Below are 72089 nucleotides of genomic sequence, written 5' to 3'. Positions count from 1 at the left end.
TGATTAGAAATGCCATGCATTTGAACTGAAAATTGAAACCTATAAACATTTTGGCTCAGCTCTAAGATTACCTCATTTAATTAAAACTTTATGATTCACTTCCAACGCTGTGGGAAGATAAAATTTCTTATAGCATACTAAAAGAGGTTAAGATGTGGACCTTGGGAAATAGCATTTGACATGAAAACGTTTCTACACTGAGCATTTGAATAGTTAATGCCTTTCAACCATTTCACAACATCTACCCGTGATTTGCTTTCTACAAAATCTGGACTGTTTATTATTAGGCAGAAGATTTTTATGGTTATTCATGACGCTTGTCAGTATGTACCAACCCAAAACCACTGAACATGCATGCATACAGTACGTTCAATGATTCCTAGAATTTGTTTTCAGTCCTGGGGCTTAACTCTGAAGCCAGAGAATAAGAATAATAAAGCAATAATGTCTTTGAGCATGTGCAGATTGCCTTTTCCTTACCACTGAGGGAAAAACTTGGGCTGGTATGCAGGGCTTCCTAACTGGCCTGTAATGGATGTCGTAGTTAGATATTGTGTGGGCAATGTTTTTGAAACAAATAGCAGGTGCACTGGTGAGGAGTAGAAAGGCTTTAAATTTTTCTCCCCCTCCCACCCTGTAATCCCATAATTGATCACCCACGCCTGCTATTTGCCTTGGGAGGAAAGCTTCCATTAGCTCCCAATGCTACTAGCAGCTGCAGGAGAGAATCAGAAGCTTCACTGAGCTGGGAAAGGCTTAATCCCCCTCGTTGCACTACTCTACTCAGCACCCTGATCTAGATCAAGGGCTTGGCATCTATGGTTTACTCTTAATATGCAATAGCTAGTTGCATGAAATGGCATTATCTGTAGTTTGGCCCTGAGAAGGCACAAATAGCCGACAAGACATCTGACTCTCAACTGAGTTGGTTTAGATCAGCCTTCCCCAACCTGATGCTTTGGTCTCCAACTCCCATCAGCCTCAGCCAGCATGGCATTTTGTCAGGGATGATGGGAGTCCAAACATCTGGAAGACACCAGGTTGATAAGGTTGGTTTAGGTTCTAGTAAGACTCAGCTCGGAAACTCTTGTTTTTTAAATGAAAAACTCCAGCGCTTGCATTTCCTCCCCCTCCATATTGAAAATAAAATTCGATAGCTGGAATTTATTACAATTAAGCAATTAAAATAACTGAGTGTAAAAGAATAGGATAAAGATCAACCATCTGCAGTACAGATTACTAATGTGAATCTGTTTCCATGAAATAATAGCTGACCATACTGGAATGAGCCAGATGTTGGTATCACATATTTCTTTTGTCATTATTTATGAGCTCTGTCCTCATTCTCTCACAAGTACTTACCCAAAGCCTTCTGTTTACCAGTAAGCAGGATTCCCCAGATAAGACTGTAAATAAATTAGTAATAGGCTTTAAAGTCCTACAAAGGCTCAGCTGTACTACAATTGGATTCTCAATATGGCTTTATTATTTTCTTCCACTGAAAGTGCTAGGCATATAAAGTACCTAGTATCTTTTCAAACATGTACGCTTTGATGGAAGTCTTGGGTTTAAGTCTGCCTGGGGAGAAAGCAATTTACATGCCCATCAGAGTGCTGGGCCCTCCCCTCCCCAGTGCTATATAGTCAAGCCCCCATTTCCCTTTTTTGGCAGTTGTTGCTGTCACAACTAATGGATCACAGGGGGTGGCAGATCAGGTGCCCAGAATGTTGAGTAGCCGCCCATAGTTTAAGATTTTGGTCTCAACCAGTAAACAGTGGTTTTACAACATGTTTCATACTCCCAGTAACATGTGGCAGAGATGGAAATAATTACTGGTCTCTCTTGATTTAGCCCCTGCCAAGTGGAGTGAGTTGAGCCACCATAAGAATATAAGAAGCCTGCTGGGTCAGACCAAAGGCCCATCTGGTCCAGCTTCCTGTTGTCACATTGACCAAACAGATGCTTGTGGGAAACCACTAAGCAGGATTTGAGCAGAAGACCACTCTCCCCTCCTGTGGTTTTCAGCAACTGTGGAGACAGAACATAGCCAACGAGAGCACTCTCTTCCATGAATTTGTCTAATATCCTCATTTAAAGACTTCCAGGTTGGTGGCCATCACTGCCTGTAAGTCATACAAATGGTAGCTGCAGAGGCTTTCCTATACTTTTTCTATTTAAAACGCATTTTGCTGCTGCTGCTACTACTCTAAACAGCCAGCCAGGCAGACCTGCTTCTCCCAAATCTCCATGTCCCAGCCCCTGATGGAGCATAGGAGATTGAAATTGCCTCTGAATATTGGGCTTGGGGATCAGGTTCTAGCTGTGGTTCACAGCCTATTGTTGTTGTTGTTTAGTCATTTAGTCGTGTCCGACTCTTTGTGACCCCATGGACCAGAGCATGCCAGGCACTCCTGTCTTCCACTGCCTCCCACAGTTTGGTCAGGCTCATGTTTGTAGCTTCGAGAACACTGTCCAACCACCTCGTCACAGCCTATTAGTTCTCTACATTTGTTGAAGTTGGTTAGTTAGCCTTCACATGTCTGCGACTGTGTAGATTCCTGACTCTTGTTGGCGTTTGGACTTAATATGATTGTGGCTGAGGACATGATTTCATTATGCTTAAAGGCTGCTGGAATCCTGATGCATACTGGAAACCTGCATACTGATACTTATGCCTTGAAAAATGACAAAGGCTTTACTGTCCAGCCACAATAGTCTTTCTGCTAGCTCTGTAGCTCCAACACTTGGAGCTGTGTACCCTGGAGAACCTCAGGTTGAAGGGGCAGTTGGGGTGTGGTGCAATCCAGACCAAGTCAATAGTGTGCTGTGGAGTTCCAATGGGACACTCAATGAGTCTCCTCATCAGACCCAGCAGCATGGTTTGATTGCATTAATCAGTCTCTCAACCATCTCATTGGACTGAGAATATCCTGGGCTGGGGCGACTGAGCTTTGTTCCCCAAGACCTTTCAAAACATTCCACTTTTCTGCCAGCCAATGGGGTATGGTCACTCATCACTTCTTATGGGGCGCTGTGGCTGGCAGTGACAGCTTTCGTTTTAAAGATGTCAGACTTGCTGACTTCTCTGGCAAGTCTTCAGAGACATTTGAAATATACTCAAGTAAGAGCTGCTGTGGGGATGTCTGCCAAAGCTGAAAATGTCAACGACTATTTTGTGTCATAGTAAGTTTGGGATTTTGTGGGGTACTAGTGACTCTTTTTGATGGCTTGGATTTCTGCTTGCTTGGACTCACACTCAATCAGAGTTCCTTGTGATGAGGGAATTGGTTGTTAAATCACTCTGGGAATTGTAGTTGAGGGTGGAGAACAGAGGTCTCCTAATAACTCTCTGCACCCTCCACAAACTAGTGTTCCCAGAATTCTTTGGCAGGGGGAGCCCTGACAATGTTTTAAAGGTATGGTGTGAATGTGGGCCTAGTTTCCTTCTCTTCAAAGTTCTCCGAGAGCTGGTGTTAAAGCAACAGTAACCTACAGTACATTAATGGGACAGATGGATAACAATTGAGGAAAAATTAGCATCAAGTCTCTGTTTGTCACAATGAAATTTTCTTTACAGAGCCAGCATGATGTAATTTGGTATTTTGTTAACGTTACCAGAACAAAAACTTTTGCAACATATTTTTTGATTATAAGAACCGGCTGTGTTAAACCTGCCTTGCCCATGCATTATGGTGTAATTTGAAACAGTCAAAAATAACAAGGTCAACATTTAGTCCAAGTGGTTGTTTTTGAAGTATAAGCCAGGATTTTTTATGCAGTTTATTGAAACAAGCCGTTATCTGCACATGTTATTTATTTATTTAGAACATCCCTTATCCTGCTTGTTAGCCTAAAGTTTCTCATGCTGCAACAAAAAAGGAGACCACCAGGAGTGATATGTTGCATGAACCAGAAACATTGAGGCATCCATAATCAATAACCCTCCTTGGATTAGAGTGCCAGTCTGAAGATCTGTGGGCTGTCTCTGTGCACTCTGTCTGTGCTATATTCATAAGATGTGTGTAAAGGTTCTCTTATCTTCCCCTCAGCTCAAGTGAGAAGGGTTCCCTCCTCCTGTAAACAGGATGTGCTTCAGCCAGCATGGTGTGGCAGTGCCAGGGAGCCAACCACTTGACAGCAGTGTTGCTATCACTTACCTGGATGGTGTGGGGCATGGCAGTAGAAAGGTCAGGGTTTTGTGGGCACACAGCTGCAAATGCCAGATTAGCTCTCCTGTTTTGCTTGTACTTGCCCTACCTTGCCCCTACAACATCTAGGTAGGTGTCAGCAACACCTCTGCAGCTCCACAATGCCGCCTTTCCTTAGAAATCTGGATGTTTGAAGTATTATGGGTTGGAGAATTCTGTTAAGAGCCTTGTACAGCTATACAAGTATTTTTAGCATCCAGAACAGGCCTTATGTGGGCACAGGGGACAGTGTTAGACAAACACTGTCCCAATCAACTTCTAGAGAGATATTTGCAGCAAGATGAAATCTGATGAAATGGACTCCAGCCCATTAAAGCTATAAATCTGCCATAAGAAAGACTCTTTGTTGTTTTATCTGAGACAGCAAGACTTCTTTACTATTCTTAGATAAAACATTTCTTGTGGTCATGTTCAGGCTTTTGACCCTCACTGAAAATATTGTGTCTCCAGATTAATAGAAGAAGATATTCCCAGACTATACAAAGAAGACAGGACATGGATTAGAAAAGATTATTATAAAGAGCCAAAGAGTTATTCTTTGTCAACATCTGTTTTTACAAAGTATCTATAGATAGTTTATGAGAACGCCTGACTTTAATTCATGCAACTATAGCTATGAGGGAACATTTTATAAGAGAAGCACTTAGCATTTACTGTGTATAACTTTTCACGATAGAATGGAAGCCATTAGTCATAAAAAATATATATCTTTTTGTTGTCTCTGGTCTGTAACTAATACCCTTTTTTTCCTAAGAGAGCATTTCTTCTATTTCACATAAGGCAATAAAAATGCTTTCTGTATGATGAAAGAAATGCAATAGTATGTACCCAGTTACTCATGGGAATCTTGGGGGAAAGCAAGCTGCACTTTTATTCAGAATGTTGCTTTTTAATTGAACCTTCAACAGATCTCTTTATGGTGGCTGAATTCTGTTCATTATCTTAACAAGAGGGGAAGCACTATTTCTAGCTTGAACACATTGAAACACCTGGGGCCCCTCTAGATGTCCTTTTTATTGTCCGTTCATGATAGTTTATGCTCATGATGATATGGGGGCAATTACATACGATCCTGCTTCTATTACTGCTTGCATCTGCAAAAGTACTGGGGCGGTCAGACTACTTCATCTCCAATCAGTGCCTGTCCCATACCTTCCTGCTGAAATTCTGTAATATTTAATGCTTTTGGGGGGGTCGTACTTTGGTTATGTTGCAGTGCAAGAGTGTCCCTCCAAATGGCAAGAATGCATTAAGATTGTGGAAGCATTGCAGAACAATTAATAAGGTCAAATGATGTGTGGATAGTCCAGTACAAAGCCACAACTAATGCACTATTATTGTGTCAATGGTATGTTGTACAATACACCCACACCCCACCATCAGTCAGAAAAGCACCTGGTTGTAAGACAGACCCTTGTTTTATTAAGAAAATAGGCATTCATTACCTTTAAGACCCTAATATAAGCACCAATATTCCCTTAAGTATAGAGGATCCCTTAAGTAAACCAACCATCTTAGTTTACAGTTCATCTTGTCTCTAGCACTGGTGTCCAAGAGGACTATATAGTCTATTAGGAGATTTTGAAAGCAGTTAGAGTGAACTAGAGGCAGTGGAAAATTAAAGAAGTACTTGGATCTATACAGGTGAGTCTGAGGGAACCCCGTATCTTCAACACTTTGGAAATTCATGGAGGGAGTGCTCAAATCTGGATTCATTGAAATCATGAATTAAATGTAAAACCTAAAGGTAGGCATGATGGCCCATTCATAATAAAATAATAGTCTAAAATTCATATTAGGGCAATATCTTCATTGGGCCTGTCCGCAAAATAGTGTGCAAGTTTTTGAGTTCTCTGGAACTATTCAAACTATTCTAGATTAGGGGTTGGAGACCTTCAGCCCTCAGGCCTACACAGCCCCATGAGGCCATTTCCCCCACTCCTGATGTCATAGGCGATGTCAGGTGTGAGGCAGATAAAGGCACAGATTTCATCACTTGGATCTCAGTTTCCAAGTGGTTTGAACTGAAACCTTTTCCAAAGCTACTCGAAAGTGATGTCTCTCGGTGCCCATGGGTGCCCTCAGCTTCAGTGTAAACTGTCTGGAAACAGACTTCAAAGGCAAATCTAAATGGTAAACTGAGCAATAGGAAAGGAGCGGAGCAGGGAGGGGGGAATTGGCTGAAAGTGAAGCCCGGGACTCTGTTACCTCCTCCCACATTCCATCTGAAGACCAGACCTTGGCAATGGCATATATAATGTGATCGCTGCTTGGGCCAGGCCAAGACAGTACTGGGAAAGGTAAATGTCAGAATATTAATCAAGAAGCAGAAATGACTGAATTCCTGAACTTTGTTAGGAAAGATTTTAACAATGATAAGGAATGCAGGCAGCAGAATAGAGGCAAATGTTTTTTTCCCCTCCCCAAAGAAAACAAACTTCTAAACTTTTAACCAAATGTATTCAGCCTCTGGGCTATTTCAGAACAATGTGTTAGAACTACAGATGGCTAGGAGGGTGGGGGAGATCTGTATTAAAAGATGACACGTAAAATCTGAGTGGTTAAATGCAGATGTACATGAGTCTTCTATTGCTGAGAAATAATAGAAGTCACACTTGAATAATGGCAAGATGGCAGAACAAGCCAATTACACCTGGAGAGGTGAGTCTAGCAAAAGAGCAAAGGTGTGTACAAAAATAAACCAGCAGAAAAGAAATGCATGTAATTACAAACCAGAAGGCTGAAGGATTGAATGCCTCTGCAGGTTTTAGAGCTGCCTCCCTCTAAAACTGATTTAATAAAAACTTCTGTCAGATGTCACCCAGCCATAAGAGATACTTACTGGTATATTCAAAAAGTCAACAGGACTCAAGATGGTAGCTCTATGCTATTGCTCCTATAAAATAATTTCATTTTAAAAACATTTTATTTTTTATATTTGCTGCAGATAAGGAATTAATATAGCGCTGCACAATCCTATGCATGTTTACTCAGAAGTATATCCCACTGAAATTATTTGGCCTTGCTCCCAGGTAAGCATCATTACAATTGCAACCTTTACTAACTATTTTTGAGATAGGAAGAACAAGCTAAACAGCAAGCAAAAGTCTTCCCGTGGTGTTTAGCTTAATGGACAAGTCAAAAATTATAGACTAGATATTACTTGGCTTAGAAAGCAGGCATTTTGCAGCTCAATGAATTTATTTTCTTTGTATTTTCCATTAGCTTTAATAGAGGAATTTACTTATGAAACAAAGAAATATGTCAAAAATTTATTACCATATAAAACCTGAAGTGAAATGAATATTTAACATGAAATTAGCACCACTGTGAAACCATCAAATTAATTTCATTTTTACTTTAGGAAATTCTGAATAATAAATGGCATGGCCAACAAAAATGCATGTTTTGGGGCCATGAAAAAGTGGGTTTTGGGGAGCTAGATCACAGCACTCAAAATTGGTGGCTAGCTCTCACACAAAAAAGTGGCGTGTCTTGGTTTTACCAAGACAGTTGAGGGGTATGTCCTTTCCATATTAATGGCAGTTTGTGTCCAAAATGAAAAAGTTATGTGGTGGTAGTCCTGATCCTTACAGTATGTGTCCCTGTGTTCCTCCAGCCAATAAATATTAGAATTGTGAGCGTGTGCATGGGTATAGCCCTTTTGAGACTTTGTTTGTTTTGTATTTAATATTTAGTATTTTGGAATTCTCATCTTTTGGGTGTATAAGCGATTAGGATCTATTTATCTGCCTGAGCTATGGTGAACCTGGTTATTCTCATGAAATTTTGTGTGCAGCTAATGACTACTATCATGGGCAGTATTTTAACTCAGTACCACCATCTCTCTCTGCCTTATCTCTCCTCTCAACTAAGCTTGTATATTGTCTTCTCATACTGGTCAGAGGAAAGTGGTACAAAAAGTTGCCTTTCAAACCATAGCCCCTAGCCCCCTCTGCATAGGAACCAGGAAAATGCTTGTACACATGCCACACAAATAATAATACTGAGGATCCATTCTGGATCTTTTTTTTAAAAAAGTCTGTTTTTTGTGGTAGAAGAAAAAGCATTGTGTTGAGTACATTATTTTTGAATACTAGCTGCATCCCTTTAATTCAGATAACTTGCAGATCTTGATATTCAATTGCAGCTCATGTAAATCATCAATGACCTCAGAATTTACAGGGATCATTTTCTCACAAATGTCAAGCTAAAACTGGTCGAAACTGTAAAATGTTATAAAGTTTCCCCTTCCCCTTTCCATTTCCAGGTAAACCTCTCTTCATATTTACTTACCAGGAATGAGATAGCTCACGTGTTTAGGGATTATTGCATAAAGGGTAAAATGTGACTAGTGATGTATTCAGGGTGTGTGTGCAAAACCTATTGGGAACTCCAGGAGTGGAAATGTATGTATGCATGTGTGTGTGCATTGAACCCTTCTGGCTTTTAAACATGTTTCTCCAGTCTCTTAAACTGCGTTATGCATTACACACAGAATAACCTACAAAATCTCCCATTCCCTTTTTTATTAATTAATTTATTCAAAGATATTTTAATTACAAAAGAGGAATACATTAACCAACATTTTATGAACCATTACATTACATGAAAAGCATAACAACTGATTTTTCATTTACATATTCTCTTCTCAGTCACCTGAGATCAAATTCATTGGAAGTATAACACACAATATATTAAAAATCGATGGGCAGTACCAAACTATTCCACCAACACAATCAGTTTTAGCTGCAGTTCTCCACTCTCTACTCTCCCCTGTACACTCCATAAATCTGCTCTGGGTGGTTGAGGAACCCCTGGAACAGATTTTAGAACACATGAGGGCACACAGGGAAAAGAGAGGGTGGGAATGTTCCATTGTGCAGCTAAAACTCCTTGCACAAGCCAAACAGTTTAGTTAGATACTGCCCTATGTTTCTATTCATGTATGTATCTAGTATTGAGTATGGCAAGCCTTTTAGACATGCCTTTTTCAAGAATCATCATAAACCAGAAATGGGAACCATTTCTCCAAGAAATTGTCCTTAAGATCAGTGTCCAAATCAGCTCCAATTTACATAGATATTTAATCCAGTATAAGCCATTCCTGTTTATGGCGTAGCTTACTTGATACATATGCTACAAATGGGGCTACGGGCTTGTGTCCATATTGCACATTTAGATAAAAGTAGACTCTGCTCTGCAATTGAGACTGAAAAACAGGGAAAGAAACTTTGTTTCCATGCTTGACTTGCACAGGAGCTTTAGTCAAGTAAGCATGAACAGCTGGTGAGGCCGTCTAGACAGATGAAGATGCACATTAGGGTGCTCATTTGGCCCTGACTAAACTTCATGAATAAAGCTGGTACAGATTTTCTATATGTGTTCCCGTACAGCAAAGGCCAACTAAAGTGGGACTGGGTCAGGATATTTAGACTCTTGTATTGGGGCATCAGCTATAACTTAAAAGTACAGTACTGTGTCTTGCTCCTGGAGAGCTTCATGTTTTGGTCTCATAAAATAGAGCATTCTTTTTATCTATAGTTATTTGAATGTGGTGACTTTCTTGCATTTTTTTTCCAGTGGATGTATTCAGATTCTTTCTTTGTACAATCTTCATAATATGAGCAGTGCAAACTTATTACATTTTCCTCCAGAAAGCAATTTCATCTGCTAGAATGTCCCTCTTCCACTTCAAATCTTCTTTAATGAACTTCCTATGCCTGAATAGTTCAGAACCAGTTGGAAATCATATTGGGCAGTGGGCGTGGGAAATGTTCACACGCTTAAACTTTTATCCCTCTTCTATGAAAGCATACTACTTCTATCTTTGATTAATTGGAAACTTATAAACAATGGGGAAATGATTTTTGCATCTCAAAGTAAGTATCCAGGCCATTTAAAAACAAAACAAAAAACAAACAGACATTGGAATGCTATATTTTTGGGTACTGATCACTTTTGGGAAATAACTTCATAGAGGAACAATTAGCTGTTGAATAATTGTGTATCTTATAAATATATATAACAATGATACATATGAAACGTTATATGTGAAATTAACCATTTTACTTATTTAATCTATATTGCTTTTGATACATATCAAGCTTATCTTAGTCATGGCTAAAGCTGCAACCCCATGCACTTAGGGCTAAGTTCTACTGTGCCCTACTGAGCTGAGGTGATTCACTTCTGAGCAAACATGCAACGGATCAGGCTTCAATGAAGATGAATAATGAGAGATTCAGGATAGGCCAAAGATAGTACTTCACACAGGGCAAAGTTAAACTTGGGTGGTTTTAAAAGAGAATTAATCAAATTCATAGATGATAAGGCTATTGGTGGCTACCATAGATGCCATCTCCTAGAGGCTGAGGTCCCTTTGGCCCCACCAATAAAATATTTGAGTCCCCCATTCCAGTTAATGGGCATTGCCATTCAGATGGTGTGCCTGTGCTGTACCTTGTGATCAATTTTGTGGGGCGGGGCTTACCCACCTCCTGCCCCAATATTTTATTCAAGTTGGCACCCCACTATTGCAGGCAGTATGCTTCTGAATACCAATTGGTGGAAGCAGCAGGAGAGGAGAGTACTGTTGCATTCAGGCCCTGAAGGTGTGATTTGCACAGGCCACTCTGAGACAGGACGTTGTACTAGATGGGCCATTGGCCTGATGCAGCAGACTCTTTTTATTTCCTGATGCAACAAGTTAGTTGCTATCAAGTCCCATCACCTTAAGCCTTAATCCATGGATCAACTTTAGCTGGATCAGAATCTTCAGCTTTTAGATGCACCCTTACCCACCCGATGTATTAATTATAGTGGCTGTCTTTGAAAGCAAAGTCCTCCACAAAATAGTGAATGCTATATAGACTGTTCTCTAGCAGAAAACCACCAAAGATTAAAAGAACCTTTAGAAACATATCCAATATTAAACTTCCAGTGAAAATTATAGGGAAATGCAGATTTTGGTATTTTCTTCCTTATGCTGGAAAAAATAACCACATATTCACACATGAAGCCAGCTTTCATAGCCTAGTATCATTCAACATGATTTTCAGGATAAGTGCACTACACTGGCTGGACAAGGGATATTTCAATAAAATGTATTTCATTGTAATTTAATGTCCTCTGAATGTCATGTTTTCTATTGCATTCATTTCAATACAAACCTCAATGGCTATGCACTTTTCCAATTGGACAAATTTATTTAAAAAAATATTTATGCAATACTTTTCATCCTATTAAATTTTAGGGTAGTTTCAAGAACATAAATATTTAACTAAAACACAACATTTGTCTGGAGTTTGGGAATGCGCATTGCAGATATCATAATGGCCCTCTTCTATTTTTTTAATAAAAGCATGCAGATACCTTGCATCAGATGACAAGTGGAGCTCTGGAAGGGCACATCATTTTTCCGTCTCAGAAGGAAAATGATACCTACTGCTATCAGTGCTAAATTTATGTCTTTAAATTAAATCCAAATCAGTGCAAGTGCAGAGAATGAGCCCTGAATATGTGTCCTACCACAGCTGTCTGAGACTAATTGTAATACCAGGCTCATAGCCACCAGGGGAGAAGAGAAATATTTCTGCATGTTGTTTGCAGAACCACTGGGGGAAACTCTTGCTTTCCCTGCATCTCAAAATATGTGAAACAGCTCACAACTCCAGACTGGGTGAAATAGCTCACAGTTTCCCCAGCTAACAAATTCCACCATGTCATTCTTTGCCTCTTACAGAAATTAAGAGAATAGATGTATATTTATATCATTACTCTCTCCAAAAAGTATCAAGCGTTGAATCCAAAGACAGGTGTGGAATGAGTGTGGAATGAGTGGTAAACCAAAAACAAGAGCTGCGTCGAAAGCAGGGAAAGGCAAATTGGTACAAACAACTTTGGTTTCCCAGGCCCGCAGATCTTCAGTCCCTGCGGTTCTACAGGCTGTACCATTACCAACAACCCCAGCTGAAGAATCAGAACAATCAACAAGTGAAGATATGGCAGCTGGGGGATCCAACATTCTCCTAGAGGAAATGCTACAACAATTTGCAATTTTGAACAAAAAAGTGGATGACCAAACTGCAAAAATTGACTTAGCCACATCCTCAATTACCAAACTTTCTGAACAGGTGGCTAAGCATTCACAAGATATTGGAAACCTAAAGGACGTTGTATCCGAAAATCGAAAATTGGCCGAGGCTGCGAATGAAAAAGTAGAAGCAGTAACTAAAGAAGTGGAGGAATTGAAAGGAGAGGTAAGGCCGCTCCATAAACATATTACTGACCAGCAGGCCTATCTGTCTTTGGTGGAACTGCGAAACAGGGAAAATAATTTGAGATTACGCTCTATCCCAGAGATTGAGAAAGAGGACTTGATTGGCTTTTTAACAGCAGAATTTGCTAAATTCTGGGGTATAAACGAAGATATAGACTTCAAAATAACAACTGCATTCAGATTGGGAAGGGCTGCCGGGAAGGACAGACCTAGAGACTGTTTGATTATTTTAAGGACTAAGCAGGAGAGAGACAAGATACTTGACCTACATTTTAACAAAGCACTTGTGATCTAGGACAGAAGAGCACAAATTTACAAGGATATTCCTAAACAATTACTGGATCTAAGATCTAACTACACTGACCTAGCTGGACTTTTGAGAGGTAACGGAATACCTTACAGGTGGGAGTTCCCACAAGGCCTCTCATTCAAATACAAAGGAAAGAAGATAAAAATCAAAACGAAAGAGGATAGCCATAAGTTCCTACACGACCACGGAGAAGACTTGCAGAAAGGAGCGGCAGCTATTTGGCCACCACCAGAGTCAGGAAAAGAGTTACCACCCTCGGATTTGGACAAAAAAGAAGACACCCAACAAGAGTAACAACAGATTGACACAGGATGTCTCTGCAGCTGTATAGTTGGAACATTAACGGCGCGAATTCCCCAGAAAAACGCAAAAGGATCTTCCATATCCTAAAGAAAGAGAATTTGGATATAATTTGCTTGCAAGAAACCCATGTGACCAGGTTACACAGGAAGGTGCTAACAAATAAAAGATTAGGCCAAGAATTTATTTCATCAGACAGAGTCAAGAAGAGAGGCGTGGTGATTTACGCCAAAGAGAATCTATCACCAAAATTTTTGTTTAAAGATGAACAAGGAAGAATCCTGGCTATTGAAATTTCGACCCAAGGAGAAAAAGTTTTGATATTAGGAATCTATGCACCAAATGAGGGGAAATCAGAATTTTATAAGAAGCTGCATGAGACACTACTGGACTATCTGGACTATTCCAACATCATTATGATGGGAGATATGAATGGGGTCGTCTCTACTTTGATGGATAAGTCACAGAATCAGAATCTGACTAAAGATGGAAGACTACCAAAAACTTTCTTTGAACTAACTGACAATATGGACCTAATTGATTTATGGAGGACGAGAAACCCCCTAGGTAAAGAAGGAACTTTCTTTTCTGAGGCCCACCTGTCATGGACAAGAATCGACCAAATCTGGGTAACTAGAGGGCTGGCACCTAAGACTACAAAAATAGAAATCTGCCCAAAGACTTGCTCCGACCATAACGCTTTGAAAATGGAAATGAGATTTACTACTGCCGACTCCTTCAGATGGAAAATGAATGACAACCTGTTAAGAGATCAAGAGATCGTAAAGAAGGCCCAAAAAACTTTAAAGGATTATTTTGAAATTAACTTGAATACCTCGGTGGAAAAAAGAATTATCTGGGACGCAAGCAAAGCTGTTATGAGAGGGTTTCTGATACAACAGAATACAATCAAGAAAAAACTTTGGAATAGTAAAAAAGACAAGATATTGGAGAAGATAAGTGATGGAGAGAAAAAATTAAGAGTGAATCCAAAATCAAAAGAGATTTTAAGAGAAATCAAATTTCACCAGTCACAATATGCGAAATTGATTAACCAAGAAGTGGAATGGAAAATCAAACAAATGAAACAAAGATCCTTTGAATCTGCGAACAAATGTGGGAAACTGCTCGCTTGGCAGTTGAAAAAGAGACAAAAATTAAATTATGTCACCAACTTAGAAGTTGAAGGGAAAAACATTCAGAAACCGGGAGAAATTAGAAGGTGTTTCCTGAAATACTTTAAAAAACTGTATACACAAGAATCCGAGGAAGCAACTGAGATAGAACAATTCTTGAAAGATAACGGCCTACCAAAATTATCTCAAGAGAAGAGATCAATCTTGAATTGTAAAATAACACAACAGGAAATCGAGGATGCCATTCAGAATATGCAACTAGGCAAATCTCCGGGCCCTGATGGACTCACCTCCAAGTACTACAGGATTCTAAAAGACTATTTGATACAACCATTAATGGAGGTTTGCAACCAGATTATGGGGGGAGGGAGGGCACCGGATACGTGGAAAGAAGCATTCATCACACTGATACCTAAAGTGGAAACTGAAAAGACTCAACTCAAGAACTACCGCCCCATCTCACTCCTAAACGTGGATTACAAAATATTTGCGGATGTTTTGGCTAACAGATTTAAAAAAGTACTAAATGAAGTAATCCATAAGGACCAAGCAGGCTTTCTCCCAGGTAGACATTTGTATGATAATACCAGGAACATTATCGATATTCTGGAACTTTTACAAACAAATATTAACACCAAAGCAGTGTTAATTTTTATTGATGCGGAGAAGGCCTTTGACAACATTTCTTGGAAATTTATGAAGAAAAACTTGGAAGGGATGGGAGTGGGAAGGGGGTTTGAGAATGGAATAGAGGCAATCTATTCAGAACAAAAAGCTAAGTTGATAGTGAACAATGTGGTGACAGAAGAACTTCATATTGAAAAAGGAACACGCCAGGGGTGCCCCCTATCCCCTCTGTTGTTTATTTCAGTCCTGGAGGTTTTGCTGAATATGATAAGGGAGGATCGGCAGGTACAAGGAATACGGGTCGGAGCGAAACAATATAAACTGAAAGCATTTGCAGATGACTTGGTTTTAACATTACAGGAGCCAGAACCTAGTACAAAAAGAGTTTTGGAATTGATTCAGAAATTTGGTCGGGTGGCGGGTTTTAAGCTGAACAAACAAAAAACTAAGGTGTTAGGGAAAAACTTGACGGTTACTGAAACAGAGGGGTTTCAGAAGGAAACAGAACTAAACATTGTAAAAAAAGTGAAATACCTGGGGGTCAATCTGTCCTCCAAGAATTTGAATTTATTTAAAGATAATTATGAAAAATGTTGGTCAGAAGTTAAAAAAGATCTAGAAATTTGGTCAAGATTGAAACTATCCTTGTTAGGCCGAATTGCAGCTATAAAAATGAACGTTTTGCCAAAAATGTTGTTTTTGTTCCAGGCCTTGCAGATTGTGGACAGAGTGGATTGTTTCGGAAAGTGGCAGAAGGACATCTCTAAATTTGTCTGGCAGGGCAAAAAGCCCCGAATAAAGTTTAAAATACTAACTGATGCAAAGGAGAGAGGGGGGTTTGCCCTGCCGGACTTAAGGTTATACTATGAAGCTGCGGCCTTCTGCTGGATGAAAGATTGGATTTTATTGGAAAACACTGATGTCCTAGATCTGGAAGGCTTTAATAATTCGTTAGGTTGGCATGCGTATTTGTGGTATGACAAGGGGAAAACACATGGAATGTTTAAAAACCATATTGTCAGAAAAGCAATATTTATGGTCTGGAAAAAATACAAAGACTTATTGGAAAGTAAAACCCCGAGGTGGATTTCACCAATAGAGGCCAAAGCTCGGAAAACATCCAATATGGAGGCATACTGGCCGAAATATTGGGAAATAATAGAAAACATTGGAGGTAATTGGAGGTTGCAGAGCTTTGAAAAATTAAAGGATAAGGACTTCCGGGTTGGCGCCATCGCCGAATGGCGGACTCCCTCCGAGCTCCGGAGGGAGTCTGCTCGGCAGGGGCTGGGTCCTACCGCGCCGGCGACGCGGGGACCCTTAGAAACCACGGGAACGGATCCCGTGGACATGGTGACTCGGCTGGCACCGTTATCGCTCTCCCGGCTTGTGAAAGAGCCTTTTTAAAGGCTACGGATCGGGCGCCGGGGAGTAGCGTGGTGCTTTGAGTCCTCCGCTTCCCCTGCCGGGCGCAGCCGCATGCCATTCGGCGGAGAGCGCTGGCTTCTTCCAAAGGAAATTCGGACAATTGATCAACAACCCGTGAGTAATTGGGCAACCGGGTTTAAAAGGAGGAAAAAAGAAAAATTTTTCCGGATTTGGCACGAGCGGGAGGGGATCCAAAAAAGGAAGTCAGTCCCCTCCCTGATTGTAAACATGCTAAAACAAGGACTGAGAAACCAAGATCTATTCAGAAGCTTATTGATGATAAAAATTACCAACTCCACGATGTGAATTATAAGAACTGTGCTGGAGGAGAGGAGTCGAGGGTGAGGAAAAAGCAACCCCCCCCCTGGGAACCGGGGCGATTCGGACAGCCTGGCGAAGAGAGATGGAGATTTTGACAGCTGTCAAAGGAGCTGTCAAAACTGGAAATTATAAAGAGGACTTTGCTACAAGTTCTTTGCTGGTTAATTTTGTTACAATTTGATATAAATTGGATATAAACTGTCGGGAAAAAGAAACAACAAATTGACTTTTGGATTAGAGGATACAAAGTTATTGTAATCCCTCTAGAGGGGATTCGGGACATTACAAGTGTCGTATGTGGAAAACTACTCTGGGATGTGTAAAGGTCTTATCTCCTGGGAAAGCTGCAGAACTGAAATATTATTTTGTCTACAGAGGTGACTATAATACAATAGAATCTTCCATTGAAGCAAGAAAGGAACTGGACGTAAGTCTGTGTCCCTGAATAACAAACCTCTGTAGAGACGTTAAATTTTGGAACAAGAATGTTTTGACAGCTGAACAAGACAGAAACCTGAGAAACCAAGAAATAAAAGAGTAGATGACTGAATACGACACGGAAAGAATAATGGGAGGAGCAACAAAAGATTAAAGAAAATTATAGGCCTCTATTAGATTGGATTTTCGACGTTAAACATCATTAAGACAATCAAATCCGAAGAAAACAGCATGATGGACTGAGATAAATTTGGCTGTGGACTTAAGATCTCCAGGCCGACAACATACAGACAAATGGACATGGGGAATCAAAACCGGGGAAGGGAGGGGGAACCTTAGAATCCAAAGGCTTTGTAACCAACTTTTTTAATTTCTCTATACTTTCTATCTTATATTCTTTATAACTTTGATATTTTACGTTTCTGTTTTTTCTTTTTTTTTTTAGAAAGGGGGAACTCGTGGAAGAAATGAGAGCGGATCTTGGGGAAAATTTTGTTCTATTATAAGACGAGGAGTGATGCTAAGATGGTGTAAATTTAAATTGGTTTATGAGTATAATATATTAGGTTTAATTGGGGATGAGAACTTGTGGAACCAACTTGGATAAAGGGGAATACAATCGGGAGGGGAAGGAGGAAGTCCCAGAAAGAAGGTTATGAAAAAAAGGGTCTAAGTTAGTTTCTCTTTTTCTTTCTTTCCTTTATCTTTCTTATTTTCCTATTCTGTTATTATTGGAAATTTTAATAAATATGATTAAAAAAAAAAAAAAGAAAAATTAAAGGATAAGGTGCAAAATTGGCTACATTATGCCCAAATTAATGAGGTTTTTAAGCTAGATAAAAAAATAGGATTCCAGGTGGAAAAATCGAAACTTGAGACAGAGTTGTTAGAACCAAAGACCAAGGTAATATCGAGAATGTACAACTTGCTGCTTAAATGGAACACTCAGGATGAGACAGTTAAATCAGCCATGATAAAATGGGCTCAAGACATTGGTTACAATATTATGTCTGAGGACTGGGAAAGGTTATGGACCACCGGTATGAAGTTTACGGCATGTAATGCCTTGAAAGAAAACATTATGAAAATGGTATACAGGTGGTACATGACCCCAGTCAAGCTCGCTAAGATATACCATTTGTCTGATAATAAATGTTGGAAATGTAAGGAGGCTGAAGGGACATTCTTTCACCTCTGGTGGACTTGTCCAAGATTGAAGGCCTTTTGGGAAATGATCTATAACGAGTTAAAAAAGGTGTTTAAGTACACCTTTCCCAAGAAACCAGAGGCCTTCCTTCTGGGCATTGTCGGCCAGAAGGTGTTAAAAAAGGATAGAACTTTTTTTCTGTATGCTACAACTGCAGCAAGAATTCTTATCGCCAAGCATTGGAAGACCCAAGATTTGCCCACACTGGAGGAGTGGCAGACGCAATTGATGAACTACATGGAACTGGCCGAGATGACTGCAAGAATCCGAGACCTGGGAGAAGAGGCAATGGAGGAGGACTGGAAAAAATTTAAAGACTATTTGCAAAAGTATTATAAGTTGTATGAAACATAAGACGTCGTATGATTTGGAACGTTAGCCCCAGCAATGAAATTTAATTATCTATGAAATTGCTAACATTTGTGAAAGAATCAAAGTTTAAATGCGTAAAAATGATATCATGTTATATTTTTAGAGTAAATGGAGAATAAGAGATTTAAACTTAAATTGCAACTGAAAATATACAGAAACACACGAAACAAGGGTATAATTTGCTGATGACTTTATTATCAAGAATGCATTATGCGGGAGATGTGGGGAAGTCCAATGGAAATTTGAAATAAGCTGTTGAAATGGATGTGATTTTTTGTTCTTTTTTCTTTTTTTTTCTTCTATTCTGCTTTTTCTTCTGCTCTTTCTGTAATTTGGAAAAATGTAATAAAAATTATTATAAAAAAAAACAAAAAAAAACAAAAAGTATCAAGCGTAAGGTATAGTAGGAAATTCAGTTTAGTCCACATTATGCAAATCTACTTAATTCACCCCCCCCCAAGGATTACGTTGGCTACTTTCTTGTCCTCATTTCTGGAGGCTGGTCTTAGAGACAAGTTCAATTTTTTTTTAAAGAAAAAAAATCACATTTGAGTTCTTTAAGAACACACAAGAGGTTGCCATCTGGACTTGGCAATTTTTCAGTTTTTTTTTTTTTTGTCTATTAGGTTGAGGGCTTGGTCTCTCAACACCACTATTCCTCAGACTCCTTTCTTGCAAAAATTAGTTCAGGCCCAACATCTCCTGCTGTGAAGACAAATGCAAAGAATTCATCCAGCTTCCCTACAGTCTCACTATCCTCCTTTAACACACCCTGGACTCCTGTGTCACTGTACTACTGGTGTATTTAAAGGGTTTGTGGCTATTGGTATTGTCAGGGAACTGACATCGGAGTGAGAGGCGAAGGGGAGGCTCCCAGATGATGCTGGCGAAGGACCCAGCAGCAGGGGGAGAAACAGCTCAGTAGAGGGGGAAGCTAATCAGCGCAACACCAGGGATAAAGGGGGGCATATGGGGGAATTGGAGAGAGGGCTCCAGGACTCTTCACTGGACATCAGTGAGGAGAGCCCAGGTCCTCCGCTACCCACGCCTTCCCTGCGCAGAAGACTCCCACGCAGTGAGAGGAGGAGGAGACTGGGTGTCAAACAACTTTTATGTTGGAAGAGGTTCAAGAAACGCCCACTGACGGATTCTGCCAGCAACTGAGGCAGCCACGATGAGAAAGGGCTGTGCAGTCAGAAAGGTTTAACAAGGCAAATTAGCCGAGAAAGGCACCAGTTTACGCACGAGTAACTCATACCCATTACAGGTATTTATGTTTTAGCTACGTGTTCTTCAAATTCTTTTGTAGCCTCTCTTATTGCCTGCATGCTTGCATTCCTTTTGCCAAATTTTGTGGTTTTTTTATCCTCCTCACTTGGACAAGACTTCCATTTTCTAAAGGAAGTCTTCTTGGCTCTAATAGCAGCTTCTTTGAACCTTGTCATTAACCACATGGATTCATGTGGTACTTTTCTGATCTGCAATATACATTCCAGATGAGCTTCTAATATTGCGATTTTAAACAACTCCCCACTATTTTGGAAAGATTTGACTCTCTTGGGTTCCCCTTTCTTCTCACCAACACTTTCATTTTTGGACCAAGTGATAATGTTTTCTTTGTTTTCTGTCTTCAGATCTTTTAATCTGATGCACCTAAAACTTTTGTCACGTGGAAGCCATTTTAAATCACTCCCTGTGGTAGCATTCTCCTCTACTTAGCAAACCAGTGTATTAAAATGCGGAGCAGGGATTTTCTCTACTTTTACAGTAAAGTCCTCTCTCCCTTCTAAGAATTACAGTGGTGTTGAGAAAATCCCCCATCTGTGTTATAAACTGCTGTGCATGAACAGCCTGTCATATGCAGACAGCCCCCAGGAAGAGGAACGCACGTTTGTTTCCATGTGGCGGCCATTTCATGTATACCAATGCTCAGATTACTGTTGTTTCCTAAACTATAACTGACTGCATCTGGGGGTTTGGGGTTTTTGTTTGTTTGTTATTCACGCTTTTTCCTCTTGCATTAAGCTGATAAAATTCTTGTTTTTCACCTGGGAAGGGCTTTGCAGTTGAAGCCTGGCTTTGTCTTTAGTGAAGCTTTTATGTATCTAGGATATCCAGCTAGATTATGAGTTGTTCTGGATGTGTATATTTGAATGGCTGCCTCTTCTCATCCAAATAATCCTGGTCTCTAAAGAGATTAGTCTAAACTCATATATAAATGCTTCGTCCTGTCCTTGCTTCATTGGCTTAGTTAGTTACACTGCATTCGTTCATATTTTCCCCAAAATGAATTCTTTAATCAATTTGGAAGAACCTTGACTTTATTAAAGCAATAGCTTCAAATTGCCAGTGAGCAACAGACACATGGCTGAAGTGGATCATTCTTTGCTGGAAATAACTAGGTCAAGTCTACTTGGCATAGCTAATTAGACTCCTTTGAACAACAACAGCAAAGTATTCCAGACAATTTAAGGCAGTTTCACATGCTTGTTTTTCAGTAGTTTGGGAGCGTTTTCTCTCTCTCTTCTGGAGTACTGATCAGTAGCTCCAACTGGGAATTTATGGGAGCTACACCAATCTGCCATGTGAAGCAGAATCTGGGATACCTACTCAAATCCTTCTTCTGCAGCAGTACCGCTCAAGGAAGACACCGACCCAGCAGTAGGTTGAACTAAGTCCTTCACTGGGAAAGTTCATCTGGCTGGGAACAAGAAGTAGCAGCAGGTTGTCATGTGTCATTCTTTACAGAGCATAGTCCTCTGTTTGACGGATTGCTCTGTTTGAAGTGGTGTGCAGTCAAAGTCAACTTAAAGAGCTCAAAAGCACACAGGGACTTTGAAGTTGCCCCTGAATAGTTAGCAGATGAGCAGACACAAAGACCATGTATGTCCATCTATTATGAAAGCGAATCCATGCTTGCGGCCCATCCACTCTGAACAGCTTACCTGCTCTACCAGCTCACTAGCTTTCTGGTTGTTTTGCTCCTTCCCACGTGTTTGTTCACCTTGAGCTAGTAGGGATGATTGCAGAGGATGCACAGTGCAGGATTCCTCACTGTATCTGTAGACTTGCCAGCTCTTAGCTTTCAGGGCAGAAAGTAGGTGAGTGGAGAGTTAATTGACCATGAAATGGAAACAGACCCAGGTTTGGATTCCGTGGATCTGTTGCCCTGTTGACAGCCTTAATCTGCCCCAGAAACACTTCATTGTGCTTATGATAACTACCACCAGCAGGAACACCACCAGCAGTAGGTTGTGCTCCATTGTAATTTTAGTGGGCATGGCGGGGGAACGGGGGACGGACGGACGGATGATGACTCTGCAGTGGAGCCAAGCAGAGGCAAACTTCTGGTGTATCCTATTCCCTCCAGCATTGTGGATCTGGAGACTGTTCTGCCTGTCGTCAGCTCAGTAAACAAGTAAACAGTGAAAATTAATGCAAATGCTTCAGGATTAATGCCAACATTCAGTTGCTCAATAGATGGAATATTTGCCAAAGAAAAGCATTCATACTTGAGACACCTGCCATAGGGAATATGTTCACTTATATAAATCAACTAATAAATAAAAAACTATTATAGCATATAGAGTTTTTGTGATGATTATTCTTATGACCTTAGGGTATGCAGGGTTTCAAAAAAAATGTCAAAAATAATTTGGCACAGAAAACAGTAATTTATGTGCATATCCCATATTGAAAATGAATTACTTTTTTGTGTAATTGTTTCCATTTTAAAAGAGGTATACATGGTAAAGGTACAATATAGTTTTCACAAAATGGCAACATTCAGTGGGAATGAAAAGGCATTGATTTTGTTAGGATCTGCATGGAATTATGCCATGAAAAGTGCTTTAGCACTGGCAACCATGGAACTAGAAATCCCAAGTGTTTCATTATTGCTGAATTCACACAGAAAGTTCAAATAAACCAATTCCACATGGATATCATCAGTGGTCAGTGTTGGGGGCTATTGATTGATACTGCTCTCCAATGAAGATTAAAGTCTGTTAGCAAGACAAAGGTGGATGCTTTAATAAAACGAGCTTGGTTTTTTTTAGCTCAACCAACTTAATGGGCTATTTTCCACCAAGTGAGCCAAGTATGGAACACCAGCTGTCACGTGCCAGTCAGATTTTACAAAAAGAGACACATGTTCAATGCACCTTGGGTGATGACTACATTCTGTCTTGCAGCAGCATGCTGCAAGAGGCATGCTAGCCTCAGGCACAGAGTGATTTCAGTTCACGGATGCAAGGCCATGGAAATGTAAAGCCCATGGAGAGAGAGCAAGAATTTTACACCATACGTTGGAAAGTCAAGCTGTCATACTTTGAAACTTTGAGTCTTAAGGGGTTTCCCAAAGGATCTAAAGGCTTGCTCAGAAGTTAGCCAAAAACAGGTGTTTATCTTTAGTCTGGACATAATAGTGGAACAAGAACTGGTAGAATAGCAAAGAATGGCAACCATTCATCTAAGCTACTCCCATAGAACAGGCATTGGGGACCTGTGATTCTACAAATGTTATTGGATTCCAACTCCCATGAGCCCCAGCCAGCATGGCTATGATGGAAATAGTCCAATGGCATGATGAGAAGATGGTCAAAGAGACAGAGGTTCCCTACCCCAAGCCAACTCAACACATTGCGGTGCCCTATGTGGCAGCTGCATCTTCCCCTTCTTCTCCCCTTATTGCCACACCACTTACTTTTTAACAGTTTTTCAGCTGCTAAAGTAGAGCAGTGCTGACTAGTCAAACTGTCTTGCCTTCTTGTCTGGGTGAGGTGGCCCAGGAGAGTGCCTGTGACAGGGGAGCAAGTGTTTTCCCAGGCAACCTTGGTCAGAAGGCCTCACTCTGTGCAGGAAACCTGAAGCAACCAATTAGGGTGGCATGAAAAACTGGGTGCCTGGGTGGGCTGACACAGCAAGTGAGTGGAGGCACAAAGGGTATTAGTCCACTACCGTGGTCTCCTGAGACAATGGCCTCAGTTTGACTAATGGAAGTGCCTGGTCTGCCCACACCTGCTGTATAAGAACCTGACTGCATGAGCTATCCTTCTGTTGAAGTTGCTTTTGCCCCAATGGCATTACCGCCTTCAGTGGGGGTTAAATTTGGCCCGCCTCTTCTGCCTTGGCAGAGACTTCATCTCAACTATGCCAGGGGGATGGGGTACCCAGACTATGTGGGCAGAAGTGCCCCCTGGGTGATCCAGCCAGCATTCACAGCAGTGCCACTTCCTCTTCTTACTTTATAACTATTTCAGTTAAAAAGAACTGGAGGAAGGTGTGGAGGAGAGCCTGGGAGGGATGGGACCTGGGGAGGAGTCCTGGCCCAGGGAGACTCTCAAGGATCAGACAGAGAGGCCTGGAGACATTATATCGCAGCAGCCAGTGATACTAGATCAAGGATACATACACTGAATTCCAGAGCCCCTGAAACAGAGGGCTATGTCTAATGAGGCCCTGGGCTCCATAATGTCATATATATGGCAGAAAAGAAAAGAAATCTTTTCTTACATTTTCTTACATTTTCTAAAAGCATTTATTGGTAGTTGGACATATGAAGACTGCTTGCAAGTTTGGTTAATAAGATATGCTTAGGATCCAGGCATTACTTTCATTGGTCCTTTGGGGACATTTGATAAGATCCCTTGAGTGGTACATCTGGCCAGGCCACCTGTTCTTGGCAATGAGGGACTTTAATTAAAATAATATTAAATTAAAGCACAAAAGTGATTCTGCCCATGTGCTCTCCATAGGGGAGGCCTCACTGGCATGCTTATTTCTCAAGCAGATGTTTGCATCTTGCTCACTAAACAACCTAAAAAACTTTTCAAGGGAGACTTTACCCTGAAGCTTTTATATCACAAACTGCACCGATACAGCTATTAAGAATTTAACACCAAAACCTTCTAATTTATTAATGGTGCTTAAAAAGTTTTACGAGTTCTTAAAACGGAAACAGGGGTGACAGCTCAAGAGAGAGATTAAAAAACTTTGCATACACGCACCACATGAAAATACATATTTGTAGCTGTTACATTTACAGTGCATTACAAATGAATATTCAATCTCTTCCTGTTTACGTTAATTATTCACTGGACTGCAGCTGTTAAATAAAAAACTTCATCCTGTTATGCTTAAAAACGCAACTCCTCTAACCCACACAACAACAACATGTAACTGAAAGAAAGAAGCTAAACAAAAGCAACCCTATTCAGTTTTTCTGAAATACATTGAGATGGTGTAGACATCACATTTCTGAACCTCCAGACCATGGGCTGAAGGACTGGAAGTGAATCCTGCACTAGCTAGTGCATTTTCTCCCCTCCCCATTTCCCCTTGCACACTCAGCTTAATACAACATTTTACAGTTCCTGGTAAATTGTAGTTGGCTGTTATGTCCAAACAGGTAAACCGTGGTTTGCATGAGACCTTCAAACTAGGGTTTCATGCTTGGATCAAACCATTTCCAATCCTGGTTCACAGGGATGGCACAAACCATTGTTTTCAGGTACAGTCTGGTTCTGTTTGATTTTGGCGTTCACAAAGGGAGAGGGAGGTGCATAAATACAGGGCTCATTCCTGATTCTCCAAAGCATGATTGGGAGAATGAGAGACATTGTGACTGACCCAAGCCTGTGAATGCTTATAGAGAGAGTGAGTGGGGGCGGGCGGAGACTATTGCTGTTTCCATTGATTTTTAACTCATCTATCCATTGACAGATGTACAAAGTAGTCAGACATTTTGTAGCACTGCTGTGCTTCTAGCAAGCTTCCAGCACATTCACATGGTTATCTTTACCTACTATAAGATGCATCCAGGAACACGTGAAGCAACTCATCTAATATCAGGAATGGGGCCATTTGGTGAAGGCTGGCCAGAAATAGTACAGTTATATAGATCCTTCTCTTTTGCTATCTACATTTACAAGTGATGCACCATCTTTTTCTCCATTTACTTTCTCTTCCTTATCCCCTACCAACTGAGCACAGGGATCAGGACTACCACTCCCAGCATTTTCAATGGGAAAGTGATGTTGCACATACTGTTCCCATCACAGAAAAGGTCCCTGGCATCTTCTATGGTGGGAATGGTTCCTTTGGTTTTGCTTTCCTACCAAGTATGCTGGGACACAAGTAGCTCCATACTGTTAAATTAGGTAGCAGGGGCAATCTCAAAAGGCAGCCAGACACATAACAACAACAACAACAACAACAACAACAACAACAACAACAACAACAACAACTTTATACCCCACCCATCTGGCTGGGTTTCCCCAGCCTCTCTGGGCGGCTTCCAACAAAATATTAAAATACAATAGTCTGTCAAACATTAAAAGCTTCCCTAAACAGGGCTGCCTTCAGATGTCTTCTAAAAGTCTGGTAGTTGTTTTTCTCTTTGACATCTGGTGGGAGGGTGTTCCACAGGACGGATGCCACTACCGAGAAGGCCCTGTGCCTGGTTCCCTGTAACTTGGCTTCTTGCAGCTAGGGAACTGCCAGAAGGCCCTCGGAGCTGGACCTCAGTGTCTGGGCAGAATATGGGGGTGGAGACGCTCCTTCAGGTATACTGGACCGAGGCCATTTAGGGCTTTAAAGATCAGCACCAGCACTTTGAATTGTGCCCAGAAATGTACTCCATAACTTCCTCACTGTATTCTGTCCTGGTCTTGCACTATTTGCTTGCTGCAGTTGATAGTCTTGAAAGATCATAAACCAAACCTTAGATCTTACAGGGCTTCTGTCTATGTATGTCAGATGCGTCCCAGAGGGGGGCTCATATCAGCCAACTCTTCCTTTTTGCCTGGCCATTCGCCCTTCCCTGAAGCCTTAGCATAAAGAGTCTTAACACTGAAGTCAATGTACTTCAGTGCACAAAACCCTGTTTTGGATTGCAGTCCTCATATTTCATGGCCTTCTTTCAATGTCTTACGCCATTTCATTTCTGGAGCTAAAGAATTAACACATATGATCAACATTTTCAAAGGAACTCCGGGTATGAATAATCATAAGAAGGATTTTTGAAAACACGGTCCTTAAATAATTTTTCATGTGAAACTAATCAGGTTTATTAATTAAAGCCGCCTTTCCCAGTGAATTTATAAACTATTGTCAAGTGTGAAGCTAAGGATTATACACAGTCCTTTGGTCTTGTAGCAAATATTTACTGGAATAGTTCTCCATATTGCAATATTACTCAAATGAGGGTGCAATTCTGATACCTTCATGCCTGGAGCAGCATGAGACTAAGCCACAAGGAAATGGTTACCACCTCACTGCAGTAAAGTATAGTCCACCCTTTACTTCCTGTATCTGGCCCCAAGGCTGAGGCATAGGTCCCGAAACATAGAGCTAAAATAAAACAGCTGTAAACTGTGGTATAGTTTTTGGGAAGACCGACTTAAGCCTTCTCAGAAGATGGGCTGTTTCATGGTGGTCTCACACATTCCTCAGATTTAATGCACTTCAAACAGCTTTCCATCATTATGTCAAGGTGGAACTTCACAATATGTTTCATATTTTCTGCCTCATACATCAAACAATAGAATGTTATCCATAAAGCACAGCTGCCGTTGTGCAAAATTTTTAGCAAAGTTCTCATTTTTATCTGACATCTAGAAATACCTAAAGTAATAATAATATATAAAAACTTTCTTTATTGCATATTTGCTTTGGTGTTCATTCTGTCCCTGTCAGTCCACATACAGCATAGCAAAATGACAGTTTTAGAAAATACCTTATTGGATTTTCGGCAAGGCAGGCATGAAACCCTTATTTTTATGCCATGCCATTATTTTAGAATTGAAAACTAGAAACACAGAAAACAGTGACTAGTCAGCCAGATACCCTTTCATAAATTCACATGCTTAGGGTATCACTGGAGCTGCTGTCATGTTTGAGGGATGGTTTGTTTGGTATTGCCCAGGGTTGGGGAAATGTGGTCCCCCAGATGTTGCTGAACCACAACTTCCATCATCACTGATCATTGGTCAAGCTGGCTGGGTTTGTTGGGAACTGAAGTCCAATGCAAATATGGAGGACCACATGCTCCCAGCTCCTGCTTTAGCCAGAAGATCCAGGGACCTTACAGCCCTAAAGCACGTAGCTCTTGCTAGAAACTGTAGAGAAGAGACCATAGCTCCATGGTAGACTACATGCTTTACATGCAGAAGCTCCCAAGCTGAATCCCTGGAATCTCCAAGGCGTGTTGGGAAAGACCTTTGTCTGAGACTCTGGTGATGTGCTACCTGTCAGTGTAGGTATCCCTGGGCTAGAGGGCCAAATAGTCTGACCTTGTTAAAAGGCAGCTTGGTAGGTGCTGCATGTGCTGGTTCCCTGTACATTAGTGGTTGGTCATATCCAGCCTCTGCTACAGGTCAGCATTTTTACATGCCACTTAAAACCAATGTTTTGGATGGTGTCTACACATGACTAGTGGCTACCACATGTGCCATGGAGAAAGATAAAGATAATCTTCAAGGGATTATTAAGTGCTGGGTATGATGGGGCTCAAGAATGGGCATGAAATTACTTGAGTTGACCTACACATACCATGGGCTGGATGGCCTACACATACCAGGCTGGGCTGGATGAATCCCAAGCCGGAATTAAGATTGCTGGAAGAAATATCAACAACCTCAGATATGCAGATGACACAACCTTGATGGCAGAAAGTGAGGAGGAACTAAAGAACCTTTTAATGAGGTTGAAAGAGGAGAGCGCAAAATATGGTCTGAAGCTCAACATAAAAAAAAATAAAAATATCATGGCCACTGGGCCCATCACCTCCTGGCAAATAGAAGGAGAAGAAATGGAGGCAGTGAGAGACTTTACTTTCTTGGGCTCCATGATCACTGCATTTTGTGCAGCAGTCACAAAATTAAAAGACGCCTGCTCCTTGGGAGAAAGGTGATGGCAAGCCTAGACAGCGTCTTAAAAAGCAGAGACATCACCTTACCAACAAAGGTCCGTATAGTTAAAGCCATGGTTTTCCCAGTAGTGATGTATGGAAGTGAGAGCTGGACCATAAAGAAGGCTGATCGCCGAAGAATTGATGCTTTTGAATTATGGTACTGGAGGAGACTCTTGAGAGTCCCATGGACTGCAAGAAGATACAACTTATCCATTCTGAAGGAAATGAGACCAGAGTGCTCACTGGAAGGACAGATCGTGAAGCTGAGGCTCCAATACTTTGGCCACCTCATGAGAAGAGAAGACTCCCTGGAAAAGACCCTGATGCTGGGAAAGATTGAGGGCACAAGAAGAAGGGGACGACAGAGGACGAGATGGTTGGACAGTGTTTTTGAAGCTACAAACATGTGTCTGACCAAACTTCGGGAGGCAGTGGAAGACAGGAGTGTCTGGCGTGCTCTGGTCCATGGGGTCACGAAAAGTCTGATATGACTAAACGACTAAACAACAACAATACATACCAAGCTGTGTCCATCTCTTGTGGCAGTGGAGGCTAGTTTATTAGGGCAAAAGGGGCACTGTCCTGCCAACATCCATCTGCCTACAGTTAGCCCTACCTGATGCCTTCTGTCTTACATCCAGTCCTGGGGGTGGTACTGCCTGTCAGGTTCCTGCTCCTTCTCTTTCATCTCAACTTTACCCTTGTAGAACTTAGGTCACTCAAGGCATAGATGTAAATCCACAATAAGATAATAATAAAAAGTCTGCTACTCCCTTATTCATAACTTCTGAAAAGTTTCACAATAACTGCTTCTACTCAACCTCCAACACTTTATCACAGCTTCATTGGCTTTGAGAGGTCTATGGACAACACAAAAAAACTTTCTGTCTGCTTCCCAGAATGCAGATTCACACTTGAGTTAGATTGTATTTGGCAGCTGCAATTCAAACCTTTAACCTCTCTAAAGATGTAGAGAATACCAAATAAATTGGATGCATTTGATGAAGTGCAGAATATGCAGTAAATATCAAATACTATTTTGAGAAACCACTTTAGTTTCATGAAAAAGCAGATTTTGAATGAGAGCTATTGACTCCTTTTAATAAAAAATGAGTTCCAAACAGCTGGAAATTTTTGTCATTTATTTCTTTTGTCTGGGGGGGAAACAGGGGTGGGGGGGATATACATTTGCTAGGGAACTGTGCCAGAATCAAACTTGATAAGTAAAAGCATACATTTGTGCATAATTTTTAAGTATGTATCCTCTTCTGTGAGCCCTACACTAGTTCTGATAGAGGCATGCTGTGCTTACTTAGGAAAAAGGCCTCTGGGGACTTATTTGCATTGTGTGATATTTGAATTTATTTACAAATGTGCAGATTGACAATAGGTTGAGGCACGGCTGAAAATGTTCCAATAGATAGCCAAAACCAACTGCTGCTACATTAGATACCCAGGGAGACCCCAAGATGTTTATGATGCCCTAAACTCATTTCTCTCTGTCCACCTCTTCTGATCTACCACCAACTGCAGCCTATGTTTGCACCCAATGATCTTGCCAAGTATGGGGAGGGGGGAATCAAGATGAGCGAGAGTAGCTTAGTGAAAGTAGATCAGTTGGTAGAGCATGAGACTCTTAATCTCACAGTCATGAGTTGAAGCCCCACGTTGGGCAAAATATTCCTATATTGGACGAGAGGACTCTACAATTCTATGATTCTATGAGTATCAATGAGTATTCTATCAATCAATCTAGCCTTCTTACGTAACACAGAGCCTAGTCACCAGAACAAAAAGACCACCAACCATGTCTTGTCAAGTCTGGGTATTGCCGCCCAGCCCTGCTTACAAAGGTCTAATAGGATAGCCATAATAAAACAAGTCCTATTTAGGGCTCTTCCATCCACACTTCCACTTGTCCCCGTGCTTTCCACCAGGGAATTTTGATTCAGTGGTAAAGAGTGGGTTTTCCTGGGGAAAGTAGTGGGACAAACAGAAAACCACTTGCATCCGTACTGAGAAAGCACAGGACAAGCCAAAAACATATTGGACCTGGGCTTTCTAGCACGTGACAAGTGGAAGTGTGGTCATTCCCTCAGGGGAGTGAGGAGAGTGGAGACAAGCGCAATGGCTCATTGGTGTCTCACGAGTTGGCAGGAGACTTGCAGGTGCCATAGAAGGTATGGGCAGGCACACTGGTATATGTCTGTACTGCATTGGCGACACCTACTGTAGGGTATGAGGGTCCAGGAGAAGCAGCAGTGTAGGAAAGAAACTTTCATGAGAGTGAGAAAACTCTAAAGCTACAGTATCTCTCAGCAGAACTGAGCAGGTCTGAGAGCTTCTGGAGCAGTACATTTCAAGGAATGAACCCAACGCCTTCTACCGAGCAAAGAGGAATTATCTGACTAATATTAGCAATGCAAATACGGAGCATTGCTTCATACTGAAGGAACAAAACCTGCCATTGTTTCAAAGTTAATTAGACTAAAGAGACAATAAATTAAGTCTTATTAAAATGTAAAAGATCTGTGACAAATTGTACTAATTGCATTTTCTTACATCTGAAGAGGTCAGACTACTTAATAAGCATGTTGTTAATGGAAGACAAATGTAGTTTTATGTGCTTGATAGGAATATTATAAATTACATTATTTATAACTCCTGTGGAACACTTAATAATTTTAAGCTTTAAATTAAACTGCTCATTAGCAGCACAGAGTCATGAAAGTAGGCTGTAAGAACCTGCTGCCAATGTAATATTAATTTGAAGGTCTGGTCCATTCTGGCAGTAAAGTGATATTATTTCAAAACTACTTGAGTACTAGGAAATTTGAACTTTGAATTTGTCACCTCCTTAACTACGAATCATAGAATGCTTTTATGTTTCAAAAATCAGTATAACACAAAAATGGCCATTTATTTATTTATTGGAAGTCATGCTTGTGTTGTAAAGGGCAAGATGATTTTTAAATATTAATTAGAATTAGTGGACGGTCATTTTTAGTGAGGTATTGCTGTTTGTAAATGTATTTGTATGGTTTTCTATTTTGGAGAGCAAGGAATTAAAGAAATGAAGAGATAACTAGTAGATTCATGAATAAATAAACTATAGAAAATCCAAAAAGCAAAATAAGATAAAAAGGATGGGCCCTGTAACAAAAAGTTGGGGTCATTCCATTTTCCCACCTCTTGGTTTTCTGCTCATGCAATAGTCAGCATTCCATGCCTACTGAGCATGCTCAGTCCTCCTTTAACTGTTTTGGGTTAGTTTTGCACCTCACTCCTTTGCTTTGGGGAGTATTTCTTTAGAAATTAGGTGTTTAAAAGTTAAATTCTTCATTTGCAAAAAAGAGACATTTGCATTAAGCAATAGGTTCCACTCTAGACAAAAGTGGAAGGCTGGCTTTTTAAAATAAATAAAGAAATCACAGGCTTAGGCCACCAGATGACTCAGTGCTGGAAGACAGAGCTGCAGATCTCTCGTGCCAGGAGAGGAAACTTGAGAATTCAGTGATGGCTAACAGTAGCAGCAGCAGATGAAGCTAAGCTCTGCAATGATGAACAAGCTTTGTATCTTGTTCTTGAAACATTTATCTTTATGCGACTAATGTCAAAACTGTTCTGTAGTGAAGCTTTGATACTTATTCTTGGGGCAGGAAGCTCATTTATTTCTATATAAGATCAGGAGCAGGGATTCCACAGGGCAACTCTAATATGAGGTACATAGTGGATTTTGGAAACTGATTTCTGTGAGCAGCTTTCATTGGTAGGACATTGAAAAATAATTTCTCATAATGTATGGACCCAGAAATGATCTAGCCAGTCAGTGAGATGCTCATTTCATCCCAAGAGTCTGTGAGAGCATTCCCATTATGACACAACTATATATAGGCAAATATACAAAATTGTAGCTGTTCACCCAACCTTCAGCCACCCCAGCATTCCCCCCCCTTTTTTAAAAAAACCTGTATGTGTCTAAACCATCCTTGTACCTCATGTGGAATTGTTTTTCACTTTAACCATCAGCCATTAATTACCTCTTTAACTGTTTCTTGCCAGTCTTGTGGTCAGGTCACATTCTTGCATATGAGACACTGACCTTACTAATAATGGGCCTAACAATAATTCCACCTCATGCACTTTTATTCCTCTGTAAATGAGTAGTGCATGTGGCTTTGTGGCAGGGGGAAAATGCTAAGTATTAACCTCCTGTTCTTCCTCTTCTGCACAGTCTAGTTCAACTTACCTTATATCCTGACATCATTTTGATCTATGTTCCCTGCCCTGCTAGCTGGCTAGTGATGTGGAGCAGGGTGTGTGTGTGTGAAACACATGTAATAATAATACATTTTCCCCCCTGCCTGCAAATAGTGCAGAGCTAACATTTTAAAGACACTCACTGCTGTCTTCATCTATCCCTTTCTCATAATGCTGCCTGAAGCAGATTGCTTTTCTCTTCTGTATGGCAGGGGCAGACCAGTACAATATCAGAAAACAGGGTAAATCTGAACTGATTTATGTTTAGATTTGGAATCTGCATTCCTCTTTGAGAAACATTTATTTCAATGTCTGAAAATGGCACATATTGCAGAGTACGAACATCCTGAGGACTTCCAGATTTCCTCCTGAATAGCATACTGGGTGGGGCAGGATTGTTGGGGACGTGCCAAAGCCCATGTGTTGGAAAAAGCCCCTCTGCCAGTTCCTGGAGTGTCTTGGTCTGCTTTACTTCCTCCTATTGCTATCTGTCCACCTGCCCACTTCAAGTGAGTAAGGAGTGAACAGAGCAAGGAGTAACAATAACCTTCACAGATCATATCACTCTAGTCTTTGTGTAGATTGAAATCAAGTAAATCAGCAGGAGCAACTATGGTGAGAAGAATCTGAGCACACTTAGGGGGAGGGGCCCTGAAGGTTATTTGCCCGGGGGCTCCCTAAAACCTGGAATAAGCACTAGTGGTGAACACAGTGGACTATTTCACATGATTGGTAAGTCAAACTGTGGCTTACTTGGTCCATGTGAACACCTGGGCTCCCAGACATCTGCTTTGCTCTTCTCTGGTCTCCCCCCCTTTTTCTTTTTAACTCTCACACTGTGCTGAGCTAAGTCATGGTTTGGCATAGCGTGCCATCTGGACCTTTGGCTACAACTTGCTGTTAGTACCGCAGGCCCAGGCTTGGCTGAAAACCTAAGCCAAACATTGGCTTAGCTTAGTGTGGCACAGGAGTGAAAAACAAAGACCAGGGAAGAGCAAAGAGACTCTGAGGTCCTCTCTGGGAATGTGGGAGCACCCTCATTCATGAAATCCTTGTCAGCCATAGTTTGACTTACTATGTCATGAGAGCCAGAACAGTTTAAAATCCAGATAAAAGAAAATAAAGCCTCTAGATAGTGGGGGGGGGGATCTGTGATATTAAAAACCTAGCAAGGCAGATCCACTGGAATACAATAAGCCGAAGATCACAATAAATTGTCACAATATTGTCTCTGAATCACCAAAGGAAGAAAGGTAGATCCACTTGTCTCCCAGGATACAAAATTGTGCACTCCTGTGGAGACCGTATCAAAGTGGTTTTTGCTCAATAGGTTTGGGAGCCAAGTCATTTTTCTTTGTTGATAAAGTGGTTCATTTGGTCACTTCCATCATTCATTTTTATGTATTGCCGCTACCTCACTACACTTTCTTTGGAGTGAAGAATGAATGAGCAAGTGAATGAACAAATATCCAGACTCTAAGGGTATATGTATAGTATTTGACCTTACAAGAAGGCTGAGCTTTGTGCTTTTGGAAAAAATGTGTCAAAAGACATTAAAAATAATTGGATTCAGCTCAAACAGCTCTTCTGAAAAGATTCCAGCCAGCAGTGGCCTAGAGACGAGTCTTCTTAGAGATTTAACAAATCCAATTGGCACCTAGGCAAGTTCCTTTGTATTGAACTCAGTGTATCTTTCAGCTATTAAATGGAGAACCTAGAGAGGAGAGCCAAGAATGTTATGAACAGTCACAAGTGCCTGAAAGCCATTCTAAAGTCATTGAAGCATAGTCACATAACCACAGCAATCTGGTGGCAACATTTCTCCTGTGTTGTAACTGGTTACATAACTGACAAAGCATATCTGTAGTTTGGGTGATTTGCATAACTCAGCACCCATCAACACAGGGCTCTTTGTTAATGCTGACATCATACAGAAATGGCTATGACATGCTTCAGGATGAATCTGAGATATTATGTGAAAGAAATTCCTAAGTAACTGTGAGACCTCTATGCCATGATATGCCATTTATTTAGGACCAGGATGAATACACACAGTAAGCATATTCTGCAATCAAACCCATGATTGGCTTGAGACAATTAAGCTGCAGCCAACTAAACAATAGGGCCTGTATTCAAGGAATTTTTATGGCATGTCTATTGATGTAAAATGTGAGACATGAGCTTCTTTCTTCTGAAAGAACCCCTGGGCTTCCCCCTCCTTTTCTCTATTTTTTCTCTGTTTTCCTTCCTGCACTTCCTTCTAGTTAAACTTTATGCTCCATATGGTGTTTCCTCCTAGACATTATCCATACATCATATCTATACATCTATATATCCCATATTTCTTTTGCACGCTCATCTCAACATATTTCTTATTCTCTGTTCTTGCCCCTACTTTTGTTCTTATTTCCATCTTTGGAGTGTATGAACATTTCTGCTTGTTTTCCTTCTGTCTTGTGACTTCTGACCCTTGTTGATTTAGAAATGCTGTGCAATGTGGAGTACATTTTTGGTGCTGTTAGAAATATTAAATGATGCTAATGGTTTAAATATATAGTGCAGATTGGGCCTAAATGGAATTTCTCTGCCATGGCTAGTACTTAAGTTTTGTGAGAGATGGGGGCAGAAGCAAACTCCAAAGTATGACATATACAGCATCCCTAGTGGTCCAAGCATGCAGTGGGCTTTAGATAGTGGCATTCACATAACGCCCCTGACACATTCAATGAATGTATAAAGTGGAAATGGGAGCAGAGTAGCTGGCCACATTTCTTCCACTCTGGTAGGCTCACTGCATGCACCACCAAATGATATTGAGCTTGGAATTATTTAGAATGGGACCTTTCACAGAAAAAGATGTATGCAGATAGAACTCTTCTACACAGTTATGGACTTAGCCAATCAGGGCAGATCTCCCACTACGGCTGACCTCAGCCATTGGGGGAAGTGGCAGAAGATGCATGGTTATGGAAGGAGTATGGCTAGGAGGCACATTGTGGCTACCCCCGTGTGTGTGTGTGTGTGTGTGTGTGTGTGTGTGATTCATAAAATAGACGTATGAACTTAAACCCACCTTTTGAACCACAAAATGGCCAACAAAACAACTTGCATCCATTAAAAATGAATATAAACAGACAATAAAACATGTTGAGATACCATTGGACACATCAATAGGATTATATTTACATTCCTTTTACAATCTACTATCTCAATCTTCTCAAAGAAGCTCTGTTGGAAGTTTATCTGAGAGCCAAACTGAGGCCATTTTACTCTTGGTTCTGAAGCACTGAGTCTTCAAACAAATACAATATTGATTTAGGAGCATTTAAAACTAGTTCATTCTGAACCCCTTGTTTCTACATTGGTTTTGAACATAGGCTGAAATCAGTTATATGTCCAAGTGGATCCCAAGGAAGTAGTTTGTTTTAATGTTTTGATGTGACAGGGTCTCTCTCTCCCCACCCCGGTGCATTCTGTGGGGACTCATATTTTGAAAATGTGCTTTTTAAAAATACTGAGCTGAATCGTTCTAAAATTCATGGTCTGTAGGTGTTGCCAGAATGAAATTAATCCAGTGCCTCTTCGAGCCTAGTATCATTTATCTGTGTTTTCTTGGGTCTTGCTTCACTGCTCATGCTTTTTGCAATATACTCTTCTTGATTAAAGAGAGAGGCTAAAATAATCTTTCTGATTAGTTCAAATAGACAAGAGTAATGTCTAATTCTATTTAAAAAATAAATCTATTGATATATTTTGCAATGGTCTGATGGTGTCAGAAGATGAATTATGGTTATTAACTGCAAATGTACTCATGGAGAATGTAAAAGGTTTTTTAAAAGAAAGAAGGAAGGGAAAAAAGGACACTGAAAAGATACCTAGAGAGCTCATAAACAATATGATTCATTTTCTGATTGCTCATGTGCTCTCAGTCATTGATAAAAATATTGGATTTTAATAATCTAATCACAATTTTAGATTATTTGTTCTTCAGGGCAGTTAATTAAACATGTGCTTAACTTAGAACATATCGGTCAGCATCTAGCACAAAATTATGATCCCTTAAGCCCCATTGATTTCAATGAGATGTATGTGCACATGACTGTGCATTGGATTGCACTTGCTTTCTATAATCTACCAGGAACTTCTTGTGTGCAAGCCTCATTGCAATGAATGGATGTTGTGCATTCAGTCATCCATTCATTTTAATGGCAGAAATTCACAAATTAACTGTGTCCATTGGCTTTGAAGAGATATTGATTGCCAAACACACCTGGCAAATTAAAAGCCAGGAGACTTATAATAAAGCTTAATGAAACCTTAGCTTTTATCTACGGACTTACAATTTTAATTGCAGCAGCCTGGTTTAGAATCATTCATTCCAGCTAGCCTCTTAAGATATTAATTTATTTTGTTACATGCTAATCTTGCTACCTGCCAGCCTGGAGCTCAGTGTGGAATATATGGTCCCCTTTCACTTATTTTTATCATCAAAAGAGGTCTCTAATGGAGGTAGCCAGAGAATTTGTTAATGGTCAAAGGTCATCCAGTGAACCTCGCTGAAAGGTGCATCTTCTTACTTCTACCCAGGCTGGTTCTAACTCAAGTTGTATACCTTTTAGGGCTATGCATAAGCTCCCTGTGTGCCATGAATAACAAGGCAAATATTGGCTGTAAGTCCTGGAAGACCTGTTCCCTTTTTTGCCTGGGAGGGTCGGGCACTGACTGACTCCAGCTACAAAAGCTGCTGAACACACTCTTGGTCTGTGGCATTGTTAGGGTGTTTTGTTTGAGTTTTTGTTGTTGTTAACGATATTAATCTGTGGGTTTTTGTTTTTTTTGGCTCTTATTGTGATTTATGTGGAAATTGTTTCAACCTGGTTGTGCACTTTTTGATATCTTTTATTAATTGTTTATGACTTTTGTTATGTTTGTGAGCATGTACCGGTATATCTTATCATGTTGTAAGCTGCATTGAGCATGGTTTTAACTATGGAAAGGCAGCATACAAATAAATGATGATGATGATGATATTGGGATGATTCACATTTCTGAACCAGATCATGTCATTAAGAAGATGTCATGAGGTGGATCAGGGACTCTCCATTTGGCAGTGTCTCTGTGGCTTTGGCTCTCAAAAAAACCACAACACCATTTTTTTTACACCCACCCACACCTGAGAGACATAACCAAATTGTCCTGAGAAGGGAAGAGGTGGAAAGGAGAGGTGGAAGCAGTGCTTTGTTTCAGAGGGCACTCATGGGTATGCAGTACCGGCACCTCTCTTTTTGTTGTTGTTGTTGTTGTTGTTGTTGTTGTTGTTAAAAAGTGTGGCACTTACTGTAACAATTTCATGGTGAGTATCTCCACCTATTTTTCTAGAAAAAAGCCCTGGGTGGAAGGATATTTTATTTTGATGGATAGGTCTAGCTTTTAATCACAGTGAAACCACAGTGATTTGGGAGAGGGATATTGAAGTGATCAAAGATTCACACTTCACATGGACTACCCTCCTCATCTTTGTTTTGGCTGAGCAAAAGCAGTGTGTGAGATACATGATCTCTGACCACGCATCACAATACAGATTTCTTGTTTTGATACTTCTCCATACAGCAACAAAGAAGAGCCTGCAGTCCTCAGTCTAATTTCCTGTGGGTGAGAATAGCAGGTAAGGAGGGTGAGGGGGGGCGGCATGGAGAAGAATGCTGAAATGAATGGAGTAAGCAAAAAAAATAAAGGGGAAGACCCTTTGCAAGCAAGTAGTTCAGACTCCTGGCAAATCTCCAGGCATAGGGATGCATTGGGAGCCAGAAAGGTTGACAGAAAGAGAGGAACCATGCTTTGCTCTGACTCTAGCCACCACTAGCATGTGGCCCCCAACAGATTATTCCTGAAGGAATGCAGCCCTTGGCAGAGAAGTTCCCTATGCTTGCTGTACAGCGAGGTATTTGTGTGATGTTGCTCTTCTCTCCTACCATAACCAGAAGCGTTAAGAGTTAACTCCCCTGTTCTCATAGTCTAATAGTAAATCTCAAATACAGTGGAACCTCGTATTATGTACTGTTCTCCTTGCTGATGCTGCAGGTTACAAGCTCCGCTAACCCGGATGTAGATGCCCCTTGTTGTGAACTTTGCCCCAGGATTCAAGCAGAAGTCGTGTGCCGGCAGTGCGTCAGCAGCGGGAGGCACCATTAGTGAAAGCGCGCATCATGTTACAAGCGGTTTCGGGTTACAAACGGACCTCCAGAACAAATTAAGTTCTTAACTGGAGGTACTACTGTAGTGTTGGAAAGGAGGTCTTTTAAATATCTGCTCTGCAGCTTAGTATCTGATGGCAATTCCTACTTTGGAATAATAAACTTGTACTAAATTCAGCTTAGTCTTCACTGCCAATACAGACTGGATGAATTTAATTGCAAGAGCAGGCTGTTGCTGTTCAGTCCTGTTTTGCTCACTGCTGGTCCCGAGCTGTTAAAATTTGAGTTGTTTTTGAAGTATGGCACTGGCAGACATTACTGTTAATTAGTCCAGCTTTCAACTGAACATTATTGTCAAGCACAAGTGACTTTAGTACAAGATACAGAGATTCCCATGACAGCATTTCCCCTCCTTAATTGACCTACATGGCAACAAAGGAAAATTAAAAGCCTCAGAAAATACCCACGAGGTGCTTCCCTTTTTGAAGAACACAATCAATGTTACATTAACAGAAACTTCTCTGAACATCTCTTGCTAGTCCCGAATAAGGTTTTGTTGCATAAAGCCAAGCTACGGGTAGCTGGCAAACAAGTGCAGAAAGTATACTTTTTTTAAAAAAGTTTCATAATAAGAATCTGAGTTAGAAAAAGCAGGTTTCTGTATACAGCAGAATTTCTCTCTTCAGTATGTGATGAGGGTATCTTGTGCTGAATAAGAAAGCTTGACAGCACCATTTTTGCAGTCTCAGGCACCTAGCAAAATAGTGGATAGTGCATTAGGGCTATGAGGGTACATCCCTGCCAAGGAAATTGGCAAACAAAAACTTCAACTTTTCCTTCTAAATCACATAGCCACACTCTTTCCAGCCTCCCTACCACCATTCATATCCAGTAGCAGATGGCAGGGGTGAGAGCTGGCACTGATATGACCTCTGTTTTTGATGAGAATGACAGTGATATTGAACACGTGATTGACAAGAAAAGGAAGGCCTTTCAGATCTGGCAAAGAGTTAGAAACTGTGCCAAGAAATCCAGCACTTAGCCAACACTCATGATGCACAGAGTTTCTTTAAAGCCACAAAGGCCATCTATGGGCCAATAAATCATGACATTTGCCCCCTAAGCTCAGCAGATGGTACCACATTTCTAAAAGATAAAGAAGCTATTGCATTGTGCTGGAAAGAACACTACCAACATCTCCTTAACCGCAACTCCCCCATAGCTGCTGAGGTCCTCTCACAAATTCTGCAAAAACAAGTTAGAGATGAGCTTGCAGTATCTCCAGATCTGGGAGAATTGTGTACAGCTATTAACCAAATGAAAAACAACAAAGCCAGTGGACCTGATGGGATACCTGCTGAAATCTTCAAAGTGGGCGGAATTGAACTTACACAACAACTTCACAAGCTCATCGAAAAAATCTGGGAAAGAGAAGAGATCCCAGCAGACTTTAGGGATGCCAGAATTACCAATCTCTTTTAAAAAAAGGTGACAGACTTGATTGTGGAAACTATTGAGGCATCTCACTATTAGCTGTGGCCACCAAGATTCTTGCAAGGATCTTAGCAAACAGTCTCTTAACAATATCCGAGGTGACCCTTCCTGAATCCCAAAATGGTTTTCGGCCTTCTAGGGGGACAGTGGAAATGATTTCCACCACTTGACAGCTTTAAGAAAAATGCAGAGAGAAAAACCAACTCCTGTATATGGCATTTATTGACTTGACTAAGGCTTTTGACACTAAGTCGTAATGCCCTGTGGACTGTCCTTCTGAAAATTGGCTGCCCAAATAAATTTGTAAACAACATTCGGCACCTCCATGATAATATGACAGCAACAATCGCAGATAACAATGGCTCTCAAAGTGAACCATTCACAGTGAGATCAGGTGTTAAACAGGGTGGTGTTATTGCCCCAACTCTATTCATTATTTTCATTGTCATGATCCTACACTTTGTCGAAGGGAAACTCCCCACTGGAGTAGAAATCATATATCGAACAGATGGAAAGCTCTTCAATCTGAGAAGGCTGAAAGCAAAGAGTAAGGTTACCGTAACTTTCATCATAGAGCTTCAGTATGCTGATGACAACGTAGTGTGTGCAAGCTTAGAGGATGACCTCCAAACAATCCTAAATATCTTTGCAGAAGCTTATGAAAAGCTTGTCCTATCACTCAACATCCAAAAACCAAAGTGCTGCATCAACAAGTACAAAATAACCCTTCTGCAGTGCCACAAATCCAACTCAGTGGTGTAATGTTGGAAAATGTCAATCACTTCTCCTACCTAGTCAGTTATCTTTCCACAAGGGCCAACATTGATGCCAAAATCCAGCATCGCCTGAGCTCTGCGAGTGTGGCTTTCTCCTGATTGCAGTGCAGAGTGTTTGAGGACCGGGACATTCATAGGGAAACCAAAATGCTTGTTTACAAAGCTATTGTACTACCAACCTTATTATATGCTTGTGAAACACGGACCACTTCTAAACGCCATCTCCAACTCCTCGAAAGATTCCATCAACGGTGTCTCTGAAAAATTTCACACATCACTTGGGAAGACAGGTAAACTAATATCAGTGTACTGGAAGAAGCAAAGATCACCAGTGTTGAAGGAATGATTCTTCAACATCAACTTCGATGGACTGGTCATGTTGTGCAGATGCCTGATGATCATCTTCCAAAGCAACTACTCTATTCCGAACTTAAAAATGGAAAGCGTAATGCTGGTGGTCAATAAAAGAGGTTTAAAGACTGTCTCAAGGCAAATCTTAAAAAATGTAGTATAAACACTGACAACTGGGAAACACTGGCATGTGAGCGCTCCAGTTGGAGAACAACCTTTACCAAAAGTGTCATGGGCTTTGAAGACACTCAAACGCAGGACACAAGGGAGAAATGTGCTAAGAGGAAGGCACACTTGACAAATCCACACCGTGATCAACTCCCGCCTGGAAACCAATGTCCCCACTGTGGAAGGACGTGTGGATCCAGAATTGGTGCCCACAGTCACTTACAGACTCATTGTTAAAACCGTGTTTATGGAAGACAATCTTACTCGGCTACGAGTGATCACCAAAGAAGAAGACCTATTTATCTAATTTCACTGCTGTGCTTTCAAACTGCTAGGTTGACAGGAGCTGAGACAGAGCAACGGGAGCTCACTCCATTGTGGGGATGTGACACCAAGGCTAAGAACAATCAGAAAATGGAAGCTAGGGTTGAAAAATAGATCCAGTGTCCAGTATAATGGGAAACTGTGCAACAAGGCACCAAAGTGTTTCAGACTCTCCCAACTTAATTTCCACTCAGCTATGCAACTGAACGAGCAAATTACAAAAGGGAATCAGATTGTTTCAATGGTTGGGAGAAGGGAGGAGACATTTTTAAATAGCCATTGGATAATGCTGTTGTATTCCTTAACCACATCATTTAAAAAGCCATTTAAAAGTAGTTCATTCTATGTTACCATTCTGCAACAAAACTAATGTGGTGGAGGCCAGTGGCCAGTGGTTGAGGAGGCGAGACTACTAGTGCTCTTCTTAAAAGATTAAATTATTTATAAAAGCCACAGAAGCACACTTTTAAAAGCCTTTTCTTTCTTACCCTCAACTAGCATGTTACATTTTAAATTATACTTTGAGGGCTTACCGAAAAGCAACTGATTTACCATCAGCAACTGGTGTAAATCCAAACATTAGCTCACTAGACACTTCATGAATAATAACACTAATGTTGCACACTTCAAAATACTTACAAGATTTGGGTTCTTTATGGCTTGCAAAGGGAAAGCCAATTGAGTCAGACAGGAATGCTATTTCCTCCCAACATAGTCTACCTAGAACCAGACAGTGAATTTAAATAGTTGGAAATTTTTGCTTCATATAATTGCAATTCTCCTTTACAGGAATTTTGGATATCTAATGTGATCTCTCCCCCAACCTCCATTAAAGTTTTACTTTCCAAACTCCATTATTTCAGTAGGTTGGTAATGGTGCAGGCATTGGGATACACTGACAATATAGAATACAACTTACAATATAATATATAAGACAGTCTTCAACTTTCTCATATTTGGAATTTACCTTCAAACTCCAAATACAATGTGGAACCCAAATATGTTTGGTTTTGGTCCTTCTTTATTTTTTCTTTTCTCCTTCTGCCTTTCTCTTTAAGTTTCTCCGTCTTTCTCAACCTCCTCCTTGGCCCTCATTTCATTTCATTCTTTCTTTAAAAAGATAATCCTAGAAGGAAGGGGAACTGGAAAATTGTTGCAATTATTGCTAGTGTGAACTACATTAGATGGAGTTTAAAAATACATTTTAAACCATATATGGATATGAATTTTCTTTTTCTTTTATTCAGATTAATGTGGAAATGGGATGGAGTGGACTTAGTGATATACACAAAATTGACACAGACCAGAAATAGGCAGATCTATCCATCCCAAATCCTAACATGCAAATTGATATTCTGACCTGGAATAGGAGAGAAACTGAACCACCTAGTAGCTGGAGAGCTGTTGCTTGTCATACTTCTGAAAATGATAAAACAATTGTTTAGAGGACTAAAGCAATCTCAGCCTAAACTCAAACATTAAATTTGCCCATAACTTATTGATACTAGGCCTACCTAAGTACAACTGAAATAATTGCAGCCTTCCCCTTTTACCCCACTCGTCTTCCCTTCCTCTGTCAAATTATGAATTATAACCCCTTCAAGGTAGGGACTTATCCTCTTGTATGATGCGCACTGATGAAGTCATAGTAGTGATAATGATAATGATGAGCATCAAGCTGCCTATGTGTGTTTGTGTTGCAGTAAAACTTGGCCAGTATCTGATTTCATCGCTCTGCATGTCCCAATCCCCACCACTGCTCTACATGATTGGCAGTTATTGGTGGGCCATGGGAACACATAATTATAATGATCTTTACACATACAGAGAATGTGTGGCAGGGTGTGTGTGGCGGAAATGGCATCATGATCACAGTCCAAAAATATATACCTGTTTAGCTGAATATATGCTTAAAGCCCTATGGGAGATAAACAATGTTGTGTGAATGGACTTCCATTCATGCCGCAAGATTACTGCTTCCTCTCTTTCCCACTTCTGCCACCATATTCCCCAGTTTATTATCAAGGATCCCTCTGGAACCAATTTTGCCCTACTGAGTGAGTAGAAGTCAATTTCATTGGAAGGCTGACACTGTTTGATGCATGGCAAAGGCTTCTTTTCATGCAGTCCCTAATGAAATGGACAGAACCCACATACCTACATCTGTAATGTTGCATATATATATTTGTACATATTTACAGCTCTACCTATCTCCTCCACTAAACATAGAGACTTTGGATTAGAGCCTGCTCCCCCAAACTGCTCCTCAACATTCACACACTAACACGGAACAGGGAGTACTTTTAACTTGAGGGTGTGAGGAATGAGATAGGTAAGGCTGCCACTGAAAATCCAAGTACTGTCTTGAAATACTGTAGGGGGCAGGACCTGTGGTCCTTCAGATGGTGTTGGACTCCAACACCCATCAGCCCCAACCAATATACCCAGTGATCAGGGGAGTTGTAGCCCAATAACATCTGGAGGACCACAGGCTCCCATTCTGTGCAGTTCTTTCTTCTTCTTAATCAACTTTATTTTACTTTAGCTTTCGTTAGCTGGTGGACCAGGAATTGGAGTTCCCAATCGTTAACCTCCAAATCAATAAAGAAACACAATTTTTATTCAATAGCAATCTTGCTCCTTTCAAGAAGCACCAAGCAAGAACTTCTGCTGAAAAATAGGTCACTAACATTCCCCCCTCTATCTCAAAGTGGTGATGAAAGACTTTTGATGAACAGAGAGTTCTGTGTTTAATTCTAAAGAGGAACATAGCCAAAAAGATTGTTTCTGTAAATCATAGATGATGCTTTGCAAAATTCAGGTTTTAGATCCATTATACTTGAAAACTGTAGCACAAGAGTGCCATTTTAGTTTGGATGCCTGGCAATACCTTATGTCTTACCAGCCATAAGTGCCCTGAACTTTGATTTAATAGGATGCATCCAGGTAATTGTTTAGAGATTTTAAACTTTGTTTTTACTCTTAAGGTTTTTAATGTCTTGAAAATGCATTCCCCCCCTATTGATTTTATCCTCTTCCATTTGGCAGCATTGATTTGTTTTCCTGTCATTTAAATGGAACAAAACCCAGTCCGGCTTGTTTTTATTTAACAACTTCCATTTATTCAATCTTCTGATACTTTTTTATTTTATTTTTTTACTGCAGCAGCATCTTCAGATGATGTGAGCACAGCTCTGAGAGGAGTGCTTGATAGTTTGCTGATGAAGTCAGAAAAGAGGCACTGTATATTACTTTTATGTTGCTAAGACGAGCTCAGGCAGCTCTCCTTTTTTCTCCCATTGTCTCACTCTCAGCACTTCTGCTAAGAAGAGAGCAGAAATCCACTTTTAAAGGGAAAATGGCACTTTGAGACATCGTATGGGGGCCATCAAAGGAATCGAGCAAATGCATAAAGGCTAATTCACATAATTACTCCATTTCCCATGGCTAGCAGTATCCTAAGCTTTGGTCTTCGCCTTGTTTGAGTGCAGGATCTGCAAGCATGATGCTAAAAAATGTTGTTCTTGCATTTCACACATTTTCCTTTATGTGGGTGGAATTTACAAGCATAGTAAAAAAAAAAATTCAAAATCATGGCAAAATTTGCCTGTGAAGTCACTCTGAGTCACTCTATGAATATCTGAAAATGATATTAATGAACATTGTTAAATAGGAATGAATTTTCAACACTCCCTTCCTTTATGCTCAACTGATTTGCTTGCCTTGCGTCCCACTTCTCCCGAATTCTGGTTTAACCATGACAATTTATAAAATTAATTCCATTATGCAATTTGCTAGAGCTTTCAGTTTCTTCAGTTTAATCAAATCTCACCTGCGCTACATTAAAGTTACAAATCTGTGTATTGATAAAACACTGCCAAAACCCCACAAAACAAGCATGAATGGTACAGTGGTACCTCGGGTTAAGAATTTAATTTGTTCTGGAGGTCCGTTCTTAACCTGAAACTGTTCTTAAGCTGAAGCACCACTTTAGCTAATGGGGCCTCCCGCTACTGCTGCGTCGCTGCTGCGCGATTTCTGTTCTCATCCTGAAGCAAAGTTCTTAACCCAAGGTACTATTTCTGGGTTGGCGGAGTCTGTAACCTGAAGCGTCTGCAATCCAAGGTACCACTGTATTATTACATTAAGATTTGTTTGGTTTGATGTTTTACCAATGCGCAGGTATGGTCTGGGACGCTGGTACCCATACAATAAGAATAATGGTGCAATAATGTGGATGATCTCATCAGGTTTGATCCCTTCACTCACCATGTTTTATCAACCCACAGGTACACATTGCTAATGTAGAGGAGGAGGAATACCCAGATGAGCTGAAAAAAGCCGAAAACTATATCAAACTGGAAATACAATTGTACAATTTCACACTTGCTCAATTTGATATATTTTGAAAGAAGACATAGAACAATGAAAGATACCAAATGCACTGATTCTACCACCAAATGAGATGTAAATTGGAACACCCAAAACGGGGAACAAATTTGACTGAGGAGCATTTTAGGAGCATTTCTGGTGTCCTCAAGTGGTTTGCTATCTTCTTTGAGTTAGGCTAGTAGAGCTAGTACTTCAGATTTCCTTTTAAATATTCTCATGAACAGATATATCTTAAAATAATCAATACAAACTGCCCTTAATAGCCACTATGGCACTCTAGCACATCGGTATATATGAGATGACAGAAATACAATAAGAACTTGTGCTGAATTACTCTTTCTAATGACCCTCTACTGGGAAGGTCACATCCTTAATAATACATTTGTGCCATTGTGTGCTTTGTAGTAAAGTGAGTGTAAGCACAGAAGATTCTGCCCAGTGTTGTTGTTGGTTTTCTCTTTATGATGTAACAAATCCCTGAGCAGCAGTCTGGTGTCAGTGCCTTGGTCACTATAATGACTTGGCCATTACTGAGTGGATAACAGAATTGTAACCGAATCTTCATTCTGAATGTACTAGTTCACATCACTCTGAAAAAAGGTTTCAGCATAATAATTTCCATGCTTAAAAATATCTAAGCTAGAGGAACTAAAGTAAGCAAGTAAGCAAAGTCAAAGATCCAACTTTAATAATGAAAATGAACCCTCAATTATTCAATGTATAAGCAGAAAGGAAGAAAATATTGGCTTCAGCCCTACGTACAACATAGTGTTATTATTAGTGTGTGGCAGTGAAGGCTGGCAAGTAGCCTATTATTCACAGCACGCCAAGCATTCATTATGAAGTTGACAACCAGGTCTCCTCCAAGTAAGTTTGGACTGGAATAAATTCAAGTGTGTACATGATCTTAAACAGCCACTTCAATGTCAATGAAAAATATGCTCCACTTGAGTTTAAGGCTAGCACCGTACATGAAATCAAATAGTTGATTTCATTACATCTTATCTGAATTTATTTAATCATGGAGGGAAAACAAATATGAAAAGGCAATTCTCAGAGCTATTTCTTTGAAATCACAAGAATCATCTCTGTTTCAGCTCTTGCATTATAGTCCACCGTGCTCCTGTGCCACATCCTTTACTTTGTACAGTACACACTTATTGTGGTGTGAATGTTTTACCTTAATGTATATATGGAATCTGTAGCTATCCATAGTCTCTTGCTGAGGGTTTTTCCCCCACCTGCACTGACACTAGAATTTTCTCTTTAAGAAGCAGGAAAAAAACGAATACATGGGAACAGTAGCATATACTATATACCATACTTTGCCTAATAGATTTGAAGAACTATTTCTGCCTGCATATTGAGATCAGCATTGTTGGCTTGTATGGATGAAGGGTGGTATACAAAATAAAATAAAATAAAATAAATGGTGATGATTGTATTGAGGTGAGAATGGTAGGCACCAAGGAAGCAGACTTGTCAGAAAAAAAAACCTTCTCCATGGTGTTCCTTCCCAATGGATGTAAAGTTGATTCCTGCTGATCTGGAGAATTAACGAGTGCAACTTAGCTAAGAACTGTTTCTGGTCACTGGGCTCAAGATTGTTAAGGCTTCTGAGGAGATTACACAAGGCTGACCACTCACATAGACCTCTGTTATGCCCAGTTGTCTCCCATAGTCTGCTCATGCTGAGCCTGGTTTTCTGGGCTTGGCCCTTAAAAGGATGTTCATAACATTCTCTTCAGTGCCATATGACTCTTTGTTATTTTTGCTATGAAGAAAAGGGATGAATAGTTGGAAGGCTTATTCACACAGGGGAAACTGTGCCAGTATGAGGTTTGGCTAGCATCAAATCACAACATCCCACTGCATGGGTACTATATATAATTTGAACCTTATGTAAAATTATTTGGGTAAAGTGAGCTTTAGGGATGCTTTGGATCCTACACAAGCTCTACTGAGTAAAACTGTGGTTTGTTCCAGTGTAATATAGTGGCTAGAGTGTCAGTTTGGAAAAACCCAAACCATTCAGCTTTCTTTGTGACTCTAGAAAAGTAATTATTTCTAACTTAACCTGTCTCACAGGATTTGCATAGCCATGTGTCCTTCTTTACTGGGGACAGTCCTCAACTTGTTGTAAAGTTCAAATTTGGTTTAGAGATTGAAGAACCACAGGAATGGAGAGCAGGTCTTCAAAGTTTCCCATTAGCAGTTAGCAACATGGATGGCAGACACAGCAACTGCACATTGGGTCTTGCCCACTGTGGTTAGATGTTCTGTACTTTTATTTTACTTATTTCCAAATGTACATCAATGTAGTTAAACTAGCATATGAAAAATTTATGCAAACTTGAAGCCCCCTTTTTCTCATTTTGTTTGTTTGTTTTTGTTTGGTGATGGTCGCACCTCACAGAAGTGATAGGAGGCTAAACTAGGGATAGCTAATGTTGTGCCATCCAGATGTTGTCTAACTTTGGCTCCTATCATGTCATTCATCATGTTGGTTGGGACTTATGGAGGGCACCACATTAACTACCCCTGGGTTCAATGATATATGTATTCAAATGCTACAGCCTTCACCTAAACATTAGGAAGAACTTCCTGACAGTAAGAGCTGTTCGACAGTGGAATTTGCTGCCAAGGAGTGTGGTGGAGTCTCCTACTTTGGAGGTCTTTAAGCAGAGGCTTGACAACCATATGTCAGGAGTGCTCTGATGGTGTTTCCTGCTTGGCAGGGGGTTGGACTCGATGGCCCTTGTGGTCTCTTCCAACTCTATGATTCTATGATTCTATGATTCTATATAAGATTCAGAAACTTCAGCAGTGCTCCAAGCTGAGGCTGTAACATTTTTCAGCTTCTTGGCCTGTGTACCAGTCTGATCATGTGGAGATTCTCTGTGTTAATTAAGGCTAACATTAAAAAAACCCAAGTTGCATAAAACTTTTGAAGAAGTCCTGACTCTTTAAGATCTAACATCATGCAGAACACTGTTGAATTGTTCTGAAGGTGCTTGTTAGCCATTTTGGGTTTTTTGAAGCATGTGCTTGATGATTTTGTGACTTGGTTCATGTTACAATCCTTGGGAATGGCTTTGGGTTCAACCACAAAAATTAAAATAGAGCTTTTGATTTTAGTTTCTAACTTTCTTCATGCCAACATTCTAATTGAAACAGTGGCATGGCATTATTTTTACTACTTTAAATGTGTGTAAGAGGGGTTATCACCCCAACGTAAAAATTAGGTTATAGAAGAAAAGCTTTTATAACCTTGACTGCTATCAAAGAGAAAATGGATACTTTTCCCCATATGTAGTACACAAAGACATATTAATATAGAAGCAGCTGTTATACAAGAGGCTTATAATGCATTTCAAAGAGACCTTGCAGTGTAGCCAAGATGTTTTTGTGCTCATACTGTCTTCTTGTGACAAATCCACTGGAAAGATTTACCATTAGGGAACGTGGGGTCTGCATTTCAAAGGAGCTCTCAGGAAAGGATTATTATTCCCATGTCTCTTTTGCATCTCACAGCCCCTTTATACTTGCACTAGGATTTACAAATAATAATAAAAAAATGAATGGCAGATCTATAATGCTGGGTGTTCACTAAGTGAAAATTGCAGCTTGTTTGAATGAATAGCATTCTCTGTTCATTGATAATCATCTATTTATTTGATCCTCTTTGAGCTTAATAGTAGTTGTAAAAGGAATAAAGTTTAGGCCTGCAAATTGTCTCCATCCCCACGCCAAGAAATCTATACCTGAATGAGACTCTCTGCTCCATGTGGATGTTTTTGCAGATGAAGCTGAATTAGCTAAATGGGATCTTGATTGCATAAAGGCAATATATATCGATCAATGCACAAAAATGCAATTCTGCAAGTTTGTGTTTTGTAAACAAAAAGCTTGAGATTGCAGCCCAAGAAAGCTTTTGTAATTGCTGTCCGTTGTCCTGGAGTCAACAGCAAAGATCACATTGAAAAGAATATTCTGCTAATCACAGGTGGGTGCTGCTGTTATAGGGCAAGAAATAATGGCATCAATGTCAGAACAGCAATTCATAGTAATGAGCCTTAGAAGATGCCAAAGAAAATAATATTCTGTATTGGTATTCCATTTTCATAATACAACCAATGCTTTTCAAATAGGACATGCTCTTTGTCATGGCAGAAGGCCCAGGGTCCACTCTGATTGTCTAGAAATACACAATCGCTTTGAGGTCCTCTCCCCTAGCATGGAAGACGAAGAGCAGACTCCATTTGAGGATCTCTCCCCCATTACAGTCGATCAGGTATATGAAGACGAGCAGCAAAGTCAGTCCTCAGGGAATGTGCAGGTGACCTTGGAATGGACAGCTCACGGAAGAACCCCGACCAAACCCAAGAGGAGGCGTGTAGTGGTGATAGGGGATTCCCTACTGAGGGGAACAGAAGCAGTGATCTGTGGGCCTGACAAGATGTCTCGGGAAGTGTGCTGTCTCCCCGGGGCTAAGATCCAAGATGTAACTGAACGACTGCAAGGAATCATAAAACCCACTGACGAATACCCCTTCCTCTTGGTTCATGTGGGAACCAATGACACTGCAAGCAATAGCCTCCAGAAGATCAAAAGAGACTACGAGGCTCTCGGCAGGAAATTGAAGCAACTAAATGCACAAATTGTCATCTCGTCTGTCCTCCCAGTTGAACGACGTGGCCCAGGGAGAGAGGGGAAAATAGTGGAAGTGAACAGCTGGCTTCGCAAATGGTGTAAACAGGAACGGTTTGGATTCTTAGATCACGGACTGCAGTTTCTTGAAGATGGACTTCTGGCAAGCGATGGGCTGCACCTCACAACGGTTGGGAGAAATGTTTTTGCCAAAAATCTCAGAAACCTCATCAGGAGGGCTTTAAACTGACTAATGTGGGGGAGGGAGACAATGCTCCTGAAGGTAGGAGTCTATCAATTAATGAAGATGATCATCCAAATGTCATAGACCAAATGGAGCAAACAGCACGCGGACCTAGTGGTGGGAGGAAAAAATCCTTAAATAAGAGACACGGGGGAATGATTAATGGACTTCAATGTCTGTACACTAATGCGCAAAGCATGGGAAATAAACAAGATGAGCTTGAGCTCTTGGTACAGCAAACTAAATATGACATAATAGGCATCACTGAAACCTGGTGGGATAAGTCCCACGATTGGAATGTAATAATGGGGGGATACAATCTATTTCAGAGAAACAGACCAGACAAGAAAGGAGGAGGAGTGGCGTTATATGTCAGGGATGTGTATACCTGTGAAGAGATCCAAGATTTAGAACCTCAAAGCCAAAGGGAGAGCATTTGGGTCAAAATTAAGGGAGAGAAGAATAACAGAGACCTCATTGTGGGAGTTTACTATAGATCCCCAAGCCAAACGGAGGACATAGATGATGCCTTCCTGGAACAGATGGCCAAGCATGCAAAAGGAAGGGAGATAGTAGTAATGGGGGACTTCAATTACCCGGATATTTGTTGGACGTCAAACTCAGCCAAGAGCATAAGGTCAAACAGATTCCTCACTGGCCTTGCAGACAACTTCATTGTCCAGAAAGTGGGAGAAGCAACAAGAGGAACAGCCATTTTAGATCTGGTCCTAACCAATGTTGATGACCTGGTTAGTGGGGTAGATGTGGAAGGATCATTAGGCGCGAGTGATCATGCTCTTCTGAAGTTTACTATACAGCGGAAAGGAGCAGCCAAGCATACTAGGACTCAATTTCTTGACTTTAAGAAAGCCGACTTCATAAAACTTAGGGAAGTGCTGGGTGAGATCCCATGGACAGCAATACTTAAAGGAAAGGGAGTTCATGATGGCTGGGAGTTTGTTAAGAGGGAGATAGTAAAAGCACAACGACAGGCAATACCAATGAGACGGAAACATGGAAGGTGCCTAAAGAAGCCAGGGTGGCTATCTAAAGAACTTTTAACTGAATTAAGATTAAAAAAGGATGTGTACAAAAAATGGAAAAGGGGGGAAACCACCAAAGAGGAATTCAAACAAATAGCCAGCACGTGTAGACACAAAGTCAGAAAAGCTAAAGCACAGAATGAACTCAGGCTTGCTAGAGAGGTTAAAAGCAACAAAAAAGGCTTTTATGGGTATGTTCGTAGCAAAAGGAAGAACAAAGAAACTGTGGGGTCACTCAGAGGAGAAGATGGTGAAATGCAAACAGGGGACACAGAAAGGGCTGAACTACTCAATGCCTTCTTTGCCTCAGTCTTCTCCGATAAAGAAAACAATGCCCGACCTGAAGAATTTGGAGCAAATGATTCAGCAAAGGAAACACAGCCCAGAATAACTAAGGAGATAGTACAAGAATATTTGGCTAGTTTAGATGTATTCAAGTCTCCAGGGCCAGATGAACTGCATCCAAGAGTATTAAAAGAACTGGCAGATGTGATCTCAGAACCACTGGCAGTCATCTTTGAGAATTCCTTGAGAACAGGCGAAGTCCCGGCAGACTGGAGGAGGGCAAATGTTGTCCCTATTTTCAAAAAGGGGAAAAGAGAGGACCCAAATAATTACCGCCCAGTCAGTCTGACATCAATACCAGGGAAGATTCTGGAGCAGATCATTAAGCAAACAGTCTGTGAGCACCTAGAAAGGAATGCTGTGATCACCAATAGTCAGCATGGATTTCTGAAAAATAAGTCATGTCAGACTAACCTGATCTCGTTTTTTGACAGAATTACAAGCCTGGTAGATGAAGGGAACGCAGTGGATGTAGCCTACCTTGATTTCAGCAAGGCATTTGACAAGGTGCCCCATGATATTCTTGTAAAGAAGCTGGTAAAATGCGGTCTTGACTATGCTACCACTCAGTGGATTTGTAACTGGCTGACTGACCGAACCCAAAGGGTACTCATCAATGGTTCCTCTTCATCCTGGAGAAGAGTGACTAGTGGGGTGCCACAGGGTTCTGTCTTGGGCCCGGTCTTATTCAACATCTTTATCAACGACTTGGATGATGGACTCAAGGGCATCCTGATCAAATTTGCAGATGACACCAAACTGGGAGGGGTGGCTAACACCCCAGAGGACAGGATCACACTTCAAAATGACCTTGACAGATTAGAGAACTGGGCAAAAACAAACAAGATGAATTTTAACAGGGAGAAATGTAAAGTATTGCACTTGGGCAAAAAAAATGAGAGGCACAAATACAAGATGGGTGACACCTGGCTTGAGAGCAGTACATGTGAAAAGGATCTAGGAGTCTTGGTTGACCACAAACTTGACATGAGCCAACAGTGTGACGCGGCAGCTAAAAAAGCCAATGCAATTCTGGGCTGCATCAATAGGAGTATAGCATCTAGATCAAGGGAAGTAATAGTGCCACTGTATTCTGCTCTGGTCAGACCACACCTGGAGTACTGTGTCCAGTTCTGGGCACCACAATTCAAGAGGGACACTGACAAACTGGAACGTGTCCAGAGGAGGGCAACCAAAATGGTCAAAGGCCTGGAAACGATGCCTTATGAGGAACAGCTAAGGGAGCTGGGCATGTTTAGCCTGCAGAAGAGGAGGTTAAGGGGTGATATGATAGCCATGTTCAAATATATAAAAGGATGTCACATAGAGGAGGGAGAAAGGTTGTTTTCTGCTGCTCCAGAGAAGCGGACACGGAGCAATGGATCCAAACTACAAGAAAGAAGATTCCACCTAAACATTAGGAAGAACTTCCTGACAGTAAGAGCTGTTCGACAGTGGAATTTGCTGCCAAGGAGTGTGGTGGAGTCTCCTACTTTAGAGGTCTTTAAGCAGAGGCTTGACAACCATATGTCAGGAGTGCTCTGATGGTGTTTCCTGCTTGGCAGGGGGTTGGACTCGATGGCCCTTGTGGTCTCTTCCAACTCTATGATTCTATGATTCTATGATTCTAAGTCACTTCCTGGTCTCTTAAGAGAGAGAACTGCCATACAAAAGATAGAACCTATACTGTTTCTGGTAATGTATGAAGGTAATAATGTCACATGGGGTGTGTTTTTAGTTGCGTGGATTGAAGCAGCTGCCCCAACCTTGTGCCTTCCAGGTGGTTTAGACTACAACTCCCATCATCCCTGGCCATGCTGGCTGATACTGATGGGAACTTTGCAAATGAAACATTGGATTTGGCTCTATTGCATATTGCAGAGATGCATTTGACTTATTCTGGTTCACTGGATTGCTCATCACATGGTGTAAATCCATTTTTTAATATGCCATCCTTTACTTGTGTACTCAAAAGCCCCACTGAGGTCAAGGGCAATTCTCCCAGTGTGTATATAGGATTGCAGCCTTCATTAGATGCTGCTCAGGTGTGTGAAGACAGACAGACTGCTGACCTTAGGCATTGTGGAGGTTGGCTATGCATGCCAAGCATAATTTAATGTGGTTGGAAGAACATAATGTGGACTTAATTGTGGATCTGATGTCTATCAGTTCTTCCGGAGTCAAAGGGCTCTTTCTTCTGCAAATTTTAGCATGTTTTGAAGGACGATCTCATGCTGTTTTGGTCCCACAACTGTTTTTTTCCAATAAAGTGTTCCTCCATGTAGTATAATGGTCACAGAGCCAGAAAAACACACAAAAGTATCTGGGTTCAAGCCCCTGTTTGGCCACAAAGCTTACTGGGTGACTTTGGATCACTCACTCGCTCACTCACTGTCCTCCTAACTACCTCACATGTGTGAATAAAATTAAGGTGGGGGTATGATGTATGGTATCCTGAGCTCCTTGAAGGGAAAGCAGGATAAATGTAATTATTTTGTTGACTGACTGATTCTAAAGAATCACTTAATTATAGAAACAAAGCAGAATATCACTAAAGCTTAACATATGGGAAAATTAGATGATGTGAAAAAATTGGCATCTCTGAACAGAGTTGTGGTGCATAGATGTGTTGATTCAAACATGATTACTATACATTCCGGAGAAAAAGGGTTTTGAAACAAATTAACACATTTTATTGAGTCATTGCCCCTTCTGCATACTGTTATCTCTCTTGGTATATTTTCAGCTCCCTCCTGCCTTCCAAATATATTTGCTTGCGTTATTTTATTTTGGAGCTGGTACTATTTTTTATTTATTTGCTTTCCCCTTGGGGCTGCTCTGAGGTGGGAGTTGAGAGGAGCAGCCAAGCCCCCTGCCTCTTCCAAAGTGGACTTCCAGCAAAGCTTATTGCCACACTCATTACTCTCTCTTTCTGTCCATGGAGCTTCTAGCAGTTTGGGGGTAGTTGATACACTGAGGAAATGGCACATAAAGAAAGGATTTGAAGAACTTGCCTGTCCTTCAAAATAGCAATGTGGGGTTGCTCATTAGTAAACAAAACAAGCCCACAGGAGTTCTTTATTCTATGTCACATTGAATTTAGCTCTGTCTTCAAATAATTTCTCATGATGCTATATATATGTGTGTGTGTGTTTGTGTGTGTTTGTGTGTTAGCTTAAAATTTGTTTTAAAAAGGGCCTGGGCTAGCCCCTAGATATCAGGGACAGGACTGAGGAATGATGGAGACCACCACCACCCCCGCCAGAGAAGAGGGAGACAATATTGATTTACAACACTGGCTTGCAGAAGGTCATGACTCTGAGACAGAAGAGAGGAAAAAGCTGGGAGATAATGGAAGAATGGGGGGGGGGGCAGAAGAGCCAGAGCAGCTGGCTGACATGTTATCATTAGAAAGCATTCCAGACCCCCCTTCCTGTGATGGCCTGGGACTTGGGCTTGGACTCAGAACCAGAGGAGAGTCTGCACCAGATCCTTTGCCTCAGGCATGATCTGAACCAAGTCTGGGGCCTGATCCTGAAGAGTCCCAGCCTGCACAGGTTCCCCTGCAACAAACATCAGCTGGGCCGAGTCAGGAGCCTGAGCCTGCCCTGGCTCCAGATGTGAGGATTACCTCATTGCCTTCAGTTGAGCCATCACTTACAGCTGCTCCACTACTGGTTTGGTCAGGGGAGGCTGAGGCGGCCCCTGGGTCTAGCAACCCACCAATGTCTCCTGAACTGCAGAGACTAAAGTCTGAGAGAAGGAGAGACCTGAGTACTCGCAGGAGGAGTACTCGCCTTCGGGTGAAACAGGGAGGTGAGTCGCTGGGGGATCAGGACCAGCCATTACCCTGACATGCTGGACCCCGCCCCAGGTTGCGGGAGCAACATTGCTGTATGCCAAATCCTGCCTGAGATCCTGTAACTGTTCTCGCCTGGTTTCCTGCCTTGACCCTGTCATACTGACTCCCAGAGGAACCTTTAGATTCTGGACTGGTCCTGGACCACGTTTCACGGGTTACCTCCGGGCCCAGCACACTTCTTCTAGGACCCACCGAGCAGTGAGAGTGGTAGAAAAGAAAGCAAATGGGCAAAAGGCCTTACACAGCCACTGTAAAAGTGTGTGTGTGTGGAGCTGCTGCTGATGACTGAGAGGGAAAGGGGGGAGGAGATTACTTGGAGCAACACCATTATCCAAGAGGTAGCATTCTACATCCCTCTCTGTGAATATTGAATAAAATACCTTGGTAAGAACATCTTGTCTTCCCATTACTGGCAGCCTGCCATGAGGGAGGGGGATAGGGTCCCCTGAAGCCTGTCGCTACCTTTCTTGGCAGCTACTGTGGCCTAATACTGAGGCCAGTCGTAGCCTTGCATGCTGGGTGCGGGTTCTGTCAGCTGCCTGCTATTTGAATTTTGTATAATTCATAGTATTACTCTGGGGCAAATGGTTCTGCGAAAGCCTAATGATTATTGGTTTGTGGTGATGTGGAGGCAGACTTTTTCACTGGTGGCATGGGTGTTATGGAATGTACTGCTGAAATAAGATAACATAAGAACATAAGAACAGCCTGTTCTCCAGATGTTGCTGGACTACAGCTGCCATCATCCCTGGCTTGGTCTGATGGGAGTTGCAGTCATCTGGAGAGCCACATCTTGGTACCCCTGGCCTAGGAGGTGCAAATTAGATTGCTTTGCTTAAAAACACATGCCAAGCAAAATTTCCTCCATCGCTTGTCTTAAGTTAGTCATGGTGACGTTTCACATTGATTTCAATGGAACCTATGTGTAACCCAAGCTACCATGGAACATTGTATGCACCTTGAAAGCTGACCATGGAAATAGTAGTGCCTGATATGAAAATGCAGGAAAGAGAAATGTGCCCAGGAAGCATCAAGGAAGGAGTAAGCAATGATAACAGCCCTTATATTAAAGCAGTGTGTGTTGTCCAATAGCACCTTAGAGACCAGCTAAGTTTGTTCTTGGTATAAGCTTTCATGTGCATGCAGACTTCTTCAGATACACTGAAACAGAAGTCACCAGACCCTTATATAGAGTGGGAGGGTGGGGTGGGGTTTAACTGTAAAGTAGTTGTTGAGACCTGGATTCCTTCTGTTTACCAGAGTCCTGTACTTATTTGGGTATTTGAGTAGCAAGCAGGGGCTGCTAGTGGTCTCATAACTGAAGACTCTGAAGTGCAAACCATATTATTCTGAAAGATCCCTCCCATAGTTCAGCTCTATTAAGAAGAAATGACAGAAAGCGAAGGTTGAAAGTAGTGTACTGTAACAATGTAGTTTTGTTTCTTTTCTTATGTTTTACATTCTACCTTGCAAATTGCCCATTTTCACTCGAAAGAAATGTAACTGTCAAAGCACCCTACCCGTAAATATGTAGCAAGATATGCCTGGCAACACTAATGGAATATTTTAAAAAATGAGATCATGTTGCCTGTTGCAGGAGAAATACCAATCATTTGGTTTTTCCAATATATATTTTCCCTCTTTTCAAGATGGTGCTGTCAATACTACACTTGCTGGGAAGTTAATGTATTAACTGTATCTTTTAAATATTTATGAGAATCGAGAAAACCACAAACTGAAGGCCTTGTGAAAATGCTTAACGGAGTTTGGTGCAATGTGAATAATCACCGTATACGTTTAATGATACACAAAAACTTTAGTTTGTGCTTTGTAAATATGTAAGTAATTGAATTCCAGCATCATTTTAGGGGGGTATTTTCATAATATGCAATGTGAGTGCTCTTTCTCACTCTTCCCTGTAGCATCTGAAATGGAAAACTTACATCTCTCTTTCTAGAGACATGAGCAGTATGCTAGTACAGTGGTGCCCCGCAAGACGAATGCCTCACAAGACGGAAAACTCACTAGACGAAAGAGTTTTTCGTTTTGGAGGTGCTTCGCAAAACGAATCTCCTATGGGCTTGCTTCGCAAGACGAAAATGTCTTGCGAGTTCCTGCGGGTTTTTTCCCCTTTCCCCCCTTTTTTCTAAGCCGCTAAGCCGCTTATCTGCTTATCCGCTAAGCCGATAAGCCGCTAAAAGCCGCTAAAAGCCGCTAAAAGCCGCTAAAAGCGCTAATCCGCTAATCCGTCAATGGGCTTGCTTCGCAAGACGAAAAAACCGCTAGACGAAGAAACTCACAGAATGGATTCTTTTCGTCTTGCGAGGCACCACTGTACATAAAATGCAAATATTCTTTCTGGGTTGATTCAGTAAAGTATGGAGGATGAGAAGGACAAGTCACTACAGCTTTTATTAATTCCCCAAAGTGGTCAATTTCTAAAAGAAATGCAAGGGCTATGTGACCTTGGATCTCACTTCCTAATCCCAGGCTCATAGGATAGGCTGAAGGAGGGAGAAATGAGGGTGAGGAATTCTAGACATACTCAAGGGAACTGTTGTTGTTATCATTAAATTGCAGTGCCTGATGACAGGGTAGATATCCTGAGTTGGATTCATAACTAGGCTCAGAAAACTGGATGATTTCCCTTCCCAGAACCTGGTGAATAGCTTGGTTTGGTTTAAGTCCAATTACAAGCAATTGTGGATCTGGTTCTGGTTAGCCCAACAGGATCAAATCGCTTTCCCATTCCCACCAGTGATCCACCAAGAACCTTCTTCCTTGTCCTTAATCCTTGTACACCCCTCTTTCCTATTTGCAGAACTCTAAACATATTCTTCCTTCCCAACAACCCATCCAGCCACTTACTTAGCTGCTGGTGGAGGCAGCAGCACCAGAAGAAGGCCTCTTTTCTTCTGTTCTGGCACCTAGCACACTGCTACACAAATGAAATCTTCTTTAAAAGTGGAGGGTGTGTGAGAAAAAATGTTTGCCACTGTTAACATGGCGCACAGAAAAGCTCAAGATACACGTTGATCTACCCACATGTAGTTGTTATCCCTGAGAAAAGTAGAAAATAACAGGATATATTTATCTGAAAGTCTTCAAATTTACGCAACCCTTTAAAAATTAGCTGATGAAGGTGAATACATCGAAACAGGGCCCTGTCCTGGCTTCTAATCCATAATTGACTTTTGACTTCTGCTCTGTGATTGAAACTGAGTCTCCATCTGCAAGCTGATAAATTATAAGGATCAACATCATTGTCGAGTGAAAAAGAAAAAATCTTTGTAACAAATTATTGTGTTATACATATCTTTATGAGTTAGAGTTTGTAATCTCTGTTAAAATTTATAATCTTTATCTGAGTTTGTAATTCTTGTCAGAATACATATTTTGAATGCATTAGTTTTTGTTACTATTGACTATTGACTTGTGAGTAGGGACCACTCCCACTATTGAAACTTACATCGGCCTGAGTTCTTATTTCAAACAAGCCTACGAAATGAATTGTGGTAATTCCATTTTATAGATGTGGAACTACCATTAGAACATTTACCAAAGACCTCCCCAACAGTCTACGAGTGTACCATCGTGTACCTGATCAATGTCCAAAATACAGTGGTGCCTTGCAAGACAAAATTAATCCGTTCCGCGAGTCTCTTCGTCTTGCGGTTTTTTCGTCTTGCGAAGCAAGCCCATAGGGAAATTCGTCTTGCGGAACGACTCAAAAAATGGAAAACTCTTTCGTCTTGCGCATTTTTCGTCTTGCGAGGCATTCGTCTTGCGAGGTACCACTGTATCTTCTCTGGACCACACTGTTTCTTTCATTCTTTCTTTTTTAAAAAAATCTATCAGTACCACAACTCAGAGATCTCTCTACAAGGGCCTATCACCGGCCTATCCGTTTCAGTTTTTGTTTTATTTGCAGATTTTTCTTGCTTTTGGTGGGACTTATTGCACCAACTTAGACTGAAGGATCCTGTGTGCACTTGCTTTGGGAATAAGCTATGTTGAACTCAATGAAATGTATTCATGACTATATAACCTAAGCTTGTACTTCACACAGTGCAATTAACTATTGTTGGATTGTTCCCAATGTATTTAGGATCAGGGTAGAATAAGTAATTAGTGTAAAAGTGCATGTTTTCTAGCTTTCAACTTTAGCACTTTTTTTAACTTATCTACAAAAAACAGGATAAAATAAACACACTGTTATTGCATAGGGGGCCAGAGATGGATTGCATATTGGGGGAAAGCATTGGTGATTGCATTATTTGGGGGGCCATAGAAAGAAGAATAACATGAATGTGTGTATTTTGATCCAAAAACAGAACAACATAGTTACATGGCAAATATGATTTTATATATATATCTGGGTATATCTGCTTTGACCACCAGAGAGCACTGGAAAGAAAAATGAAAGCAGTGTGCAATTACTTGCTTCTATACTGTCTTGGAAGAAAGACTGATTTGAAGCAAAGAATGAACAGAGCTATTCACAAGTGAGTTAATCTTGCATGGAAAAAAAAAACAAGTTAACCGTGAATTTTTCAGTGGGTGAATTTATTGCTCATCATGATCAATAGCGAAACACTATTTATAAAACATGCATCTTACTTTCTGAATGCTAAAGGCATTCAGGCAGACAAAATCTCATCTGCTAAAGAATCTCTACAGGAGTCTCCTTGATGTCTTAGAGGACAATGTTGTCATTATGCAACAAAACATTTGCTACCATGTTTAAGTTTAAGTTGGATTCTATTGATTCTCTGAATTCCTCACTGAAAAATAGGTCAAATTCAGGTTGATTAGCTATCAAACAACTGGATTGTGGCTGATTTTTAATTTTGGCAGAAAAATCCTAACTGGGACTGGGAAGCAGTGGACTGGAGCAGAAAGGCAGATGCACTGTTGCATCGCAGGCTCTGCTGGCTTCTGGTGGGGAGCTGGTTCAAGTGGTATGCAGATAAATAGCTTTGTTAGTACACAGATTAGCACTAGTGCAGTGGGATTTTCCCTCTCACCCAACCTTTGCATGCACACAAATTTGCTCCAGAGGGGCAACAGAACATTTCATTGCTCAGGGAGAAATCATTGCACCTTTGTGCTATGTTGCATATACCCTCTGTCTTTGTTCCTATGCCAGCTCTCCAATGGTGTGGCTTAGACACTAAGCTTTGTGTGCCTCATAGGTTCCACAAGTTTTTGAAACCTGTGGATCCAAAGCTGCTGGCCCCCTGCCACAAAGTTGCTTACTTTAGGGCTTTCCAACTTTTACTGCCAGCAGCAGAAATGCCAGTAATAGCTTTTCACTTGCTTGCGTGAAGCAAGGGCCTCCATGGTAGAAGAAACCGTGAAATTCCTTTTCACTGATGGAGGCCAGCATAGAGGAGACTATGTGCAATCCTAACACACACACAACCATAACACTGGGGGTGGAAGTGGTCTCGGAATACATTCTTATTTCTTGTTGTAATAATTGCATCTATTAACCACATTACTATCCATGTGAAGTATTTGATGACTTTTCCTAAGAGATGAACGTGATAAAGAACAATTCTATCTAGCAATCATCTTAAAACATCCTTTTAAATAAACAAATTAAAATTATTGTTAAATCTGCAGCAGTAAGGGGAAAAAGTGCAAATAACAAACTCATAATAAAAGAAGCAAAAATGCTCATTAAATAAATAGATCTTATTCATCTGGTGGAAAGCATATGAAAACAATGCTTGGCAGACTTTCTCAGAGAGGCTAATTGTTTGTGTGTCTGTGTGTGTGTGCACGCACGCACAAATGTAACAATCAGAATAGCATGTTGACAAATTATACTTCAAGAATGGAAGGTATGTGGAACAAATCCAAAGTCATAGATCTAAGGACAATGAAAATAATCATAGAGAAAGGCAGGTGCTCATTCATAGATATGTGCTGTCCCATTTTTATGTGGATTTTAACACACACACATTGTGTTTGATTTGTACACAATTCGTAGGCATTTTATACATATTTTCATGATGTTGAGTACAGTGGTACCTCTGGTTACGTACTTAATTTGTTCCGGAGGTCCGTTCTTAACCTGAAACTGTTCTTAACCTGAAGCACCACTTTAGCTAATGGGGCCTCCTCCTGCTGCTGCTGCGCTGCTGGAGCACGATTTCTGTTCTCATCCTGAAGCAAAGTACTTAATCCGAGGTAATATTTCTGGGTTAGTGGAGTCTGTAACCTGAAGCATATGTAACCTGAAGCGTATGTAACCTGAGGTACTACTGTACGGGTTGCATCACAACTAAGAAACAATATTTTCTATCCTATTCCTCCTTGGGAATTTCAGGATGAGCCATCTTCAGATATCTCAAGGGCTGTCACATGGAAGATGGAGCAAGCTTGTTTTCTTCTCCTCTGGAGGGTAGGACCCAACCCTATGGCTTCAAGTTACAAGAAAGGAGATTCCAACTAAACGTCAGGAAGGATTTTCTGACAGTAAGAGCTGTTCAACAGTGGAACAGACTCCCTCAGGAGGTTCTGCAATCTCCTTTATTGGAAGTTTTAAAGCAGAGGTTGGATGGCCATCTGTCATGGATGTTGAGATTTCCGCATTACAGGGGGTTGGACTAGATGGCCCTTGGGATCATGCCCAACTCTATATACGATTTTACAATTCTATTCCTCTTAGTGTTCATATAGAAAGGTGGTTGGCATTGTAGGTCTTGCATGCTCCAAAAACCAAGTCTTAGAACTCACATCAACAAATCAGATTTCCATTCTTTTATGTCACTGTCCTGTCTCCTTATATGAATAGTAAATAGACTTGGAAACCTCAAAGACAAGGAGGGCAGGAATATGAATTCATTGTGACTACAACATAAGATTCTATGCTTTGTCACGTCAACATAAGAACATTAACTTTGCCTTATGGGCTCTCACTGAGCAGTGACTGTGAAATTGGCGAAGTCTGAAGTCCTAGCTTTAAAATCCTTCGTGTCTGGCATGAGCTGATATAGTAATTCTATTTTCAAATATGGATGAATAATAGAAGCACTAAGTTTTCACCATGTGGTATTAAAAGAAGGAAAAATGTTTCCATAAGATCCGTGTTTAAGATCAATTATAAGATCCATGTTTCAGATCTGGTTTGGCCTCCACAAGCTTGAATCTTTCCACTTTCTGCCTTTGCAAATGCTACATTTTCTCCCTGGCCAAAATTTTCCAGTAATTGGAAGTTTTTAGCTGTGAAATAATGAAGTTGGGGGCCTGTAAATCACCATTATAAAATCATAACCAGGTCCCTGTGGCTTGGTTCAGTGACTTGGATTCTGCTGCTAAATCCAGGCTTTACATAAAAAAAATGACTGGTATTTGTTCTACATACTTGCACAACTGTGATGCTGCATAAAGCACATTGCGAAACAACAGCATCTCATATGAATCATAAGCGGTAAATCTATCCTGCTCAACAACAGCTTTACCTGCAATAATTTACTGTGATAATCTGCTTTAGGCACCTGCTACTAGCATATATGTAACACCATCTAAATATTAATCACAGTTTAGTAATCAGGAGCAGGCTATGAAATTTATGCTTGCTCTCCTAACTTCATATGGCACTCAAATTCCCTCTGAGTCCTTTAACCATATTATCTGCAGGAGGGTGCTTTAGTTGAAATCCCAGCATTGCAGGGGGTTGGAATATGTGACCCCCCCCCCAGGATCCCTTCCAACTCTACAGTTCTATGATTCTATTTTCCTGTTTTGTCACTTGAGGTGAAATGAGAACTTGCTGCCTCCCCTACCCTGCCTCTCTTACCTGCGTTGTGCACCAGTAGCGGTAGCTGTGCCCATGAAGCATAGGCAGTGGTGGCAATGCCTGTGAAGTGCCAGCAGCATCTGGTGAGATTTTGCCAGGGTGCCGTTTCTCTGTTGCCAGTGGAGGCAAGGCGGGCATCTGATGGGTGGTCATTTGTCACTAGGTGGCACTGGGTTTAGTTTTTTTCTGGATGGAGTTAGCCTGTGTCTATACTCTTCTTCAAGAGAGAAATAACAAAGTTGTCCAATGTTCTGATAAGTGTGTTCGAAAGCATGGCAGTACAAGAAGACAAATAGGTACTACTGCGGCGGGAAGGTAAATGGCATTTCCATGCGCTCTGGTTTCTGCCACGGTGTCCCGTTGCACCACAAGTGGTTTAGTCATACTGGCCACATGACCTGGAATGCCGTCTGTGGACAAATGCCAGCTCCCTCAGCCTGAAAGCGAGATGAGTGCCACAACCCTGTAGTCACCTTTGGCTGGACTTAACCATCCAGGGGTCCTCTACCTTTTTACCTTTACCTTAGAATTTTCCATGGCAATTGGGAACCATGGTTGACAAGACTTTAAAATTGTAAACCTGTTTGCGATTAGAACAGAGTAGTATAGCAGTTTTCCTGTGTGAGAATCAGATTAACACAATATTCAATCTGATATAAGAGACATTATTCAGAGAAGTTGGGGTGGGTAGTAAGAGAGGACAGGGAGGGCAGGCCTTGGGAGTAAAATTTGTTTCTCATAAAAGAGAAATACATTTGACCAAGTCCTTGGGCCTTCTTTGTTTCTTCTTTCCATCATTGCTATTTTCTGTTTACTGACCTTTCCTAACTATGCTTTATCTACTTGTATTGTTAAGATCTAACTGAGTATGATTTGCTCAATGAGAATGAAGACTAATGTTTATTTTTGCAATTAATTTTAATCTTTGGTTATAGTTTTATTTCATTGTTACCCACTTGCACTGTAGTTTGCAGTCCTTTTCCTTTTCCCCAGTCCAGAAAAACTACAGTTTTGAAACATATTCAGCATCTTTAAGAATAACCATTTATTTTCTTTACCTATTGCTAAAACCTCCATTCATACTTAGACTACAAGGAACTCCTCAAAGGCCTTCCTCCTACTGTACCTTTCTGCTCCCATAGTTTTAAAACATTCTGCTAATCTCCTTTTTCCATGTCATCACTATGATCAGCTCTTCTTACACATTTACAAGATTTTTTTAATTCATCATCAGAGATTCTAGTCCGGAACTGGACTAGAATGGGGAACTTGTGGCTCTGTATATGAAATGTTAGATGCCGACTCTCTTCAGCTTCATCTAGCATTGGCAAAGGATAGGGATAATGGAAGCAACATCTAGGTAGCTGCAGGTTCCCCACATCTGTTCTAGTCTTTCTTGAGTTTGTGGCTTTCCTGTCTCCTCCTATGTCTTTCATTCTGATAGGTCCACTTAGTTTGCACAAATTTGCTTCTCTTCCTCTTGTTTCTAATGCCTAGAAAAACCCCTCACACTCTTAGTTTGAAACATTCTTTGCCTTTCTCTCGTAATGAGAGTCTCTTCAAGAAGACACACTACAGCAGAATATTTTCTTACCTTTCACATTACTTTGCCTTGCCCAAATTTCCTGTCTGAGTTGTCCTCCAACTTAAATGCTCCTCCAATGCATTTTCTATTTTAAATCCCTGATTTTCTTCCATTCCCATTGTCGTCATCAGCTAATGCAGATCACAAACCCAAAGAAAGGGAATGCAACCCTCCTTTATGTTCTGCACAGTGCCTAGAACACAACTGGGGCTCATTATGCAAGGGATCATTAAAAAACAAGGAAACCAACAAACCACACAACTACACATCGTTGCAATTTGGGGGTCAGAGACTGTGGCATCCAACCAAGTTAAATATAGGCTGCAGCATCTTGGTTTTGACATAGTAAGTCCCACTTTAGCTGGTGGGATCAAATAGGGTTGAAGGGGCAAATCCTATTTGACATTTTCATATTTGCTGCATCTGACTATGTTTGGAGCATATTCTTCCCTGCATTCTGTGGAATAAACCTCAGTTCTGATGGGGCGTGTGTTGGAAATCCCTTGCCATCATAAACCTGACAGACATGGGGCTCTTCACCTATTGTTCTTCCCTTCTCTTGAAAGCATATTCTGAAATTTATCTTCCTGCATCCCACAATGATGCAAGTTATTTGGTGCAGGCAGTAGATCATGTACTGCTTAGGGCAACAGTTTAATATTTGTGTATCTGTTTGAACAGTTCTGGGGACAACAATACCATCTCCTACAGATTCAGCCCCATCCAATCCACTCACTTTTCTTTCATTCCTATAGCTGCTATGTTGCATTATTCTAACTCTACTGCTTTGCTTTCTTACCTCACTTTGAATTATTTCTTCCTGTGCTCTTCCTGCTGTGCCCCAGGGCTCCACTGTAAGATGTACTGTATTTATCCCTCACTATTTACTCTGCTTTCCAGAAGGTACACTCTTTGCAAAACAAAACAAAACAAAACAAAACAAAACAAAACAAAACATATCCTTGCACAATGTGGGGAGAGAATGAGAGAGAGGAGGCCTTCTCAGGCTGAATTTACACCACAGTTTATCCTGTTTTTCCAATGTTTCCCAGGCTGTTAATTTCTGCCTTATTTTTGAACTTACACATGATGAAAAAAACACTTTGATATAGTGCAAACATAGCACTCTTTTCCATGTTATTTGCAAATGATTTTATTTCCTGCAAGCAAGTAACATGTAAATGAGTTCTAGGTAAAGGTAAAGGGACCCCTGACCATTAGGTCCAGTCGTGACCGACTCTGGGGTTGCGGTGCTCATCTTGCTTTATTGGCCGAGGGAGCCGGCGTACAGCTTCCGGGTCATGTGGCCAGCATGACTAAGCCATTCTGGCAATCCAGGGCAGTGCACTGAAACGATGTTTACCTTCCCGCAGGAGTGGTACCTATTTATCTACTTGCACTTTGACATGCTTTCAAACTGCTAGGTTGGCAGGAGCAGGGACCGAGCAACGGGAGTGCACCCTGTCATGGGGATTCGAACCGCCAACCTTCTGATCGGCAAGTCCTAGGCTCTGTGGTTTAACCCACAGTGCCACCTTAAATGAGTCCCAAAGTTGTGCAAATTAATTTTTCATGACAGGTCAGGTACACAGACGTTTAGACATTCATTCTGACCTCCCTAGGCCAGGACTGTTTTTATTACTTCAAACGTACTTTGTATTTGTCTTCTCCCAAATTATAAGAAGATTCCTAATTTGTTAATTGTTTTAGATTGCATTTTTTGCTTATGCTAATAGATGCCCCGGGAGGTTCTGGCTTTGGAACCAAAAGAGCAGGATATAAATGTTCTTAGAGATGAATACACATAAAGAATCCAGCCAGTTGTGGAAGGCATCTCAGCAGAAGAGAGGTATTTGGCAGGTATGTCTTTTCCTGCTGTATTGATCCAGCTGTCTGGCTATTTTCCTGCTTCCCCATCTGCTGCAAAATGCAGGTCTGTGGGTAGCCGGTCTGCTATAGCACCACGATAAGAGAAGCAGGATCTGCCTGGCTTCTTTTTTCCACTGAGCACTAGTTGGAAGCAGATTGTGCATCTAGAAGTGGCATAATCCCAGTCTGAGTACTTTCCCCGATCTAGCTTACCCACTCAGTCTGCGCTCATCTAAGACTTCTTCTACATTCCTGCACCTTCTTACTATATGCCAACAGTTCAGACATTCAGGATTTTTTTAGCAGCTGTGTGCAGCTGTCTCTAAACTACAGGGACCAGTTAGGATGACGTTCAGGATCAAGCAGCCAGGGTCCTCCAGTGACATAAACAGAGCTGGCTGGATTATGTCAAAGGCCATCTGCTGTAACTCGCCATTCTTGCGGTGGCTAGGATTGCCATATTTCAAGCAGTGCAAATCTGGACAGAAAGGTTGTTGAGCTTTTGGGGCAAAATTGCCTTAAAAATGCAATTTTTGAGCTCCTTTTATGGGAAAATGGCATTGCCACCATGGGCTGCCATACATCTGGATTTTCCCAGACATTTGCCTGATTTCCAGTCAGACACTGCTGCTGACTGCAGTATTCCAGATGTGTCCAGGAAAACTAGTGGCCAACCAGATTGGTTGGGATGATGGAGGCACTTGCAAAGAGGTCCCACAACAGCACAACTGGCCAAGGCCGCACCATTATCTGGGACCATAGATCTAGGTATCATGAGAGCATATATACTCCTTCCCCTTCCTCTTATTCTCCATCTCAAAAACATGTTATAGTCAGAGAGTGGCAAGCCAGGCATGCTCATTTGTATTCTGCTCATTATGGTGTTATGACTTAAGTGAATTTAAATGCAAAGTTGTTCATGCTCAGAGCATTTCTTTCTTAAATAATAATAATAATAATCAGGGTTGGCAAAGTGTTTGTTTGCTCTGACAACAGATTAGAAATACAGGAGCACTTGTAGAGCATGTGATGATGGCTGGGGTGAGAAGAGGCACGTTGACTATATAATAATAATTTATTATTTATACCCCACCCATCTGGGGTTGCCTTTAGATGTCTTAGAAGAAAGTCAGATAGTTGTTTATTTATTTGACATCTGATGGGAGGGCATTCCACAGGGTGGGCACCACTACCGAGAAGGCCCTCTTCCTGGTTTCCTGTATCCTCACTTCTCTCAGTGAGGGAACTGCCAGAAGGCCCTTGGAGCTGGACCGCAGCATGTTTTAGAACTGTGTGCTTTAGAACTGACACAACACATGTGGCCATCTAAAGGTGTGGGCCTCAAAAGAGAGTTAAGTCCAGGGTCCAAAACTTAATGGCAAGGGGATAAGTACTTGCTTTCATCCCATAACACTTCATGTGCTCCTGATAGTGTGTTATGGTTGTGTAGGAAACCACCTTTGGAATGAACCCTGTACATGCACCTTCCTTTGTATTTTTGCAGTTTTGCTTTGAATAACCTATGGAATCCATCACTACTCACACAGGAAAAAAATATCTAGCTGTTTCTCAGACATTTTAGGACTGGGAGATTACAGCTGGGTCAACATGACTGTATGAAATTCTTCGTGTTTGTACAAGCTGTCTTTTTTGTGTATTTTTTTTTGTATTGAATCTTTTTAAAATATCTGGTTTCTGGATGTCTCACACAAAGCCAGTGGTAAAATGGGATTCCACTCCCTTTCCCTTAGCTTGGAATGCCGTCTGAAATATGTGTGTTGTAAGTATCAATATGAGCTTCTCTTTGTCATTGTCCAATAGAAGTTTCACTGTTCTGTTTTGATGACTGCACCTTTTACATTGTTTTCCAACAGATCTATTTCAAACTTTGACCTCTCTCTATCAAAACCTTTTTTAAAAATCTACTTTAAAGACATCACTTATCTTTTCAATTTTTTCCAATTTTAATTGGTCTTCTGGCTCTATTAACAAATCTTTATAGGTGGCCCACTCCCCTCTCATGTTTGGTTTTTTAACCGAAATGGCTTCCAATGGTGAGAGCCACCATGGTGTTCTCTGCTCCAATAAACTTTTATATCTATCCCATACCTCATAGATTGATTTTCTTACCAGGTGGTTCAAGAATCCTTTATGTACTTTCTTATCAGTCAAGGACAATAGGCAGTTCAACAGCCTCCTGTTCTTACTTCTGCACATAAAAAATATACTGTAACAACCATGCAGATGGCCTTTATCTCTATAGTTTCACAAGCATTATTTCAAGGCAGCATAACCTTGTTTTAAAAAGCATCAAAACCACAAAGAATATTCAGTGCAGAATGCATTTTCATTTATTTTCTTATCCCCAAATTCATAGCTACCTTAAAAAAAGAGAAAAACTTGTTCTTTTCTTCATTATTCACAGTGAATGTACTTTGCTGAATGAGCTACTTTTTCGTGCATCCAGAGTAGTTTGCTTCAGAAGAATGAATATTCACGGCAAAGCAATCTCTCACAGAAACCCTGCATATGGGGGGGGGGAGGGAAGAGAGAGCGGGCACTCCAAATAGAGGTTTTAAGCAACCTCTCATAAACAAGATATATTCTGCCATCTTCATCGAAGTGAAGTTCTGCCACCATCTTTGAAGGATACACCATCTCACCATCTTTGAAGGATACATAAAGGAAGGAGACAATATTAATCCTAAAAATATTTCATTCTTCTCTTTTGGCTCACTTACTGTGATAGACATGCCACTTAGTTTAAAATGCTACACTTTAAACTTATGGTGCAGATAACATTTCCTGCCACAGGGAAGTCTGGGGTTTTGAGTTCATTTGCTTACCACATTGTCATAGAGGAAGGTTTCTGATGCCTCCATCTGGCAACACAGAAGGCCAAACTGCCACTACATGCGTGCCGTTAACCTAAATGTGATCTACAGCCAGAGTCGATGCATAAAGGCACGGGACTATGTGAAAAGCAATTGTGAGGAAAACCCCACCCCACCCTCCCACTACATATGAGGGTCTGGTGGCTTCTGTTTCAGTGTATCTGAAGAAGTGTGCATGCACACAAAAGCTTATACCAAGAACAAACTTAGTTAGTCTCTAAGGTGCTACTGGACAATTTTTTAATTTATTTCAACTGTGTCAGACCAACATGGCTACCTACCTGAATCTATAATATTTACTTTTATTTCTACCTCTCTAGTTGTCAGTAACCATCATTTCTCACTGTGCCTTCTGTACAATTACTCCTTCTCTTTAGCTGCCCTTGCCTCCCTTTAATATCATTTTCAGCATTTGAAAACTATCATCTTCCTGCTTCCCATTAATCTTGCTCCTCCATCCCCAGAGCTAAACATTCACAGTTTGACCAGATCTTATGGATTTGCTTTCTCCAGACCTTTTAGCATCTTTGCTGCTCTGCCCGAAATCCTTTTCAAGTCCTCATGATCCTCCTTGATCCGATTCCCATTATTTATTTATTTCCAGAATTTAGAGCCTGCCTTTCTTCCCTTAATTTTTTTTTTATCGACACATACCTGCTGTGGTTTATAGCTCTGATCCCTCACACTTGACACTCTCATTATAGAAAAGGTGTCCTACTAGTCACCGGCTCCTGTTATACTGTTAGGTGTTAAATAGTAAAGAGCTGCTTCTAGGCTGGCCTGGCAGTATGTACATTTACAGCAACATTAAAAACCTTATTGCAAAGGGAAGTCTCTGAATAATGAGCCATTAATTACAAGGACAGAGGGGAGACATGGTTATGTGTCTTCCTGGACTTGTGCCAAGGGCCGCACCTCTCAGTTCAGAAATGTCTCTTGAAACTCAATCCATCTTCAAAGTAACAAGTGGTGAGGGCGACTGTGGTGACTAAAGATAGCCATTTTAGACTTTGCCCTTGCTGAGCCATTTTTGCCATTAAAAAAGTCTTTGAATTCATATCTGTAAAATAAAATTCCACAGAATTGCTGAAAACCTTTGCTTTGGTTACACTACTACCCCCCCACTCCAGCTACAATTCCCAAAGTGGTTTGGCAATCAATCCCTCTTCACAAGGAACTTGGGGAATTGTAGCTCTGTGAGGGAAACAGGGGTCTTCTAACAACTCTCAGCAACAGGGCCAGTCCACACACGAAGTGGGGTGAAGCAGTCACCTCAGGTGGCAGAAG

The 72089-nt window shown here is 41.0% G+C and overlaps 1 long non-coding RNA gene across 1 annotated transcript; it reads right to left on the bottom strand.

The window, feature by feature from the left end:
* Positions 1-38190: 38190 nt before the first annotated feature.
* On the bottom strand, positions 38191-43674 carry LOC309540600. The gene is made up of 3 exons (XR_014223378.1): positions 43495-43674; positions 43076-43250; positions 38191-38447 (listed from the first exon to the last, which is right to left on the bottom strand). It is a non-coding gene; the product is annotated as an uncharacterized lncRNA (long non-coding RNA).
* Between the last annotated feature and the right edge of the window lie 28415 nt (positions 43675-72089).

The sequence above is a fragment of the Podarcis vaucheri genome, assembly GCF_965113315.1.
Source record: "Podarcis vaucheri genome assembly, chromosome: 9".
In the NCBI taxonomy this organism is placed as follows: domain Eukaryota; kingdom Metazoa; phylum Chordata; class Lepidosauria; order Squamata; family Lacertidae; genus Podarcis; species Podarcis vaucheri.
Note: the sequence above shows the minus strand (reverse complement) of the source record. Positions and strands in the feature narration are given on the sequence as shown.